Raw genomic sequence first — 71,422 nt, 5'->3', positions numbered from 1 at the left:
GGTGGGCTCCAGTGGCTTGGCTGGAAGGCTGCACTTCCCGTCAGCCTCTCCCAGCAGTGGGTGTGGCCCAAGTCTAAGTTCTGGCCAGCAGGGTGTGGGAGGAAGTGTGTGCCCCGCTCAGGTCAGGTCCTTAGGAGAGGAGAGCACCTGCCTTCTGCTGCCTCTCCACCCTCTCTGGTGGGCGGTGTGGCACTCTGAGGGCAGGAGCCAGCCTAGGCCAGGCTACTGAGGGTCACACCTGGGAGGTGAGCACCCAGGGAGGATCCAGGCACAGACCTTCCCACAGAGCAGCGCCCACTGCTGACCTGGCCCCTGCCCAGCTCTGACTGGGTGCAGGACAGGGAAGCAGACTTCCACCTTGCGGAGGCAGGGCATCGTGTGTGCCGTTATTACAGCACCACACTATAGCCTTGACGACGCACTCACACACAGGCACAATCACGCAAACACAGGCGCACAGCAACACAAATGCTCCAGAAACAATGTCTCTTTTTACCACTTGAAATGAGCGCTGGTCCTTTCTGTTCTGTTCTTCTTTGTTCTACTTTGTAGTTAGGGATCTGGGGGAGGTGTGTACACACCGCTATATTTAAAATGGATACCCAGCAAGGACCCATTGTACAGGACATGGAACTCTGCTCAATATTATGCGGCAGCCTGGATGGGAGGGAGGTTTGGGGGAGAATGGACACATTATGACTGAGTCCCTTTGCTTTTCACCTGATTATCACAACACTGTTAACTGGCTGTACCCCAAATACAAAATACAAAATTTAAATTTGGAAAAAAATGGATATCACTCCTCCCTCTGAGCTCATGACCCACTAACACCCAGGGAGGATCCAGGCGCAGATCCGGGAAGACTAGGACTACACCCGGCAAGACGAGGGCACCTGGAGCCAAGGCAAGACCTTTGCCCAGGGGCCCTTGAGCAAGGCACTTTGCGAGAAAAGGTGGCAGGAAGCACCCTCCCTGGCAGTTGGGACAGATATGCACTAAGGCAAAGAGCTGGGAGGCCAGGGGAGCTGTGGGCTGGTGGCTGGAGTCAGTGGACGCTGGTCCGCAGGGGTGTGCAGAGGGGAGTTCACAACAGGACAGGCATGAACTTTGCAGCCGGTAGCGTCAAAGCATCCGAGCGTCCGGGTGTGCACCTGTCCACTCTCCAGCCACGCTGGCACCTCTGTAGGCTCAAGCTCACGTGTGTTGGGAATAATGAGGCCCTTCCCTTCTGGGTTCTTTGCGTTCCCTTTTCTGGGGGGATTTTCATCTTCTTTGAGTGTGCTCCCACCTTTCCTTTGCTCTTGGTTAACTTTACAGGCAACAGTGGCGTCAAAGGAAAGAGTCCTTTGGATTTAAATACTGGCTGCATGGCCCTGAGGAGGTTAGGGGGCTCTCTTGTCCTCAGTCTGCTCACCTGTAGAATGGGCGTGTCATCACTTGTCCAGAGAGAGCAGCGAGGAGAGTTAGGTGGCTCTACTATGCGACAGGTATCAAGTCAGCCTCAGGGCCAGAGAGCCTGAAAGCGGTGCCATCTGTAGGGTGCTCATGAGGGCCTGGCTGGTTTTGGGATTGTGATGTTACCAGTCACGGTGTGGCTTTTATCATCATCATGGGGTCACAGGCTCCTTGAAGACCTGGAGAGTAAATGATAGAATATTGGACATTGTCCTACTTAACACAAGGGGTGGAAATATAAGCATTTTTTGCAGTGAAAGTAGTTACTATCTTGCAAAGGATTCTCATTGGTGGTTCCTTTTTATTACAAACATTTAACTTAAAAGAAAAACATCACAGTGATTGCTCCCAATTTCTGATACTATCACATGATGTCAAAAGGATATTAGGTTCAGATATTACAAGGACGCAAGGAAACACAGCGAGGGTTTTGAAATGGGTGCTGAGACCCCAGGACGTGCACCCAAGCCGTGGCTGGGTGAGAGCCGGGCAGGCATACACACAAGCAGCTCCTGGTGGCCCGTCTCTATCGCAGGGTGGCTGCGGATGACAGGGTCACTCCTGTTAAATAACATCTTGGCACAGAGTCATCCTCCAGGAATGCAGCTCTGGGTGGTGGGAAAGCAGGTTGGGCGGGAGCTGGGGCTGTCTACAGGGTTTTCAGGATAGGGGGAGGCCCCCGGTTCTCTGAGCAAGCTCACCTACAGCAGCTTTGCTTTCTGAGCAGAGCAGGCTCAGTTTAAGAGGCACATTTCTCAAACTGGGCTAAATGGAAGCCGAGACGGCCCCTCACAAGGGATCGAGGGCACCTGGCCATGGGCGGGGGCACTCAGCAGGGGCTCTGGCCCTCTCGCCGGGAGCACCCCTGGGCTCCAGGCACTGCCACCTCTGCTGTCTCACCTGTGGCCACAGGAACACCTTGAGGTGCGCCCATGGGCTTTGGTCCTCAGGGGACGAGGCAGAGGCCTGGGGAGAGGAAGCGGCCTCTCCAGCCCTGAACCCCGCTGTGGGCGCCCTGGGGGTGTCCCTCACAGCTCAGGTGAAGTGAAAGCTGCTCAGTCATGTCTGACTCTGTGACCCCATGGACTATACAGTCCACGGAATTCTCCAGGCCAGAATACTGGAGTGGGTAGCCTTTCCCTTCTCCAAGGGATCTTCCCAAGCTAGGGATCAAACCCAGGTCTCCTGCATTGCAGGCGGATTCTTTACCAGCTGAGCCACCAGGGAAGCCCAAGAATACTGGAGTGGGTTAGGTGAGATGACACAGGGCTAAGAAGGCAGGTAGCATCCCCTCCCCGTCTCCGTGGTGGGGTGGGAGGGAGGGCTACTTTCTTTTCTAAGGGGAAAGGGCTCTCCTAGGCACTTGGCTTAGGCATGTCTCTCTCCCCTACCCCACTTCTGAGAGGAGTCTGGCAGCACCGAGCCCGCAGGCGGAGGGGGGCGCGAGTCCCTTTGCTCAGCCCACGGAGGAAGGCAACAGGATTCCAGAAACGCTGGCTAACAAGGCCAAGAAGTGTAGCTGGTGGGAGGCAGAGGGTGGCCAGAGGATTTTCCCCTGTAGAGCTGACAACAGAATGAAACTTCCATGGAGGTCAGGGCAGCCTCAGAGGGGAAATTTCCAACTCAGCAAGAAAAGGCATTCATTTCTGCCTATTTGGGTTGATGGATTTGTCCATTGAAATCCATGCGAATATACATATATATATATTTTTTAAACGACATTTAGTTTATTTTGAGTTAAAATAAAACTTGGTAAATATTTTTGTGATCTCTCCTTACCCTGCCACAAATAAAATATAATGAGCTCGACGTTTAGATTATCCTCTGATTTTTCTCAGTAGACATTTTAGATAAAAGACAAAGAGTTTCTTATTTGGGGGTTCATAAAACATTCTGCATTTATGGCTTCATTTTTCTGAAATCCAGATCAAAGCCTGGCTGTGAAATTTTACTGTCCCACTGCTCACGGGTCTGTTGACTTACTGCATACTTCAAAAATCCCTTCTTCCCTCTAGACTCTCTGACCACCTCATTTTTTTTTTTTTTTTCCTTAAAAAAAAGAGGCATATTTGCATTTGGTACTATTCAGGACCTTGGAGATGCAGATTGGCAGAGTAGGGGGGTGGTGGTGGAGCTGAAACAACATTTTTCCCGGGTTCTAATTAGAAGAATCCACTGTATTCATGGCCAGGTCCTCTCCTAGGGCCCCTACTTCCCCAAAAGCAAGATGCTCCTGCGTTGAATGCAAGTGAAGCTGGTCATTCACAGCCTGTGATCTATACCCCCCCACCAGCCCTGTTCACTGGATGTCTTTATGATCTTTGTTTATATTAATCCCCAAAGAACTAAGCTTCATTTCATTTTATTTGGTAGAGAAACCCAGCAGCGAAAAGTTCAGGAGACCCAAATGTTTCCATAATTGCTTTGAGTTCTGAATGTATTTCAGGCTGACAGCTAAGATAAAAAGCCCCTTGCGGTCTGGTGTTCGGAATCATTTTTCAGGGCCGTGTGTGGGAAATTGAGCCGAGGCTGTAACCGGGTCGGTTCAGGCAGGCTGGAGACTGCAGACCGCAGTGAAACGGGCCCCGACTGTCACTTTAAATCAGCACGGGGTTTGGGGGCCTGGGTAGCAATCACTCAGATTTGGAAAGAGGCAAACAGGAGGGCGGCCAGGCTCTGGTCTGTCGTCGTGCTACTTAGATTGTTCACATTTTCTTTTTCCACCCACTTGGATAATTCCTGTTTTCAGTGGTGACCAAAGTGAACAGGGGCCAGGATACTACAGGCTATTCCCATGGTGACTGCAGCTGAGACCACAGGCCAAACCAGGGGTGTGTCATGAGAAAGCCAGGCCCTGTGCGATTTCCTGAGCTGTGGGGGCTCCTGGGGAGCTGGAGAGCTGGGGTCTTCCTTGCCTATAACCGGGTGCATCCACCCAGGATCTGCTCTTCAGCATCATCTCAACTTTTTACCTTTATTTTTCCCATCTGAATAATGGGCCCATTTTATCTTGCCACTGTGAAACACACAGGAAATTGAGATCCTTATAGCATGAGAAGGGACCTGTAGTTGCTTTTCCCCTAGAAAATCAAGTGGATCATGCCTCTAAACTTCTCTAGTATCGTGGGAGCCAGTCCTGCGTGGAGTTCAATTCGGGGCAGGGTTGGGGGGGGATGCTTTCAGGAAGTACTTAGTTTGAAGAGTGATTCTCAAGTTTTTGGTCTCAGAATCCTTCTACAATCTTAAAAAATATCGAGAGTCTCAAAGGGTTTGATGTCTGTGGGTTATATATATTATTCTTCACTGTATTAGAAGAAGTATTTAGAACATTTAATATATTTTAAAATAGCCATAATAAAGCCATAACCTAAATAGTTTACTTTTAATGAAAAATAACAATATGTTGCCAAACCAAAAAAAAAAAAAAAAATCAGTCAGAAGAGTAGCACTGTTTTAGCATTTTTGCAAATCTCTTCAATATCTGTTATAAGAGAAGACAAGTCAATTTTTAGTCTGCTTCTGACTTGTCTGTTGTAATATGTTTTGACTGAAATATAAGAAGAAAATTCACCTCATGCAGACGGTTGGAGATGGTAGGAGCATTTTGATAAGCTTTTGCACATCACTGCCTATTCTTCTTCCTTGATGCTGCTGCTGCTGCTGCTGCGTCGCTTCAGTCGTGTCCGACTCTGTGCGACCCCATAGACGGCAGCCCACCAGGCTCCCCTGTCCCTGGGATTCTCCAGGCAAGAACACTGGAGTGTGTTGCCATTTCCTTCTCCAATGCATGAAAGTGAAAAGTGAAAGTGAAGTTGCTCAGCCGTGTCCGACTCTTAGCGACCCCATGGACTGTAGTCCTCCAGGCTCCTCCGGCCATGAGATTTTCCAGGCAAGAGTATTGGAGTAGGGTGCCATTGCCTTCTCTGTTCTTCCTTGATATTACACTAAAATTCGACAACTGGCAGTTTCATAAAGGCTAGTTGCAGTGTTGAATTTGAAGTCCTGTGAATGGACTTTTAATTCTCTGGCGCATTAAAATCCCTTGGTATGGGTTTGCTTTTCTATTCCCTCTGTGAACACTGCTTAACACTGAACCTGCCCCATCTACAGGCTTAATGCGAAATTTCCCAGCTGCAACTGTGCAGAAGACACGGCCCAGACACCCTGCTACTGTCCGGTCCACTGGGAAGGGAAGCCGAGCTCCTAGCTCACTCGGGTGCAGAGTGGATCTGAGCCATTAGATGGGCAGCTCCATGGACAGGATGCCTGAGAAAAGGGACAGTTTCTTGCTCAACTTCTGAAGAACATGTTTGAAAGTGTGATTTTATTAATTTGCTCACACATATTCATTGGGTCTCTACCATGTTCTTAGCACCCTGACTTATTCTAGAGAAGTTTAAGACCCCAGTCCTTGAATCCCACCCTGAATTTATTTAGTCAGAGTTTCTTTGCTGTCAGGGTTTCCATAGATTTTTTTTTTTTTATTTAAAGAAAGCCAGAGAGCTGATTCATTACCATGAATATTTCACCTGAGCCTGCTTTCTATCAAATCATCTGTGTTTCCTAATCCACAAAAAGATGTGTGTTAATTCTTTTCTTTCTCAGAAAGTGTTTGTGAACTTTCAAGGGAAAAATAAAAAAGAACGAACATGGAAAAATGAAGAGCAATTTCAGGAATTTCCAGTGTAAATGAGGCTTTGAGTAGAGTCTATGATCAGTGTGCATAATTCATTAAAAACAAATCACTCTGCACAATTGGGTAAACCGACATCCGAAGACCGTTTCTGAGTGCCATGTGGCCACCATTTAGTCCACAGTTGTAGCTAATGAAGCTTGTCATATAAATTTGAGAGTAAACAGATTTGGACAAACGTTATTTGCTAGGAAAGCAACAGCTAGCACCCCTGCCTGAATCACACAGGCCCTGAAAATGTGGTTTGGAGAAAATTACCTTCCTAGAGGCACACGTGTACATCTGCGTTGCGCATGCCCTTGTGTGCATCAAGTAGGATTATTCGCATTATTATAAAGCTATGGAGACAGAGACTATGTTTTAAATAACCAATCTCTTTCAATAGGGGATAAATGAAGAAGACAAGAGTAGTTGCGGAATTGAGCTTGTGCTGTAAGAAGAGATGTTAACATGGTGACCACTTCCCTATGCCTCATGTCTTAACACCTCCCCAGCAACCTTGAGAGATGCTACAGCCCCGGCAGAGTGAGGGGAAGGGATTTGCATTTTATACACAATGCACCTATAAGTAGCCAGCTGAAGACTGAAGAAACTCAAGGTTTTTGGGTCCAAAGTATATGTTCTTCATCACTGCCCTTTATTCATAAATCTGGAAGGCTCTTTGGAAGAAAATGAAACTGAGAATGCATCTCCTATTTACCAATTTGAATGTAAGAGGCTAGTTGGGACCCACGTGTTCCAGATTACACGTGGACCATGCTCAGAGTTGCCACCAAATCTCGGGTCCTCCATTCCGTCTTTTGTAGACAGGCAAGGTATTTGACATTTCTTGCTGTTTCTGTTTCTGGTTTCATTTCACTTATAAATTATCCTAATAGGAGACAATCAATTTAAATTAAGAATTATAACTCAAAATATCCTGATGAACCTAGTTCTGGGTTGCTAATGGAGTTCTGAAGGAAGGAAAACCCCAATGTTTTATCGGCACAATGGTGCTTGTCTGTCGTTGGACGGAGTTCTGGAATGGTTTCACGACTGACGTGAAAATGTCCTTTAGTGCTGGACATTTAAAATATCTTATGGTGAGCTCTGCGGAAAGCAGCAGCAACAATGGAGTTTCACCCTAAGAGCACGTTCCTCTGCCTGTAGGTTAATTCGAGAAGCAACCCTGAGCTAAATGCTTCTGGAGGCAAAGCAAAGGATCTGTGTCACGCGGTCACCAAGATAGCACTTGGAAAAGTTTTTCCAACTTGTTTTGCAACCTGGGATCCTGTTGTTCCTTTGTTGACTTAGCTGCTTTCACTAGATTTCAAAGTGGCCGTTTTTTTGGCAGCTCCTCTGGTTCTACTCAGTGTGGCAGCCAAGCTCAGATACGAAGGTGTCCCTTCCTCTGTAGGCACTGGTGCTACGCTGGGTTCGTGGAGAGACTCGTGGCTCGCAAGGGTGAGCCATGACAACTTGTCATTTTTCTCCCCGTGGTCTGGATTCCTGAGGAAAACTTTGACTTTTCTGATGCTTTTCCACCTTATTTACTTGGGGGAAAAGTACAGAACGCACGAGTATTCTGAATGCTTTCCAGAGGGATTACACTTGCTGGCCAGCGGCTCTCTCGCCTTTCTGCCACATGGAGCGCCATGCTGCCTCCCCGCCAAGGCCTTCTTGGAGGAAGTGAGGAAGGAAACTCAGAGACTACGTATGTTTCAACACAGCGAATTCGAGTCCAACGAGAGAAGAGCCAAGGACCTCCTGACCTGCCACGTTTGCCTCTTTATTTTTCTGAACCGTCTTGGAGTCTGCCTGGCGGAGTTGCTGTTCTCTGCTGCTTGTGGGCTGGTTGGCGTTGGCCCTGGTGAGGAAGAGAACAGAAAAATCCTCAGGGAAAGTACAGGATGTGACAGAAAACTGAGCTGGTGAATCAGGGGTGGGCTGGTCTCCATTGTGTCAAAAGTGCAAGGGCTCTAGAAGGTTGTGGGCAGGAAATGGCACTGCTGAGTCAGAGGAGAGGTCCTTGCCCCGTGAGTCAGGACCGAGACAGACACACCTTGGGGCACAGACGCGGAGGAAGCCCCAGAGAAGGCTGCAGCGGGGTTCGTGCAAAAGAGGAGGGCTTGTGAGTTTGTAGAGTATTGTTGAGTCCCAAACCTCAGTGACTTCTGGGGAAAAGGTATCTTGAGATATGGTCTGGAGCGGGTTCCTGAGAAGCAGGCCCTGGGGCAAGAGTGTATGTGAAAAGAGTTGATTAGGGTAGTTCTCAGGAAAGACAGGTAAAGGAGGAGGGAGGAAGTGGGAGTGGGAAAGGAAGGAAGCCAGGCCGGGCTGAGCTTCGGGCAAGGCCTCACCCACCAGGGTCAGCTGCTGGGCAGGCAGCGCTGCTCACAGGCGGTCAGGAGGTCGGAGGGCACATGGGGGAGATGCTGGGACAGCTGGCACTGCATCAGAAGAGCCAACTGTGTGCTTCCCCATGCCAAGCTGAGTGACAACCACGTGGGAGTATTTACACCGTGGGGATTGGCAGATGCTATGGTCCAGGACATCCTTCAGTAACCATTTACCAGTCCTGAGGGACCTCTGACAATGTCTCGTACGGACACACCCTGAGGACGGGTCTGAGGGTCTCCTATGTGGCAGGTGCAATTCTAAGCATCTCTGTGCACACCAGCTCAGGCAGTCCTCACAAGAATCCCATGGAGAGAACAGTATGTGTAATATCATCCCTGTTTACGAAAGAGGAGACTGCAGGTGGTCTGTTAAGGACAAGTCAGCCTGCTCATGAGAGAGGAGCCGCAGCCAAAGCAGAGAAGCCTCAGAGTCCATGCTCCACCACAGGCAATGTTCAACTATGCAAAAACACGCAGGCTTGCACTGCATGGAAAATACTTCCCTTGATGATGAGAAGGCATACATGTGGAGGTCACTGCAACATGATTTGCCATTGCAAAATATTGGAAATACCAACATGCCGACACCTAGGAGATTCGGTTGAATAAACTGGCCCGTCTACACAGTGGAGGCCGACACAGTGGTAAAAAGAAGTGGGAAGGTCTGGCCGGGAGTGACGTGGGGTGATATTCAGAGAGCGACACTGAGGGGAGAAACCGAGTGAAAACCAGATGTACAGTGCGCCTTATTTTGCATATAATGTATATTTATTTCTTATGTGTCTCTCTTATATATATCAGGTATGTGTGAAACATTTTCCCTCTCAAAGACATGCAGGATGGACAGGCCAACAATTATCAAGGAAAGTGATTAACGATAGAGTGAGAACAGGTGAAGGGAGCGGAACTTCTAAGTTTGAAGAGTTTTGATTTTTCAGTTCAATTTAGTTCAGTCACTCAGTCGTGTCCGACTCTTTGCGACCCCATGAATTGCAGCATTCCAGGCCTCCGTGTCCATCACCAACTCCCAGAGTTCACTCAGACTCACATCCTTCGAGTCAGTGATGCCATCCAGCCATCTCATCCTCTGTCGTCCCCTTCTCCTCCTGCCCCCAATCCCTCCCAGCATCAGAGTCTTTCCCAATGAGTCAACTCTTTGCATGAGGTGGCCAAAGTACTGGAGTTTCAGCTTTAGCATCAGTCCTTCCAAAGAACACCCAGGACTGATCTCCTTTAGAATGGACTGGTTGGATCTCCTTGCAGTCCAAGGGACTCTCAAGAGTCTTCTCCAATACCACAGTTCAAAAGCATCAATTCTTCGGCGCTCAGCTTTCTTCACAGTCCAACTGTCACATCCTTACATGACTACTGGAAAAACCATAGCCTTGACTAGACGAACCTTTGTTGGCAAAGTAATGTTTCTGCTTTTGAATATGCTGTCTAGGTTGGTTATAACTTTCCTTTCATGGAGTAAGCGTCTTAATTTCATGGCTGCAGTCACCATCTGCAGTGATTTTGGAGCCCCCCAAAATAAAGTCTGACACTGTTTCCCCATCTACTTCCCATGAAGTGATGGGACTGGATGCCATGATCTTCGTTTTCTGAATGTTGAGCTTTAAGCCAACTTTTTCACTCTCTACTTTCACTTTCATCAAGAGGCTCTTTAGTTCCTCTTCACTTTCTGCCATAAGGGTGGTGTCATCTGCATATCTGAGGTTATTGATATTTCTCCTGGCAATCTTGATTCCAGCTTGTGCTTCTTCCAGCCCAGTGTTTCTCATGATGTACTCTGCATACAAGTTAACGCTAATATTTTCCCTATTTAAAAAGTCAAATCCATGAGGATGGGGAGATGCCTGGAAGGCAGTGTACACGCTTGGTCGTGTGGGCCCCATGGCAGTGGCCGCTTTGGCACAAGAAAGTGAAAGTCGCTCAGTCATGTCCGACTCTTCGCGACCCCCATGGACCCATGGAATTTTCCAGGCCAGAATACTGAAGTGGGTAGCCTTTCCCTTCTCCAGGGGATCTTCCCAAGCCAGGGATCAAACCCAGGGTTCCCACATTGCATGAGGGATCATTACAACTCATGCATGTGTGGCTGGCATTGCTCTGAGGGAAGCCCCAGCACAGAGTTTCCAACATGGTCTCTGGTTGCTAAGGGTGTGTGGGTTGCTGCAGCAGAGGCCAGCGGTGTGCTCCTGGGGTGGCCACGTGCCTTGAAAGATGCCCAGCACTCAGACGTGAGGGTGCTTGGGAACAACGGGAAACCATGCGGGGCCTGGCAGCTTCACCACTCTCCCTGGGCTGCAGGAGATGGCTCCTTGGGGACCCCGGCAGCTATATTCCTCAGCAAAAAGTCTGGTCATGGCCCCCAGAAGACGGGTCAGAAGGTCATGGTGATGGGCTCCCTGTAAAGACCCTGGAGCTCAGGTTTTGTTCAGTCCTGGGTGCGCGGTTTCCCTTTTCCCGCCAGATCCTCTCTCATGGGGCTGAAGGCTCTCTGGAGACGGGGCTGAGCGAGTCAAGAGATAAGAGAGCCTGAGCCTCCCTTCCCACTCTGAGCAGCCCGACCAGACTGTGGATTCCCTGAGAACGGCACTCTCTTGAGGTTTGTGCTAATTCCTTTTCCCAGCTGGGCTGGGAATGCCATGAGACAGCTGCACTCGTGTGGCCCAAGGTGTCTGCGTCCGTCCTGATGGCCTCTGGAGAGCGTGTGAGTCCAAGGACCCAGGGAGGACATGTCAGGAACCTGCGGCTGTGTGAAATTAGAAGGGGCACGTTGCTGGGTGTTCTGGCTCATTCTCGAGACTCGTTCTGATTTCATGTCCCTGGTCACAGGGGATAAGAGTTACCTTCTCGTCTGACGTACAGGAAAGAGCATCGGTCAGAGCAGACTAGCCCTGTATACATGTCTAGGTTTCTTCTCTTCCAAGCTGTGTGAGCTTGGAGGGGTCCCTTTCCTTCTCTGAACCCCAGATGATACAACGGAAATACTACTATCCGCCTGCATCCAAGGTGAGACCAGGCTGTCTTCTGAGAGCCCACTTACCCCTCTGATAAACAGCAGCTCTGAGAAATGAACCCAGTCTTGTCCATTCAGAGCCATCAGCCTGTCCTCCCCTCCCAGAGGTCCAGGAGGTAAGGGGTTAAAGGTACAGGATCCACCTTATTTTACCTTTTACTGAGCACAGGACTCAGTCTCTCCTTCCCTCAGTCCTTTCCATAAAACATGGGCTGTATCTCACGGCCGGCTGATAAAAGACAAAATGTGCTGAAGTCTTGGAACGCTCACTATTGTGGCCGGGGTGCCTCCAGACACACACACGTGTGTGTTGAGATCTTCCCTCCTTCAGCCCAAGCTCCAGGTCGGGCATGGTGTATCCAGGCACACACTCCACCACGCCCACAGCAGACATCACCTGTCGATGGCCTCAGCCTTCTCCATGGCCTGGGTGGAGCCTCAGAAACCCCAGGCAGGCACAGCAAGTTGATGGCAGCTGACGCATGCACATCGCTGTTGCCCATTAGTGGAGGCACGCTGTAGGACGACCTGCCTTGCATGGAAACTGAGGCCTCCTCTGCAATCTGGAAAATACCCAGGTGCCTCCCCAAATGCGGGGCGCCTCTGTGCCATCCGGAAGGAATAGGGTCAGATGCGCTCCTGCTGTCTGGGGTCAGGGAGAGGCCCCTGCAGGGAAGGCAGGTGTGTCGGTGCACACAGGGACGAGAGGATTTAGGGAGGCAAGCCTGCTGTGTGTGTTGCACAGCCGGTTAGCGCAGGGGCCAGGTGCCTCCCCCATCCGCCCCAATGCCGGTCTCCTTACCCTGGGCAGCTGCGGCACTTCCCCTGGCTCTTACAGCTGTTTAGAGTCTGTAAACCCGCTAATCCCTGGCCATGTGTCATTCCCAGCCAGTTAATGGGCTTTGCTTCAGCTCACAGCGGAGAGGCCAGGCTCCCCTCTCTGCACACTTAGTGTCCAGATTTCTGATTTAGTGGGAGAAGCCCAGCACAGTCCCCTCGAGGTCTTCCTGGCCAGAGCCAAAGCAGAAGGCCCCCGAGGCAGTGAGCCTCAGAACGCGATTTCAGATGGGAGGAGAGGAAATCTCTCCAGCTTGTCTGGGGAAGATCTCAGAGAGGGTTCATCTCTGCTCTCCCGCTAGCTCCCAGGGCAGTGCTGACCGTCATCAGGTAAACCTGGAATCCCAAAGACAAGACACAGCCCAGAACAGGCACTCCAGCTGGCCAGAAGGTTGTTGTTTAGTCACTAAGTCATGTTCGACTCTTTGCGACCCCATGGACTGCAGCATGCCAGGCCTCCCTGTCCTTCATCATCTCCCAGAGTTTGCTCAAATTCATGTCCATTGAGTCACTGATGCCATCCAACCATCTCATCCTCTGTCTGTCGTCCCCTTTTCTTCCTGCCCTCAATCTTTCCCAGCATCAGGGTCTTTTCCAATGAGTCGGCTCTTCGCATCAGGTGACCGAAGTATTAGAGCTTCAGTTTCAGCATTAGTCCTTCCAATGACTATTCAGGGTTCATTTCCTTTAGGATTGACTGGTTTGATCTCCTTTCAGTCCAAGGGACCCTGAAGAATCTTCTCTAGCTCCACAGTTCGAAAGCATCAATTACTTGGCCTTCAGCCCTCTTTATGGTCCAACTCTCACATCCATACGTGACTACTGGAAAAACCATAGCTTTGACTAGACGGATCTTTGTTGGCCAGAAGTTGCTGATAGGAAAACACTTTGGGCCTCTTCAAGTTAAGCAAGTGGCTTATCTTTGGGTCTTCAACTCTGCAGAAAGTTCAGGATAGAAATGAGGTCCTTCCCAAAGAAAGTCTGGTTTATGTGACCACAGTGGACGCTGGGAACGTGAGCCGAGTGGCCATGTCTGCGCTTTGCTGGCGCTCACACAGGATCTCCGAACTGCCTTCCATGTAAGGGGGTGACTGGGATGAAGAGCTCCTGGGCCGGAATCCCAGCTGGGCCCATATCAGGACTTGAGCCACCTCTGTCACGCTCTGAGCCTCAGTTTCCCCATCTGGGAGGCGGACTCATATCCCCAACGTCACTCAGTCATCCGAACCAGAATCTTCCAAAGGTGAGGGGTTCCATCAGAGGCATCGGACATGAGTGAGGACCCTCTCCGAGCAAACGAGGGCTGTTTGGGAATCGGCTCCTGGGATGCACTCCAAGAATGTCACCCTGGGTTCTGCACTCCCACCCCAGTCCTGGTCCTTTCGGACACCCACTCACAACTCTGAAGTTTGTTCCTGTGACAAACGGCGCAGAAAGGTGTGCCGGGGGGAGTTTGCTATCATTTCTGAAAACACAGGTGAGTCACCCTGGGGTAGAGACACATCCCACTTAATGTCCGCGTTGCAGACGTGATGCTGGGTGCTCCCTCTGGTGATGCTGAAGGGGAGACGCTGCTGTCAGAGGCATCGGTAGGGGGGTGTTTCCAGGACACCCCTGCCTTCGGCCCTGCCCTCCGCTCTCACCTGCGGGCCCGGGGCCCAGGAACCGCTGCTGAGCGGAACGGCTCGCAGACGGCTGTCTCCCTTCAGGCTCCTTCCTGACGTTTCTCCAATCGACATCTCTGAAGCCACCCGTCCTTTTCAGGAAAAAGAAAAAAACGCAGTAGTCTGACGTTCCAAGAAACCCCAGAATGAGGAATGCAGAAAATCAAACAGGCTGGTCCGCGTCCAGCGGCTCCTCCGGGGAGAGGAGTGATTTCGCACGCTAATGGCCCGGCCTCCGACGCTGACATTTTCTTACAATGTACTTAAGTCCGGTTTGTTTTGCTTTCTGTCTCCACAACAATTACCAAGATTTATTTTTTATTGCTTCGGTTCACTCTGCCAGGACCACACTTCCTTTTTCTCTTTAAAGGAACAGCCACACCGAGCCGAGGGGCCTAGGAAGTGAGCATTTTCAGTCGCAAAAATAAAAATAAACAAGGCTGCACGCCTCTCCTGGCGTGAGCGTCCGCCCCCCCGCGCCCGGTGTCAGAGGGGCTCTGGCTCTTCTCTGCTTGACACTTGGGCTCACCCCGATGCTAGGCCGAGCCCCCGCCAGCCGGCTTGTCACAGAGAGACCGTCCTCCCCAGGGACTCCTCAGAGGAACCCCGGGAGCTCGAAAGGCACTTGGTTCTCAAGAGTGGGTGACTGGCTTTCTTGCAGGGCAACAGGGGTGAGGTTGGGGTGTGTCTTTCTCGGAGGTGAGGTGGTTTTCCAAGGTGACCTCTGTGAAAGTCCAGGGTTTCTTTGAGGGGCTTGTCTGTGTCTCTCCTGGGAGGCCCTTTGCTATGAAGGTGAGGGCCCTGGGGATTCCACATGGTGAAGGGGGGCCATCAGCAACAGGGCAGGTGGATGGGGTGACCAATGCCAGGACTGCGTCTAGGACCCAGGGTGTGACCTGGGAAAGTCACCCTCTCTGAGCCCGTTTCATCACTGGAAGCAGCTCCTCCCTGGGTGACTGTGAGGTCCTGGAGACCAAAGATGGTAAGGGCTTGCACAGCCTGGCAGAGGCTCCTAGGGGGGCTGGAAAACGGCCCCACCTTAAGATGGGAGAGGATACTGGGTTATCCAGCTAGGTCCCAGGTAGCAACAGGAAGGGCCTTAGAAGAGGGAGGCAGGAGTCCGAGTCAGAGGAGGAGATGTGATGACGAAAAGGGAGACGGGAGGGGTGCATGGCTCCGAGCCACGGGACGCAGGCGCTTCTAGGAGCTGGAAACAGCGAAGGAAGGACTCTCCCCTGGGGCCTCCAGAGGGGCCCAGCGGCCCTGAGACGCCCGGACTTGGGCCCGTGAGACCCACATCAGTCTTCCGACCTCCAGACTCTGGGAGAACCATGTGTGCTGTGTGAAGCCACCGAGTTTGTGGTCATTTGAAGCAGCAGCCCCAGAAGCAGACACAGTGCCGGACGCTGCAGTTACATTACTAGTGGGGGTGATGAGCCTCCTCCCTGGGCTGTGTCTCAGGTTCCACGTGGGCCTCCAGCGCCCAGAGGCTGCACTGTCCGTCTGTCCATCCATCCATCCAATCATTCCTGAGCCACCAGAACCTGCTAAGACTCTGCTGGGGCCATCAGCTCAGGCGTCCCTGCCCTTGCTCACTCCCCACCTAGGACCTGCTCCTAACCTGGAGCCAGAGTTATCCCTCAAATCCAGCTCAGGCCAACACCCCACCTAACCCCGTGAGCCAGTGTCCTCGTGCTTCCTCGGCCTTGTGGCACTCAGGAGCCCCCCACCCCCACCACACTACCCTCCCCCTGGCTCTGTCTCCTGTCCCAGGTCCAAGGTGCTGGGCACCACCCCTCGGCGCAGTGTCTTCCCCAGGGGGCCACCTACCCCACTGGCCCCCTTCTTTGGGTCTTCTTGGCGAGAGCCTCCCTGACCACCCTCTCCCCTCTCCTGCCCTACCTCCATCACCTTTCTCCCTCGTACAGGACGTTTCCTATCTCCTCTGCAGGAAATGAACTCCCTCAAGGCAGAGGTTTCCACTGTCTTGTTCCCTGTCATGTCTACAGTGCCTGCACACAGCAGGGGCTCAATAAAAAGTTGTGGAATAAACGGGTGAATATCGGAGTCTTTAAAGCCATGGTCCCTGCAGCTCCACAGCTTCGTCTGGAGCCTCACAACCTCAGCTTCTCCTCGCACGGACGGCCAGAAACACAGCTCTCACACAGGCCTCTGTGCTTTTGCACAGGTGAACCTTCTCTTTCCCTGGTGAGCTCCTGTTCTTCCTTCAAAACCCATCTCCTTTGCAGACGTTCCTCTAAATCTTCCATCCCAGGCTGTTTGTCTCTCCCTCTTGTGTGTTTCTAAAGCACTCAGTGCCTCCTTTTATTGGAGAACTTATCGTATTGTTTAGAGTTTTTTTTTTTTAAACACACCTGTTTTCCTGACCAGACTGTTACGGTGACTCTTCCTTTTTCGTTTCCCACACTGTCCGGCAGACTCCCTGACAGCAGATGAGCAGAAACAGGGAGTGGATGAACGAATGGATGGACCAAGGAAAGGGTGGAAGGGGACAGGGACCTTGTCTCATTTGACTCTGGGTCTCAATCATCCAGCGCGATCTCTGAGCATACTAGGTGTTCAGGGAAATTCTGGTCTATAAGGACAGGGATCTGTGTCTGGTCCTAGGGTAGCGTCTGGCTCGTAGCAGCTCAGTGATACTCGATGAGTGAACCAACACGGGGCCCTGCTTCCCTCAGCTTTCTCCCAAAGGCCACTGGTGGGCTCCAGAAAGGGAAGGGGCCTCTAGGTGCCCTGAGGTCTCCCCCTCCAGCCTCACACACGTGTCCATGTGAATCAGAACGTGTTTGACACAGAGAGAGCAGGACAGCTCTGTGTCCAAACCCCTCCATTTAACAAGGTATCAGTCCCATGGGATTAGAGCCCACCCTAAAGACTGTGTCAACTAATTACATCTGCAACAAGCTCATTTCCAAATACCGTCACCTCCAAGGCACTTACTTCACCATACAAATTTGGGGGAGACACAATTCAACCCATAACACCCTCCCTCACATGGACACCCCCCACCTCCCATCACTACCATCACTGATGACCCCTTCCTCTGAATTTCCTGAGCGAGTTTTACATTCCCCTTTGTCTACATTTGCCATGAATTTAAACGCCATGAAAACAGGGGAGTTCGTCTTGTTCGTGGACTGCCGCGTCCCAGCACCCCATAAACAGCACCCAGCACACAGCAGCGGCTCATACGTGTTTGCCAATTGAAGGAACAGGAGACGGGTCTCCAGCAGTCTCTGTTAGACTGTGCGCCCGCCCAGGGCAGGAACGCAGCGGCTTTATCAGGGCAAACACTCAGTGGATGCTTGGGAAATGGGATCACTTTTTGGGCCAGCAGCAAAATTTCCTGTGACTCAGTAAATCACTTTAACTAATGAAGGAATAACAATCCCAGAGGAACAGAAGTTTCAACTATGCAGATTATTTCTGAGTTTTTAAAAAGTGTCTCTTCAAAGAAATAAGTCCCCAGGGGCTGCTGGCTCTCCATAAAGCCTGACTTTCCACTCTCTTAAGTAGCTCATTTTGGCCCTGTGACAAGATCCAGTTGGTGGTTTTTAATAAATAATGTTTTTTTGTGTTACAAAAGTAAAATTGAGAAAATTTACAGAAGTAGCAGGAATTAGAAAAAAAATAATAATAACCCATCAGCCCTAGACAACCAGACTGTTAATATGTCATTGTATTTCTCTCTGGTCTCTTTTTATATGCCTATCTTTATGTGGTGATAAACACATTTCAGTGAAATTGGGTTGCTGTTTCAATTAAACAAAAATCCATCTTGAAGATATCCTCCAGTTTTCATACAATTTGAAAACCCCAGAGGCGCGGGTCTGAATGGGGCTGGAGGGAGGGGGCAGGAGGGACAGGGCGCAGCTGTCCTGCGCAAGGCTGTTCCCGGAATCCCAGGACGCGAATGCCCACGTGGCCCGCACTACTGGGGTGGGTGTGAGACAAGCACAAGCACAGCGCCATGAAAGCCCGTTTCCTGGCCCGGGCTCCCGGTTCATCTGCAACTTGCACTTTTCCAATTATAAGGCCCTTCTGGAGCATGGGTGGGAAAGCGAGGCCACTTCCCACCGAGGGAGCGGCTCCAAGTCGGCTGGGATCCGGACAACGCCGATGGTATTTTGGAGGGGAAATGATACATCCCCACGGCCGAGAGCAACGGGGCCGACTCGGGCTTTGTGGTGGCCGCTGATGTCATTTCAGAGAAAGAGCTAAAAAGCTGTTTTGTTTTTCAGACTGTGTCTCTGAAATTGTCTTCTTTTAAAAAAAAAAAATTCTGATTTTATCCCAATGTGGATGTTCCAAACCCCAAACCTCTAATCCAAGCCTGTTGAAGGCCCCTGCCCTGGGCTGGTGCTGGCGCCGCCGGGGGCATGCGGAGGTCGCCCGGTTCAGTCATTTGCTGCTGGCCCTGCTGGGGGGGCCTGGGAGTGGGTAGAGGGCAGGGAGGCCGTAGAGGGGGGCCAGTCGGGAGGCAGACATTGGGGGCATCTGTGCTCTGGCGAACCGCTGTGGGTATCCAAGATGCCAGTGAGCGCCTTCCAGAGTCCCATCTTCCGGGAGTGCGGGGGAGGCTCGCCCTTGGCTGACTCCCTGGGAACGTGGTCCGGGGCTGGTGCTCAAATCCAGGCAAACAGACAGCAAGACAGGGAGGGCCCAGGGAAAGGCCCCGCCCGCCTGGCTGGGGGCCGGGAAGGGTGAGAGTGGGCCTCCTGTCCGTCTAGAGCCCCTCCTTGACCCGCTCTGGTCTGCCCCGTCTCCCACGCAGGAAAGGCCAGCACGGCCCCTTCTCACAGGCCCGGACCAGGACGTTGCTGTCTGGCGGGTGGAGTATGGTTGACCACTAACTGCTGGGTCAGAACTGTGCTGGGCTGCCCAGTACCAAGGCCACACTGTGTGGTCAAGGGCAGCGCCAAGGGCTGGCCTATGTGCCATCTGAGGCAGTCCTCATGGCAATGCTGTGGGTGATACAGATGGAGAGCCAGAGGCTCAGAGAGGCGCGGGCCACCCCATCAGAAACGGCAGAGCTGAGACGCACACTGGGGCCGATGGTGTCTGTCTCCTGCACCACACTGCCCTGAGGTGAAGCATGCCATGGGGGCCGACGTGCCCCAATTCATGCCCACATCCTGTCTTTGGTACCAGTGGACGGGACCTTACTTGGAATACGGGTCTTTGCAGATGTAATCAGGGATCTTGAGATGGCAGGTGTCCTTATAAGAGACTGAAGGGGAGGTGACATGGGCCATGGGAAGGCGGCCGTGCGGAGACGCGGACAGGGCTCTGGTTCTCCCAGGAAGAAGGCTCAGAGGCCGCCTTACGATTCTCACTCTCAGGATGGAAAACCCTGAGGCCCTCAGAAACTCAGGGGCTCATGTCAGCTGTGACCTGTAAGCCACTGCGGATGCTAGCTGTGTGCCAAGCTGCCTCCAGCAGCGATAGAAGAGCTCAGCGCCTGTTCCCTCACAGACCTTGGCCAGCAGCTCAGGCAGGGTCTCTCACGCGGGTGCACGTGGACAGGGGCTGGTTGGGGGCTCCCACCTCCCAGTGCTTCTCCCCTTGCCCTGGCTGCCCCCGACCCTCTGCCATCTACAGGTTGGCCATGGGGTGACTAGACATCTGAGTGGCTTATGTGTCCATCAAAGATCCCTGGAGACAGACCAGGACAGACCAGCGGAGCCTGTCTGGCCAGAGTGGGGCGGCGGTGGTGGGTCACACAGAGCCACGTCTGTCACATGCTATTCAGGATGTGGCCCCCTCGACACAGACCATCGGGGAGGCCGGCAGGTTTCACATCCTCCCTGACCTGACCACCCTCCCGGCCCCTCTGGCTCTCCCACACAGAAACCTCTCCCCCGGGGTCTCCCTCCCTCCGCTCGCTCTCCAGCCGTCCGGCCACAGGGCTCACATCCTGCCCTGAGGATGCCAGCAACGACATCCCCCCCAGGGAGCGGGGCAGCTGGTTTGGCTTTGGAGGCCCTGGCTGCACAGTGGTCTGGCGCCCCCACCCCTGCGCCTCAGCTCTCCTCGGCCACGTGAGCACAACTGCACCCCAGAGAAAGACCTGAGACGGTTTTCAGACACACACCGTAACCGGAGCTCTTCTTGGATGCAGCCACAGAGCTGTCAAGCTCCCAAAGCGAGGCTTTTATAGCTGAAGTGTATTTTGGGTGCTGGGAATGTAAACTCCAGTGCTTCACCAGGTGTGGCCATGGACGCTTCCCTAATGGGACAAACTGCACCGTCTGTGGACTTGTACCACAGGTTTATATTTGTAGCATTTATAACCAATAAACATTAGGTCCAACATCAACATAAGAAAAGGAAGACCATAAATCCTTCCTTTCCAGGAGTAAAGGGAACGGAGCCCCAGACCATAATGCTCGCTGTCATATTCTAACAGCAACCGCTCACGGACGCTTGCCTGGTAACAGTCTGTGCTGAGCTCTTTGCATTCATCGTCTCACTGGGCTCGTAAACAACCCTATTATTATTATTCCCATTTTAGAGAGAGGGAAACTGAGGCCTAGAGACGGGTTAGTCACTTGTGGCCATGAGTTAGCAAAGGGCAGAGTCAGGGAATAAACACCCCCGTCACTGAAGGGACACTGCATTAACATCCCTGTCATTCAGGCTGTGTGAGTGGCCAGAGTATTTCAAAATCCACACATGGGTTTTTACTGAAGTATCTGACTGGAATGCTCCACCGCTGAACAAATTTTCCCGTGAAACTTGGAGGCACTGGGGCTGAGGGGGCTGAGAAAATAGGGAGCTGGTAGATGACTCAGCCCTGGAGCCCAGCCCCAGACCAGGAACAGGTGAGGTGCTGTCTGAGGGGCTACTGAGGCACAGGGAAAGTAGGAAAGGAAGGGCTCCTCTACTGGGGGGAGATTCTAGACAGGGAATGACAGAGAAGACCAACGACCCCCAAAGCTGGTTCCTTGAGAAGATCAATAAAGATGATAAACAGTGGATAAACAGCAAGGTCCTACTGTAAAGCACAGGGATCTGTATTCAACATCCTGTGATAAGCCATAGTGGAAAAGAATATGAAAAATAATATATATATATATATATATAAAACGGAGTCACTTTGCTGTACAGCAGAAATGAACACAACATTGTAAATCAACCATGCTTGAATAAAAATTTAAAAAGTAGTGTTAAACTAAAAACACAGAACTCAAATACCAAAAAAAAAGATAAACGTCTGGATCAGGAAAAGGAGAAAAGACGAGAATTACCAATATCAGAAATGAGAATGCTGACACCACTACAGATCTTACAGGCGACTTGGAAAAGTGGATAAGCTGCCTGAGAGACACAAACTCACCAAAGCTGATTCTGAAAGAAACAGACAATTAGATAGGCAAGGGTACTCTCTATTATCAATAATAAAATTATATTTGTAGTTAGAAACCTTCCACAAAGAATACTCTAGGCCCATATGGCTTCACTAGTGAATTCTCTTCAAACATTTAAGGAGAATAATTATTCCAATTTTACCCAAATTTTGTGACTTCCCTGGTGACTCAGATGGTAAAGAATTTGCCTGGAATGCAGGAGACCCAGGTTTGATCCCTGGGTCAGGAAGATCCCCTGGAGAAGGAAATGGCAACCCACTCCTGTATTCTTGTCTGGGAAATCCCATGGTCAGAGGAGCCTGGCGGGCTACAGTCCGTGGGGTCGCAAAGAGTTGGACATGACTGAGCAATTAACACTTTCACTTTTCTAAAACACTGAAAAGGACTCATTTAATGAATCAGCATTACCTTTATGCCAAATCCAGACAAATAAATTTTAAGAAAAGAGAACTACAGACCACCATTCCTGAGGAACACGAAAGCAAAAAAGCTAAGCAAAGTCTCTGGCATCAGATCTAATGATATATTGAAAGGAGAATGCATCATAGTCAATGTAATTTGTCACATGAACAAACTAAAAAAGAAAATCATATAATCATTTCAATAAAGGTAGGAAAAATGTTTGAGAAAATCTAATACCTATTTCTGATTTAAAAAAAAAAAACTCTCAGAAAACAATGAATAGAGGGAAACTTCCTTCCCTTGAAAAATACAAATTGTCACCACCTCATCACGTATTTAGTTAAGTCAAAATGGATCATAGATCTAAATATAAAACCAAAAACTATAAAAGGATCAAACATTTGTGACCACGTGTTAGGCAAAGATTTCTTAGGTTTGTCAGAATCTGTATCTTTTACATATGCATGATCTACACATCAACAGTTTGAAATTTTGAATTGCATCAAAATTCAAAACTTCTGCTTTCAAAAGACAGTTAAGAGAATTAAAAGACAAGCTTTATAATGAGAGAAAATATTTGAAAATCATATATCTGATAACTTTGACTCAGAATATACAAAGAACTCTCAACACTCATTCATAGGGACTTCACTGGTGATCCAGTGGTTAAGACTCCACACTCCCCACACAGGGGCCCACCTTCAGTCCCTGGGCAGGGAACTTAGACCCACGTGCCATGTCTAAGAGTTCCCGTACCTCAACTAAATATCCTGTACAAGGAAACGAAGATCCTGTGTGCTGCAGCTAAGACTTTATGCGGCCAAAAACCACAGAAACGTAACAAAACACTCAATATAAGAAAATGAACAACCTGGAAGAAACAGGGGCAAAAGACTGGGACAGGAAAGTCACCCAGGGAGATGCTGTGGGTGGCGAGCAGCTACAGGAGAAGATGTTTCACATCATCAGTCATTTGGGAAACGCACATACAAACCACAGTGCCAGCACACACCGAGGACGGCAGTCAGAAACGAGAGATGAACCGCACCTGTGTGGGGGTCCTTCTCAGCCACTTGCTGTCAAAACCTGGTGAGCCATGAGCCTGCGGACGTGCCCTGAGCCGGCAGGCCTGGGCATTTCTCATGCTCACGTCAGCCTACACTCAGCCTCCAGCAAGCTGGCATTTAAGGAAAATGCTCCAGATTATGGCTCTAGCAGCTCCTGCCCCAAGGAAGTGGATCTTACTTGTGACCTTCCAATGGTTTGCCCTTAGATCCCAGTTCTCTGACCTGTCGAGGGAGAGTAATCAGTCTTCGGGTTGTTCAGCACTTTTCTTGTGGTGAGAATGAGTGTGATCCCAAGCTTTTTACATGTCAGAGCTGAACCTTAAAGTCAGGACAAGCACTTTGGAAAACAGTTTGGCAATGTCTTAAAGAGTTAAACATGTAATTGTCGTATGATCTGGCCAGTCCATTCCCAGGTATTTACCCAAGAAAAATGGAAGGCAAACGTCGGTAGCAGTTTTGTTTATAATAACCCCAAACAGGGAACAACTGAAATGTCTATTAGCACATGAATGGATGGGCAAAACTGTGCTATATCAATATAATGGAATTTTAGTCATAAAACAGAACAGACTACTGACCCGTGCTGCTGTATATCAACTGTACCTCGACAGCTTTTAAAAAATGATTGAAATATGCTATAACATAGATGAATCTTGAAAGAACTGCCAAATGAAAGAAGCTACACAAGAAAGAGTACAAAGTTTATGACCATATATGTGAAATTTGACATTCACATACGTGAAATTTCCATATACGCGAAATATACAAAACAGACAGGAAGCAGATGGATCCCTGCCAGAGGCCAAGGGCCATGCTGGGTGGGAGGAGGGAGGGATCGTATGGGAACATGGGGAACATCTCAGGGGATGAGATGCACATTCCTTGATTATGGTGAGGGCTGCACATGCCATGCGCATATGCCAGGACTTCTCCAGTGGAACACTGTTCAGTCGCTAGTTTAGTTCAGTTGAGTTGCTTAGTCGTGCCTGACTTTGCAACCCTATGGACTGCAGCACACCAAGCCTCCCTGTCCATCACCAACTCCTGGAGTTTACTCAAACTCATGTCCATTGAGTCAGGGACACCATCCAGCCATCTCATTCTCTGTTGTCCCCTTCTCCTCCCGCCTTCAATCTTTCCCAGCATCAGGGTCTTTTCCAATGAGTCAGCTCTTTGCATCAGGTGGCCAAAGTATTGGAGTTTCAGCTTCAGCATCAGTCCATCCAATGAACACTCAGGACTGGTCTCCTTTAGGGTGGACTGGTTGGATCTTCATGCAGTCCAAGGAGCTCTCAAGAGTCTTCTCCAACACCACAGTTCAAAAGCATCAATACTTCAGTGCTCAGCTTTCCTTTTAGTCCAACTCTCACATCCATACATGACCACTGGAAAAACCATAGCCTTGACTAGATGGACCTTTGTTGGCAAAGTAATGTCTCTGTTTTTTAATATGCTGTCTAGGCTGGTCATAATTTTTCTTTCAAGGAGTAAGTGTCTTTTAATTTCATGGCTGCAGTCACCATCTGCAGTGATTCTGGAAGCCCCAAAAATAAAGTCAGTCACTGTTTCCACTGTTTCTCCATCTATTTGCCATGAAGTGATGGGACCGGATGCCATGATCTTCGTTTTCTGAATGTTGAACTTCAAGCCAACTTTTTCACTCTCCTCTTTCACTTTCATCAAGAGGCTCTTTAGTTCTTCTTCACTTTCTGTCATAAGTGAAGCATGAAGAATATGCATTATTCTGCATATCTGAGGTTATTGATATTTCTCACAGCAATCTTGATTCCAGCTTGTGCTTCCTCCAGCCCAGCGTTTCTCATGATGTACTCTGCATATAAGTTAAATAAGCAGGGTGACAATATACAGCCTTGACGTACTCCTTTTCCTGTTTGGAACCAGTCTGTTGTTCCATGTCCAGTTCTAACTGTTGCTTCCTGACCTGCATACAGATTTATCAAGAGGCAGGTCAGGTGGTCTGGTATTCCCATCTCTTTAAGAATTTTCCACAGTTTATTGTGATCCACAAAGTCAAAGGCTTTGGCATAGTCAATAAAGCAGAAATAGATGTTTTTCTGTAACTCTTTTGCTTTTTCGATGTTCAACGGATGTTGGCAATTTGATTTCTGGTTCCTCTGCCTTTTCTAAAACCAGCTTGACCATCTGGAAGTTCACAGTTTACACATTGTGGAAGCCTGGCTTGGAGAATTTTGAGCATTACTTTACTAGCGTGTGAGATGACTGCAATTGTGCAGTAAGTCATGTCCAACTCTGCACTGATGAATTTTCAAAGCTGATTTGAGTGGTCTACTTTTAATACAGATTAACCCCACATGAGCACTGTGTGTGATTGTAACTTTGTTTTGAATATGACCAGAAGAAGCAGGTCTTTAAGAATGCTGTAGAAAGAACACAGCACTCTCAGCCATATATGTCCTTTCAGTTTGCACCCGTCCAGTCCTGGCAGCTCCTATGAGCATCTCCTGAGTTACCTGTTCCCTTCTTCCCCTGTGACTCCCGGGACCTCAGCGGGGACCTCAGTGGGCCAGTAAGCCACAGCCAGGAAGGCATTCAGAGACCATTAGTACAGGAAGCACGGCAAAATCCAAAGAAACCATGAACCAGTGAGTTGGAAAACACTCCATGAAAGGCCTTTTCAGCCTGCTTCTTTCAGGAGGAGTTTGTTTTTGGATTAAAGGAGTTTATTCAGGTATTCACAAATACCCAGGCTCCGCACCAGCTGGAGAGTGGAAGCCCGTCCGTCAGGATCAATTGCCGTGCAGGGGACTGGCATGTTCTGACTGGGGAATACATGGATGAAAGCGGCGTAATTAGGTGACACGCCTTCAAAGGAGATGAAAGACCCAAAACATCCTCAAAAACGTAGGCAAAAATATACCCAGAAATCACTACTTTCTTTATTTTGGAAGTAGCAGTTCCAATAAAAGGCTAGGTGTCAACGGCATGGAATGTAGCAGTCTTGCACTGGGGCTCTTTCTTTCTTTCTCTTTTTTTCCTTCCTCGCTTGGGGAAGAAAAATGATGGAAATGTCATTCCTGTGTTTCCTCCGCTCCTCTGGCAAGTGGTGTAAATGCCTCTCCGTTAAGGGACTGTAGACTAAGCTGCCGCTTACACGGCTGTCCCCCCGGGGTGGAGAGGGGACAAGAGGATGGGGGGGACGTTGGCTAACGGCACAAGTGTTTGATGCCCCCACCCCATCAGATTTTTCTCCGAGTTTTCTGAATGGCTTATTTGTATTCTCAACTCCTTTGGTTAAAAAACAGGGCCTTTTCTCTGCTTACACTGCTAAGAAAACACACAAAGTTCCATAATCTTCTTGCAAGCTCCATTTCCCTGGACAATTCTTATTCTCCAATTTCGTTAAATTCAGGAGATTGACAGGTCTGAGGATGGGGAGTTCTGTAGCTGGGGATTCATCCATCTATTCCCCTGTGCCGTCCATTTTCAGATGAGAAAACGGAGCCCCAGTGAGGCTGTGTGATCTTACTCTAAGCAGTAGGACTGGAGCCAAAACTGATTTTGATCCCTACCTGACTGTGTTCCCCACTGTTGAAACTATTGCTTCCCCATTTTCCTTTATCTGTAATCCTTTAATGGACATACTCGGACTCTGTTCGCAGCACTCATTAACACATATTTAAATAATTATGGAAAAATCCGCATTTTATGCATCCTTAAGCACTCTGACCTCTGGGTTTCTGCAGCCAGATGTGAGGGAGTGCCTGCTATTTGGCACATTTTAATTGGGGCCCTGATGGCGGCCTCCTTCGCCCCTGTGGTCTTGCAGCAGCCCGCAGCACACCTGCCTCATTGAGCTCAGAGGCTTCAAGACGCTGACACACTCAGCGTTTTCTTTTTCTCTCCCTCCCTCCTGCCCTTTCCTGGCTGAACTCTCCGGTGCAGAGTGAATGTGCTATTGAAAGACCACTTTGACGGCACCACTGAGTAAGGATTCCTCGTGGTTGGCAGGGTTTTTCCAGTTTAGATCAGGGCTGCACAGAAGGGGATGGATGGGTATTCATTGCCAAGACAGTGGTTATAGCTTGAAGTAGAAAGCATATATATATGTACATCTTGAGGTAGAAGACATAAGTATATAGATATATATATAGATACATAAATACATGTTTTCCTTGTCTCTGTATGTATGGGTGTCTGTGCATTATATATATATATATTATGTATATAAAATATACATATATATATATATTTATCCAAACCAAGGGTCACACTGTCATGCACTTTTGTAGCAGAACATTACTTTATGCTCATTTTCCCTCAGTACACCTAAATTTAACAGCATAATATTTCATCATATGTCACATGCATAGATCATCAGTTTTAAAAAACCAAGTGTCTGCTGCTGGACAAACAGACATTTAGTTTGTTTATTTAATTTTCCTGTTATTGACAGCGTTTGATAAGACACCTTTGCACACCACACCTTTTCAGTCTAGTCTGAATCCTTACTTGGGACAAATTCCAACGATGTTGTCCTATCTGCACATCTTTAATGCTGACATGTATTATTCTTACAAGAAAGGTGGGCTGCTGCTATTGCTGTTCAGTAGCTCAGTCGTGATTGACTCTTTGCAACCCCATGGACTATAGCCTCCCTGGCTCCTCTGTCCATGGGACTCTCCAGGCAAGAATACCAGAGTGGGTTGTCATTTCCTCCTCCAGGGGATCTTCCCGAGCCAAAGATAGGTCTCCTGAATGGCAGGTGGATTCTTTACCACTGCGACACCTGGGAAGCCTTAAGAAAGGTGGAGACAATTGAGAATTCCATTGCCTGTGTTACAGAAGCCCCCTCCCCCGGCCCCTACCATCACCAGCACTGTGTATGTCATTAAAAGCAGTCTCTGCCCATGATATTTTGAAATGTCCCATTGACTGAGGAGGTTTGATGGGAAGGGTGAGCAGGTACTGGGCTAGAAGGGTGGGCAGGGGCGCTTGTGGACAAACTGGGGCTCTTGTGCACAAACTGGGGAGGGTGCAGCCACTGTGGAAAGCAGCAATCCTCAAACAATTAACAAAATTACCATATGAACCAGCAATCCCACTTCTGGAATATACCCAGAGGAACAAAAGCAGGGACTCAGATACTTACGCACCCCCATTCATAGCAGCATTATCACAGCAGCCAAAAGGTGGAAGTAAGCCAAGTGTCCATCGACAGATGGTGGATAAACACCACCTCTGGTCTCCATCCACACAGTGGAATATTACTCAGCCTAAACAAGGGATGGGGCACTGACACCTGAGGACACTGTGCTCCATGATATAAGCCCGTCACAGAACGTAAACACCGCATGATTTCACTGATAGAAGGTACTAGACTAGTTAGATTCATAAAGACAGATGGTCGAACAGTGGTACCAGGGGCCAGGGAAGAGCTTACAGGGAGTTAGTGTGTAATGGGGACAGAGACTCTCTTTGGGAAGATGGAAAAGTTCTTAAGACGGATGGTGGTGAAGGTTGCAAAATAATGTGAACAACACTGAACTGTACACATAAAAAGGGTTAAACGATAAATCTGATGTTTGTTTTACCATAATTGGGCTTCCCTGGTGGCTCAGATGGTAAAGAATCCGCCTGTAATGGAGGAGACGCAGGTTTGATCCCTGGGTTGGGAGGATGCCCTGGAGAAGGGAATGGCTACCCACTCTAGTATTGCCTGGTGAAGTCCATGGACAGAGGGGCCTGGTGGGCTACAGCCCATGGGGTCACAGAGTCGGACTGTGCAGTTTACCACAATTAAAGGCAACATCTGGTAGCAGTAGCACCCATGAGGGGTGCCTTCTTCACCACTTGGGGGCCCCAGAATGAGAAGATTTGGAGCCCCCCTGCAGGACAAGTGATGAAAGGGGCCCCTAGAGTTGACCAGGGGTGCGGGGGGCTGTGCCTGGGGCACCCAGCACAGGGGAGGCCCCGCCCAGCTCCCATCCATCGAGGCCCAGGTGCCAAGAGGTCACCCAGGGGACATGCTCCTGCAGAGAGGCCACCGAGCTGCCAACGTGTCAACGCGTCTCCACTCAGAGGCGCTGATGGAGATAAGAATGCAGAAGAGGTGTAACCCAAGTGTCATCTGAAAGCTACCAAGGGCTCAGCTGCACTTCAAAGCAGACACGGGGCGGGGCCCAGAGCCAGGCGTGCAGACAACACACTGGGGCCAGTGATTGCCACTTATCATATTCCACCTGGCTGGCGTGTGAAAAGGCGGCGGGACCTCCCCGGGGACGGTGACTGGTAACTGGTAAATCCCAGGAAAGTCGAGAGGGCTCAGATGGGAAGGCACGCCTCGTCCCCAGCAGGGGCCAAAGCGCTGGGCCCCGGTTAACCGACTAACCAGCTAGACGCTGCAGGAACAGCCTGGCCAGGAACACGAGGGCCTGGTGGCAGCCCAGGCAGCCCCAGGCAGGAGGTGCACAGTGTGCCCACGGAACCTGACTCTTGTTCCAGGAAGACAAATGAAGATGGAGAATCAACTCCCCCAAGTCTGGGGTGCTTGAGTCCAAAGAAGGAAAAAAAAACCCAAGTGTCTGAAAGCCCCCTGTGTGAGCAAAACTTGATGCCTTCTCTGCAAACGCGGTGGCCTCTTCCTTTAAGGAGGGGCGGGCAGAAAAGAGCGCCTTCTGCTGGTTTCTGATAGGGGTTGGTGTCAGGAGAGGGGGCAGCAGGGGCCGGAGGTGAGGGGACCCGGGTGTGGAAGGGATGCGCGCCCTCTCCGTGAAGCGTGAGCACAGGGAGAGAGGTGGAGAGGGAGGGGAAGGGAGCTCTAGCAGCCTTGAAGGCTCTGCAGTCACCCCGGGGTTTGTCTGGGTCTCTGCTCGAGGACCATGAGAAGCCCTGGGACGGCTAAGAAGAGGCGCTGGTTCCACAGCTCAGGGGCGTGTCTCAGGTGGGTCAGTAGGTGTGGACTGGGTGGGGCAGGGAGGTGGACGCTGGGGCGTCTGGGCGAGGCGGTGTGGCTCAGGCCGGGGACTGGATGTGAGGGTGCAGAGGCAGACGGAGCTGTGCGAGGCTGAATGAGGCTCTTAATGAGCGCTCCCTAGAGTGCTTCATCAGAATGTGTGCGGGGGTGGGACAGCCTCTGCATTCTGTCTGAGAGAAGAGGTGATATAATTTGTTGTGGCGGGGAGTGTGGGTCACGGTTTGTGGAAGGAGAGGGTGGCTTCGCGCAGAAGCAGGAAAACCAAAGTCATGGCTGGAGTCGTCTCTCCCGCCAGAGCCATCCGGGGCTGGAGGGGACTCTCAGTGACCACATCACCTCCCCTCTAGGGCAGAGAAGAGCAGAGAGCCGGACTGCAGAGGCACTGAGCCCACTTTGAAGCTGGCAAGCCTGGCCTGCCCCTCCCGGATGTGGCCTGCCAGCTGCAGACACTGACCCCGCACCCCCGATGGACACTCCCGCTGCTCACGTGATAATGCAGAACTCCGGCCCTTAGCCAGTGCAGTCCGCAGATGCTCAGCCAGCCAACCGGATGAGGTCCGGACGGCAGAAGGCCAGCGTGTGCCGCCTGGTCTGCTCAACTGATTGGCGGAGTAAGTGGACATCCCAACATGGAAATGTGGGGATGGAGAGGCAGGGGTCCCCGGGGTGGGGGCGTGCCTCACCTTGGTGACTCCGATCAGCAGGGGTTTGAAAGTGGCTGTGCGTTGGGATGGGTCACAGGCTCCAGGAGGCATTCCAGGAACACAGCTCAGGAATGGTTGGGGTCTCGGATGAAGCCCGTCACCCGTCTGATCTCAGTGCCCCTGGAGTGGGACAAGTGGGTGGTCCTTCCGCGGTGCAGGTCAGGCTCAGTTTGAAACCCGCCGAGTCTGCAGGAACGGGGGCATTTAAGGAGGCCTGTCGGAGGTCCAGAGGGAGGATGGGGCAAGAGCGAGCTGCGCTGGAGTTGCGGGTGCAGACCCATCGTGAGTGCTGGTTGGAGGACGGGTGGCTGCTGGGGCCACAGCCTGGCTCCAGAACCCACCTCCACCCCTGCTGCTATGAGGCCGGCGGCCACTGGCTTCCCCTCCTGTGCCTCAGTTTCCCCACTTGTGCGGGAAGGACAGTTAATGACCACCCACTCCCGAGTTCTGGGAGGTCAGGGAGCTGCACGTGGACCCAGCGCTGCCGGTTCATGGTCTCCCCTCCCCGCTCAGCATTTCGCTGTGTACTCTGGAATCAAGAGACACCCGAGTGTAGAATAAATTATGAGATCTGCATGGCCCAGGTCAAACCTGCCTAGACTGCTTAAAAACGCCTCTGATTTAACTCGGCAGAACGCTGAGTGGTTTAACCTTTCGGGTTCTTTAAATAAACTCTCTTTGCTCTGAATGCCATTCTAGCTTGGACTGGAACCAGCAGAGCGGCTGGCTCCTCCCCATTTCCCCGTGCTCAATGGATGCGCCTTCTTACCAGGCGGGTGCGGTGCTGCCTGCAGTCACACGGCCCGTGTCTGCCACGCGCGCACGTCAGCTGTGCGTGAGGACCTTGGAGTGTCAGCTGCAAACGTCCTCAGCTTGAGGCAGACATTGCCTTTTGGGTTACTCTGCTACCAGAATGTTCTGCCTCCTGCCAAAGACAGTCAAGTCAGGGCACATCTCCCCAGTGCAGAGAAAACATCAGTTTTATAGGAAACCCCAACACAACCTTTCATATGTGCGCACAAGGGCTCCCATCCCTCCAGCACATCTGGGGACCTGGGAGATGCATGGAAAGATTTGTAATTAAAATGCTCCCTCTTCATGTACAGGTGCATCCTGGAAAAAAAGTGGACCTGAAAGAACCCAATTCCAGAGGGAAGGCTCCCGATGGCAGGTCACTCCCGCCAAGTCTGGGACTGAAGCCCCCACAAGATTATGGAGCTGATTCTAGTCAGACTAGGTGAGACCCCGCTCCAACCTCCGTGACCTTGGGCATCTTGTTACTCATCTCTGTCTGTCTGTGATACTGTTGTGACTGTGACTAAGTGTCGACTGCCAATCAAAACAGTGGACAAGAAGTGACTGCTGGGTGCAGACTGGTGGTTCAGGTGACGGGTGTTAATGGAGCTCATTACAGCAGCTGAAGATGGGAGATCCATCTAAAGGTGGGAGAGGAAGGAAAGGGAACATTCCCAGGACCAACTTAGCTGAAGTTCCCTCCAAGTCACACTTCGTTTCTTCCCATCCATTCGTCCAACTCTGAACTGAGCCTATGTCAGGACCTGCACTGATCATCAAACATTACATCAAACCATGCCTTCAAAAAGCAGGCGCGTGGTGAATGCCGGGTAAATCACTACAATTTACTGACTGTACCGTAACAGCTTTTTATGCTATTGGTTCTTTTAAAGCCAAAAAACAAAAACCCTGTGAGATGTTTATCATTGTCATCAGCCCACAGACGAAGAGTCTGAAGCCCAGGAAGTCTGAGTAATGTGCGAAAGCTCACCCAGCTGGGCAGTTCTGTCGCCCACTGCTTGCAGCACGTTGCCATTCGTTTCAGCTTTCCTTCTTCTTCTAGGACTCTTCTTCCTATTTCCGATCCCCTCCCTTCACCACACCCCTGCCACCTGACAGCCCAGCTCATTGATGACCACCTCCTGGTTTCTTTTCCTTCCTGGCACTTGCTGCATGAATGACATGCCTGAATTTGACTCTCCCAGATGAACTTGAGTTCATCTTTCAGGTCCGGAGCTCAAGCATAAACTCCTCTCTGAAATCTCCCATGGTCCCTGCAGTCAAGGTCACGGCTACCTCAGAGTGTCTGTTCTTTCCACTGCGTCTGAGAAGTGGTCACTCGTTCTTCCCTCCCACTGAGACTGCAATTTGTTTTTCCGCCCTGGAACCTGGGCTTGGCCATGAGACATGCTGTGGCCATGGGGACATTAGCAGACATTCTTGGGGTGGTTGGGCATGAGGCTCCACCCCTGGCTGCTCTTGGGATGCTGAGAACTCATGTGAACGAGCCTGGGCCAGCCGCTGGAGACAGGGCCACAGGAGACGGAGACGAGGATGAAGACTTGTTGCTTCATCTAGCTCCCAGCTGACCACAAAGCAGGAGACAGCCAGCAGATACAACTGCCCATCCCAAGCCAGGGAACCCACCCAGCCTCCTTGCAGCACTGTGAACTAAGCAAGTTTTCAGGTGGATTGTTACGCAGCACTAGCCAGCTGATACATTCATGTGGCTCCACTGCCTCGATCAGTGCAGGTCCTGACATAGGCTCAGTTCAGAGTTGGACGAATGGATGGGAAGAAACGAAGTGTGACTTGGAGGGAACTTCAGCTAAGTTGGTCCTGGGAATGTTCCCTTTCCTTCCTCTCCCACCTTTAGATGGATCTCCCATCTTCAGCTGCTGTAATGAGCTCCATTAACACCCGTCACCTGAACCACCAGTCTGCACCCAGCAGTCACTTCTTGTCCACTGTTTTGATTGGCAGTCGACACTTAGAGCTTCCTCAGCTGCAGGACAAACACCCCAGAGTCAAGTGCTCCCCAGCATTTTTGAAGAGCATGGGTCATGTATTTCGTCAAACGCTCTTCCACCTGTGTCCTTCTGAAGTGTGCTCACAGTTACCTTCCTGCCCTGCAGTCTTGGCAAGTGAACCCTGGAAGTGGCGTCCCGTCCTTCTCAGAGTAGCCTGTCGAGAGGGGGGTCAGGTACATGACGTACACGTGTCTTATTACTGGTGATGACAGCGACAGGATCTTGTGGTTAAGGTGGCATTGCCAGGCCTCTCTAAAGATGCTTTTTTCCTGGTCATGCTCTGTGTCACTGGTCATGTGCTTGTCCAGCTGCATCCCTGGATGGACACTGCTGGAGGGCAGGGTCCATGTCTTTTTCCTCATTGCTGTATCCCCAGCACCTGTGACCACATCTCATCGTTTTTTTGTGTGTGCTCAACAACATCTTATTAAATAAATGAATGTCATGAAAGATACAACCCATCTTCAGGGAGCTGACATAATGGGTTTCAGACCGATTATCTGGAACAGAAAGGGCAAATGCCTCCATCCGTGCCTCCTGCACGTCCCACGTCTTTTAGTTAATCTCATACTTCACTTCGCTATTCTCTTACTCTTAACCCACAGCTGAATGAAACACACTGAGGACCCGTGATCTGGGTCCTGTGAAATTTCAGAAGGCCAGGCAGGAAGCAAACAACCTTTAATTAGCAATAGAAAATCAGTATTTCTTATTGACCCGTCTTCACGAAGCCCGCCTTCCCCCACGAGCCCTCCTGATTTCCGAGCCTCTGTGAAGGCCGTGACTGCCAGCGTTGCTGCCATATCCACAGGGAGGTTCAGCGTGACGTCTGGGCTGCAGGTGACCAGGTATCTGACTAACAGCCATATAAACAAGCTGGGTAATTACCCCTGTCTGGAGAAGCACACATCGAGCTGCAGGTTGGTTCAGTGGCTTACTGATGTTATCAAGGCCCAGGCGTGGCCGTCCTCAGCCTACAAGACGGCAGCCCCAGACGCAGGCATCACCTCCTGTCTCATGACGGCGTCCTAAGCAGATTCGGGGAAGTGGGGCTCTTCTTGCATCTCCCAGGAGGCAGACTCTCTCTCATGTCTTCTTGGTGGGAACTGGGCCAAAATACCCTCCCTAAGTACAGGAGAGCCTGGAAAAGAACACCTAGTATAATAGCCTCCACCGTGGGAGGTGGACTCGCCAGCACACAAGGCGGAACGTCTGACTTTGCTTAGACGACTCGTACCACCTGCTATGAGAGGCTTCCAGGTGGGAGACTGGCTGGACCCCAGGGCGTTCCAAGGAAGTGGAAAAGTAGGGCTGGTCTGAGGCAGACTTTCTGCTCTTCTGACAGTGTTTTATCAGGTCAAGATCAGAACTGGAATCCAGGTTTCCCATTTGCTATTTTTTTCGGTCACAAATCCCATAAAACTTACAAATATAACCACAGGGAAGCATGCGTGAAGAGCAATTGAGGAAAAAGTCCACCTGTCCATCGTCCTGCCATCCATCCACGCTCTCATCCTCCCATCCTTCCACTTGCCCATCCATCACTTTACCCTTCCTTCCTTCCACGCTTTCATCAGTTCTTCTTACCCCCACCTCCCACTTCTCCCTCCTTCTGCCCACCCTTTCCATGTTAAGGTAGCTATTTGACCCAGTTATGGCCAATGAGACACAAGAAGTCTGCTCCTGGGGAATATTTTCACCCCTTATGTAAGGGAGAGACATTTAAAGAGAGGGCTTTCTCCCCTTCTTTCTCAGGACACCATCAGGAGAGGGTAAGATGCTCGGAGCGGCCACAGCCATCTTGCAGCCACGAGAAAAGACACACGAGGATGAGATGTCCCGAGTGTCGCATTGAGGGCCGCAGTAAGGAAGGGACATCTCGCAGTTTCTGGGCCCACAGGCCAGTGCAAGAGACAGAGAAATGGGTGATCATGATCGGGTGTGAACTAGCTCTGTGGAATAAATGCTGGGAGGAAAAACAGGGGTCAGAATTGGGGAGGGGTGGTGAGGTCCACACAGAGGCTCAAGGAGGACCAGAAGGGCTGGAGAAGGGGGTTCTGGCCCGAGGGCAGGGCCCGGACAGGCCAGCACGGAGCTGCAATGCGGTCAGGATGGAAGGTCAGGGGGTCGTCTGGGGGAGAATGCTGGGGACTCAGGTGGAAGCGAGCAGCCTTGACGAGAAAGGGTGGGAGCGCCGGCTCTGGCTCAGCTGCTCCCCCGCAGCCTGTTCCTGAGATGCCGACCACTGCCTCCTTTCTGCCCGGTTCACCCGGCGGGCACGCTGGAGGGCCAGTTTGGGCCTTGCTTCTCTCCTGATGTTGAGAACCCTGTGGCCTTTGATATCTGCTCTGGATTCCTGTTTCCTGCTCTCCATGGTCTGGGGGGTGGACAGAGGAAGACAAACCCCTCCCTGGCCGCCCCCTCCTCGCCCCTTCCCCGAAAAGGTCAGTATCAAAGGCCTGAGGAGGAAGGCGGCAGAACTCAGGGCCCCGTGCTAGGCTGCCAGACTCCTCACACATGGAAACAGCTGATGACCTGGCCCCGAGCCGTCACCTCGGAATGCCCGGCTCACCCTGGGCCCTTGGCAGGCTTGGCTCCTGGGAGAAAACCTCCCAGGAGTGCACTATTGACAACCTGCAACAGCGGGGGGGATCCCGAAAGATGGTTGGAGAGCAAAGGGAGTGGAAGTGGCCGGCTCACAAGAGCTCTTCCTGTGCGAGGTGGGCTGGGGAGCGGTGGGGAGGCACTCCCCAGGAGATGGAGGCCAGAGCAGCACAGGGGCTGCCCTGCTCGGGGAAGCTCCTGCCCCAGCATGTCAGCTGCCTCCCCTGACCTTCCAGAGGGGCAGGAAGATGCAAGCAAAGGAAATGGGAAACACAAGCTACACACCAATTTAGCTTTCTGCTGCTTGGAGCTCAGTTTTTGCTAACTTTGGAAATCCCAGAAGAGAGAGGTGCTTCTGTTGAGACATTTTAAAAAATATTTTTGAAGGGAAACAAGACGGGCTATTCATTGCCAGTGAGGAAGCACGGCTCTCTGGACGCCTAGTACCCCCACTGCGCCTGGGAATTTGATTTAATGAGATGACAGGATGCTGAGAGCATCCTCTCTCAGCCCCAGCCCTGGGCCACGAAGGCCTCGACACAACACAGCCAGGCTGTGAAGCTTTATTTCATTTTCCCCCACCCCTGCCCCCCGACCCCCTGCCCACTACCACTGGGGAGAAAGCAGAGCAGGTGCTGGTCCTGCCTTCCTGTCCCCAGGGCCACAGGGTGCCAGGCAGGTCTCCAAGCCCAGCACCTGCATCGGAGCTGGGAAGTGGGGGCTGGTGCTCATGGAAGGCCCTGCCTCTAGAGCCCAAGGTGGCTGCTTTCTCCCTGCTGGTCAGGTCTGGGCCTGGGCAGCACCTACTTCCAGAGGGAGGCCTTTCCTGACCCCCTAAGTCTAAAAACAGAGCCTCCTCAAACGGATCGCCCTACGTCTCCTTATCTGGATTTGTTATGGTTATTCTTCTCTGCAGTGCTTGCCACTACTGAAAATACACTGCTCATCTCTTTACTTGTTTACTTTACTTGTTTGCCTGCTTCCTGTCTCTTGCAGTTGACTGTCACCTACATGAGGGCAGGTGACATTTCTGTATCAGCAGGGGGACTCCATGCACAGAGCAGGAGCTTAATGAACATCCAGAGTGTGTGCGTCTGTGTGCTTGAGGGTGTGTGATCTCCCAACACGGAGCCTGGTGTGCAGCACACACAGGTGCGACCGGCATCGTTTCTACATTGATTTGCTAACCAGGCATTTGCTCATCCAACGCTCACAACAGCTCTTTAAAGTAAGCAGCAGAAATCCCGGTTTGCAGTTGGGACACTTGAAGCTCAGAGAGGTTATGTGAATGGTCAGTGGCCCACAGCCATGTAGTCGTGTCTGAGGCCCAGGGATTCCTGACGCCAGTGGACCCTCCCCAGCTGCTTTCACTGGGGTAACTGGACCCTACTCCCTGCCTGCCCTGGGTGCTTCTGAGTCTGGGACACCAGGGTGCCACACGGGCACTACCTGTGCTTCTGCCATTTCGCCCGGCAGGGTTCCCACCATGGAGACGGGTCTCAGGGGTCGTGGGGTGCCCATCAGCTAGCCTCTCGCTGTGGTAATGATGTCCTTCACTCGGCCTGTTTGCTGGTGGTCTGTGATGGGTGGTCAGGCTGCACGGCCCTGGCATCCATGGGTAAGGGAATGCGGGAGAGGAGCTGCTGTGGAGCCCACGTAGGTCAGATTTCATCTCTGCAGCAACACCCTTGCCCATTTCTCACACACACAACACACACACACACACACACGCACCTGCCCATTCACACACATACACACACACACACTCACCCCTGCCCATTCACACACACACACCCCTACCTGTTTCACACATACACACACCTGCCCATTTCACACTCACCTGTCCATTTCACATACACACACACCTTCCCATTTCACACATACACACACACCCCTGCCCATTTCACACACATACACACCTGCTTGTTTCTCCCACACACACACCTGCCCTTTCACACACACACATACCTGCCCATTCACACACACACACACCTGCTCATTGTACACTCACCTGCCCATTTCACATACACACACACCCCTGCCCATTTCACACACATACACACCTGCCCGTTTCTCACACACACGCACACACACACACACCCCCGCCAGGTCACTGAGGTGGGAACCTTCTTGCGTCCACTGTGGTTGTTAGCTCTTGGCATTGGCGGCTGGACCAGCAGCCACAGGCCAAGAGAAAGATCCCAGGGCTGAGGATGCTGGCACCCTCCAGCCCCCAGGAGGATGGGCTGCAGCCCTGGCCAGGGTCTCCTTGACTTGGACAGACGACCTTCCAATGGACAGTGACAGGTCCTGAAGCCAGGAGGAACCACTCTTGTGTTCTGTGTCCAATGGGATAATTCAGTGCTGATTAGAATGTTGTGGACAGAATGATTGCTGAGCAGGGATGGAACATGCCAGTGCCCAGGGGGAGATGAGAGAGAGGAACCCCGAGGCTGGAGCGGCTGGGGCCTGTGGTCACTCCAGGTTTTACAGTGTGAGGAACTTCTGGGCTATTTTCCAAAGGTGGCCCCATTTTACACTCCCAAGAGGTTCTCTTTGGTGATGATTTCCCTCATCTGTTTATTCCTAGCTTATAAGTTGTTGGCAGCGTTCATCTGCTGTGAAAAAAAAGGGGACGTGTCAGCCACTCAGTTGCATCTGACTCTTTGTGACCTCATGGACTGTAGCCTGCTAGACTCCTCTATCCATGTAATTCTCCAGGCAAGAATACCAGAGTCGGTTGATATTTCCTACTCCAGGGGATCTTCCCAATTGAACCCATGTCTCCTGCATTGCAACTGGATTCTTCACTATCTGCGCCACCAGGGAAGCCCTACTTTCAGTTTTTTTTCCCCTGAAGATAAATAATGTTACCTAGGGTTTCCTAGGTGGTGCAGCAATAAAGAATCCATCTATCAATGCAAGAGATGTAAGAGGCTTGGGTTTGATCCCTGGGTTGTGAAGATTCCTTGGAGAAGGAAATAGCAACCCACTCTAGTATTCTCGCCTGGGAAATCCCATGCACAGAGGAGCTGGGTGAGCTACAGTCCATGGGGTCGCAAAGAGTTGGACACATCTGAGCACACACCACATTCCCTAGCACTGACTAGCACTGGAAGGTGGCATGAAGATGGGCCACAGTCGACTGTACCATCTGGGATGCTCCTGGACTCCAGAAGTGGCTACATACTCGGAGACGGTTGGGACATCTTGGGGGAGGGACATCGCAAAGGACAGAGGTTCTATGAAGAAATGGGGGTGGGGTGTGAAGGCCCACTCTGGAGGTCGGCTCACAGGGCTCATGGGGGTTTGTGTAGGCTGCAAGGCCTCAACTCCAGCAGAGGCTCAGCAGTCAGCTGGCATCACCGCTGTGGGAGTGAGGTACACCCCATTTAACAGTGCGAAGGGGTCCCTCTCCCCCTCATCTCTGCCTCTGGAGTCCTACCTCCTGGCCCTTGGGAGCCTGGAAGGGAGGTTGTTCCAGGCCACATGGGATGTTGCCACTAACCATATCAACATCTCTAAAATTAATAACATAAACTCCATAGAGAAGGGGCCTGAGCCGGAAATCGAGGGCTGCTGGCTGCTTCCTGGGTCCTACGCTGCAGTAGGGGGCAGGACACCCGGAGACAGGGGGGAACCCTGGGTGGACACCATCCTGTTGGAACATAAGACCTTAAGGACTTGGCCGTGACTGGAGTCAGATCCATCCAGGCGGACCAGGAGAGGAGGTGCAGAGTTCTCATTTAGACACACACACTGTCATATGCTTATGACTTACATAGAAAATAGGCTCTTTCTGATTGGAGAAGGAAATGGCAACCCACTCCAGTATTCTTGCCTGGGAAACCCATGGACAGAGGAGCAAGGTGGGCTACAGTCCATGGGGTCGCAGAGAGTCAGACACAACCGAGGACTGAACAGCAGCTCCCCAGCGCACCTCTCCCGTGGGTGTGGCTTAAGAGGGTCCAGCGCTTTTACTGAAGGGACGGTCTACGATTCAGGTTTTGCAGAAGTTAGAATTCTCGCACTCCGCAGCCTTCGGAAGGTCATCCAGTTCAGACCAGCCCCTCCCTCTCACCAAATGGATGGTTCCACCCACCTTAAGGTCAGGAAAGGTCCTCTGGGTGAGCCCTGAAAGCTCTTTCTCTAAGCTTCCTTACCAGCAAATTGGGCAGAACAATGGGTCCATCTCAGAAGGCTGTTGGGAGGACTGAATAAGATAGCCGTGTAATGTTCTTAGTGCTGTGCCCGGCGCACTGCGAACGTCCCAGAAAGGACTGTATTGCTATCATCAGCATCGTCACCAGCACAAAGTATCTCTTTGTGTCCATGCCTCGCCTTCTGCATCGATCCAGCCAGCAGCTGGCTCTTGAGTGAAAGCTCCCTTCCCGGCTCGCTTATGGTTGCGACACAGCGGGCAGAGCACTTAAGACCTGCAGGCACCAGCTCTTACCTTCTCCAGGGCTGAGGCCGGAACACACGCGACAGCCCAGGTGGCGTACCAGGCGTCTACGATGCCCGCCCTCTAGTGGAGGGACATGGCTCCTGAACTCAGGTGTGCATGGAGGCAGGTGCCCAGGAACACGGCAAAACCAGGTTAATTTTCACGTCCTCTGAATCCAGTTCTCCTGAAACACAGACCGCAAAAGAGGCGATCAGAGTCACAGGCAATGCAGACAGAAAGGTATATAGAGGCATTTACACATGTGATGCCTCTCTCGGGCTCTGGGTTTTAAATCTGTACTCAGAGCCAGAGAGCAGGATAAAGTGAGGGGCTGTGAAAGGGGAGGGGGCTTCCTTTTGAGCCAATAAGACATGTTCTAAAATCAACTGTGCTGATGATTGCTCAACTCTGTGAAGACACCAAACACCACTGAAATTCACACCTGAAGTGGGCGAACTGGTGTGTTAGGCAAATTATATCCCTATAAAGTGATTTTTTAAGTTGACTTTTTAAAAAGGTTTTATTGTTTTTAGATATTTCCCCCGAAATTCATTTACTATGAAAACAGAAAACACACATAAAAATGCATTTTTCTCAAAGTATTTATTTGCATTCTTTGAGTTCCAGATGTGTTTGCCGTCAGAGGAGAGGTCTTGCTGAGGTGGCCAGTGAGATCCCCGTGCGTGCCAGTTGCTGTGGAGATGGGACATGTCCAAGCCCGGACGTGAACTTAAGTCTCTTGTCCAGTTGTGGAGACTAGACCTTAGGAGCAACTGGACAACAAGAGAGAAGATGGCTCAAAATCAGGGGCTATGCTATTTGCTGAGTGAGTTGAAATAAGGATATTATTGAAGGTTCAAGTAATCCAGGAGGGCTTCATGAAGGAGAGACTTGAGTTAGAAGGTGACAGATTTAATAGAAAGAGCAAGTAAAATATCATACGAGCAAGTAAACTCAACTAACACAGAGTTAGGACAGCCCTCTGCTCTTCCTCCTGGTGCCCTCCTGAGGACTGGCGCTCTGCTCTCCACACACCATGGACACACTCCAGAAGACGAGCGCATCACCCAGGAGGAGAGGTCTCACCGACTCCCCCTCCAGTCTCCAGCTGTCGCTTCCACTGGCCGACCCCAGCCAGAAGCCAGAGGGCGGGGGTCCCTGACACAGACCACGAGACCGGTGCCCAGGGTAAGAGGGAGGAAAAGACAGAAAGGAGGGGAGGGCTGCGTGGAGGCGTCCAGCACCTCAACGCGGGCTGCAGGGGGTTAGGCAAGACCCAGCAGCATCACCCAGGAGGGGGTTTTCCCCGGCAGGCTGACGGAGGAGGTGATGGGGCCCTGAGTCGCCCCAGCTGTCAGTAGCGAGGGGGCGATGGTCACACTTTTATCATTAGAAGGTGATGGGCTCTGAGTCAGGGTCTCTTCATTCATTTACTGTAGATCCTCTCTACCCCACGTGGTTGGCAGACACCACCTCGGAGCTGGTTGGAAACCCAGGATCTCGGCCCCACCCACGCACTGCACCAGCACCTGCATGCCAGCCACACGCCCAGTGACCCAATGACTTGGGTGCAGGCTGCTCTCAGAGAGACTCAGGTACCCCAGGGAGGCTGGGCCGGGGAGGGGGTGGGTAGGAGCAAGCCCGGGGGAGCTCCCTCTGCTGCAGGTGTCAGGTGTCGGGAGTAGGAAACCATGGCTGTTGGCCTGTCTGGACCCCAGGGTGGACCCTGCTGGTCCACCACCTCACTCTTCCTGCAGACACCAGGGCCGGCCCCATGTTTCTCTCCACACAACCTACCTGCATCCACTTCCTGTCCATCAGCACTGATGAGCGAGATGAAATTTAGTTGCCGACTATCTATATATCATATCGCCCGTTCACAACTCTTGGCAGATGCATAAAATCCATTGATTATCAGAAAACGAACATCACGTCTGGCGTGCACATTCTTTATCCCTGTAGACCCACCCGGCCCACGGCCAGCAAGTGAGAAGCTCCGAGTCCAGCGAGGAGGCGGGGAGATGACGTGGTGTACAGTGCTGGGGAGAAGGGGACGACAAAGGATGAAATGGTTGGATGGCATCGCTGACACGATGGACATGAGTCTGAGTGACCTCCGGGAGTTGGTGATGGACAGGAAGCCCTGGCGTGCTGCAGTCTGTGGGGTTGCAAAGATTCAGACACGACTAAGCAACTGAACTAAACTGAACAGTGCGGGGGGCAGTGCTGCAGCTGTATCATATAATGTGCTTCATGTTAATAAAACACGGGGTGGGGCGGCCAGTCTCGGAAGTGTTTCACCCATGACAACTGTGTATAATCCATGAAGCACTGGGATCTGCGTGCTCTAGAGTGTGCACCATCCATCTCTGTGTGTATCATATCATCAGCACAAAAAACGCTCCGCACTTAGACGCTTTCCAATCCATCACCATGTGTGGGGGCTGGGGGCTGCTCCCGGGCTGTTGCTGATGCTGCAGAGGTGGGAGAGGTGGCTTTGATGATTCCAACCACGACACTTCCAGCAGGTCCAGGAGAACCTGGTCACAGGGTCAGGGTCCAGCTGCCACCTCTCCAAGACTTCAGGCTGCAGCGGCGGCTTGTCCCCCCACCGCCTCCAGCAAGCCTCTCCTCGATCCCTGCTCTTGAATTGGCTGTCTGCTTTCTCCACAGGGGTCCTCTGGAGACCACAAAGCCTCTTTTTTTTTCCCCTTGACATGATTTTTAACAAATGGAAGAAGAGCACAGAATTCTCAAGACACCCGTGCCTGAGATTCTACAAATGTGAATATTCACCTTATTTGCTGTGACCTTGCTCTGTCACACACACACACACAGAGGAAGCTGTGGATAAGACTTGCCTTTCCACCAAATACTATCGCGTACGTTTCCTGAAAGCGAGGGATCCTCTTCTATAACCACAGGACAATGATCAAAATTAGGGAACTAAAACTGACGCAACTCTCAGCCAATCTACAGATCTTATTCAGACTCTCTAGTTGTTACAAGAATGCTTCTGCTTTGCTGAAAGTGACGGAGCTACAGGCTGCAGAAGACATGTGTCATCTCCAGCCGGCTCCAGCCCTCCTCTGCCTCTCTGTCCCCACTACCCCTGCCTGCATCATTTTTCATTTTCGCTTGCTTCTAACGATGTCTTACGTCAGAACCAGTAGTCATGCTGACGACAGGAACGGTTTTGCACGGGCTTCTCTTTCTGTAATAAATCTCTGCATTCAAACAACACTGCAATGAGTAGCCAGCAGGCCACATGTTTCAGAGCCATGAATTATCACTGAGGGCTGCTTCGGTTTAGTGACAACTTATGAAACTAATTGTGTGTGTGTGTTTTGTGGGAAGCATGTGTACACATGTGTGTGAACAGAGAATAATACGGAGGCAGTTGAGTTAGGGTATTTGGGTGGCAGTCTTGAATTTATACAGGCCTCCTGGTTGACTCTGGGCAAGTCAATTAAGTCCTCTGGAGCCTCACCCATCACCTGTCGACTTTGAGCAAGACTGCCTTGTTATTTAAAGGGGTGCGTTTTAACATTCTGAGTCCACTGATATACTGAGTGTGCCACGTGTCTGAGAGCCTGTGCACGTGTGTGTCTGTGCGCATGTGTACGCGTGTGCTAGGGAGGGGTGTACGGACCTAGTTCCACCTCTCTGCCTTCCCCTGGCCTGGGCTCTGTCCTCATGCTGGCTCCCGGTGGAGGCAGGAGGGTTGTCAGTGGTGACTGGGACAGCCAGCTTCCCTGCTGGATCCTGGGGGCAGCAGCACCCCCTCTACCTGCAGTCAGTCCTCCCCCTGACTGGACCACTCTGGTAGGAGCCCGCCCCAACCCTAGCAACAGTTGCCAGGGGACTGCCAGGAGCTGATTGCCAGAAGCTTGGGTCTCAAATCACTCACTGGCCGGGGGAGGGGCTTGCTGTGCCCACCTATCTAATCCTGAGCCTCCCTGAGATGCAGTATGTGCTGGTCACCTGGGAGGAGAAAAATGCTGAAAATATTCAAGACTTCTTCAGGAGCCAGGAAGGTAGTGTGGATGCTGGACAAGCAGTGGTGTCCACCACAAGTCCTGTTTTACAGACGGACAAAGTGAGGCTTGGGAGGATTAAATTGCCCAAAGCTGCAGGCACTTAAAATTCAGTATATTTTGGCTTCAAAGCCCATGAATTTTCCATTATACCTTGGGATCAAGGTATAATTCAGGTTGAGGTCAGTTGTGCCAAGCAATTTAGTGAATAATTGGTAAATTATTCAGCCAGCCTAGAGATACCTATTTTAAAGGTTGTTTATAGCAAGGATGGGCTTCCCTTGTAGCTCAGTTGGTAAAGAATCTGTCTGCAATGCAGGAGACCCGGGTTTGATCCCTGGGTCGGGAAGATCCCCTGGAGTTCTTGCCTGGAGAATCCCATGGACAGAGGAGCCTGGCAGGCCACAGTCCATGGGGTTGCAAGAGTCAGACACGACTTAGCGACTAAACCACCACCGTTATAGCAAGGATGGCCATGGCAGCACTACTCATAACAGCCAAGAGGTGGAAGCAACCCAAGTGTCCATCAGTGTCCGACTGCACAAACAAAATGTGACCCGTCCACACAGCACAATATTATTCAGCCTTAAAGAGGAATCATGTCCTACTGACATGTATGGTGTGGATAAACCTTGAAGACAGTAAGTGAAGTCCAACGTGTCAAGACATGTTTGACTACAAAAAGACAAGTCCTGTAGGCATCCAGGTCTATGAAGTACAAGAGGAGTCCAATTCATAGAGACAGAAAGCAGGATGGTGGGGGCCAGGGACTGAGGGACGGGGTGGGTCGGTGTTCAGTTAGGAAGATGAAACAGCTCTAGAGAAGTTCTGGGTGGTGACAACAATGTGAATGTACTTAATGCCACAGAACTGTACACTTAAAATGGTTAAACCAGTAAGTTTTATGTCAGGTCTATTTTACCACAATATTAGGAAAATAAACCATTTTTTAAAAACTTGCATTTTAGGGAAGTCAGCATTTTAATCCCCTGTATGGAGCAGCTTTGCAGCAGTGTTTACTTCTGTCATTACTCTGGTCTCTCTGAAGCCTTCCTAAACTCATTAGTCACCCCAGCATGGCTGTCTCCCATTCTCTTGAGTGTCACCCAGAAGACTGAGCAGCAATACAGGGACACACTTGTAAACACTCCTCCTAACAGCATCCGCTGGCCTGACCCTAGAAATGAGTGACTTTCCGTTATGAGTTGAATCATGTCTACGCTTTGAGTGAAGCCTGGCCTGTGTGTCCTGTGCCATCGCCTGGCATCAGCACAGCCCCTGTGGTACATGGAGCCAAGGACCCCTCTACCCAGCGTGGTCTTGCATCTTTCCCCAGCCAGAAAGCACGCATGGGCAGGATGCATGGGGCCAGGGCAAAGGTGGGTTTTGTCAGCTCCACGAGTCACCATGAAGTGGGCTGTACTCTGTAAACATGTGTTTGGCAAGTGGTCCCCGCTGTGGGCGGCAGAAATCCAGATGGAGGAAGTCTGCTGAGCACAATGTCGGATTTTACATCTCCTGACCCCGCAAGCACGTGGGGCCATGGAGAAGTAGGCTGTTGGTCCACCAAACCTTAGCACACCAATGTGTTTCTGGGGGCTTGTTCAGATCTAGAAGACAAAGGCACAGGGTCCACAACCCTTGCCGGGCCTGGGCATGGTCAGAGCTGGGAGAAGCCTTAGCATCATCACCCAGATGGGCTCTCGGCTTCACAGACAAGAAGCCCAGGAAGGTGGGCAACACTGCCCAAGGTTGGAGCCTGAATCTCGGGCTCTGTGAGCTCAGTGCAGTGTCCTCTGGCCTCCTCACACCGGACAAGGCTTTGACAAGTAGCCTCTGCCGTGCACCACTGTGCCCTTATACCCTAAGGCTGGTGCCCTGCCTCTCTGACTTCTGGTTCCCTGTGACACACAGGAGGCTCACCCGACACAGTGCTCGGTCTATAAGGGACTGACGGTGGTGAGTCACGGTGCAGGAGAGGCCAACAGAGCATGGCCTGGGTGTACATGGGGTGTCAGAGGGAGGGTGGGAGAGACTGCCAGCAGAAGAGGGCTGCTTCCCCATCCTTGTTGGTCCTGGAACCCCACTCTTGCTCTGTAAATACCTGCCCCGCCCCCCCCCCCCCCAATACACACCTTCTTCAGTTACCTCTGGGAGAGGCTGCTTTCCTGGTGGGGCTGTGATGGACACGGGTCGATCATCAGACCACAGGAATGCTGACATCGAGATTCAAGCTGAGGACAACATGTAGTCTGTACAGCTTGGGAATCCTCTGGAAATCTCACACCAAAGGCACGAAGCATCCGGGAAAAGTGACCGGAGGCCTGGGTACTCCTGCTGGTGTGGATGTCTGCAGACAGCAGAGCTCATTTGATGGGCTCCCCTCAGAGAGAAGGGCGTCTGAGGTCTCAGGGCTGCTCTGAGAGTCCAACTGGAGTCCAGACTATTGTGTCACTAACACCCTCCCTTCTCACCCATCCCTCCCTCCCTCCTTCCTTCCCTCCCTCCCCCACTTCCTTTCTTCAGGAAGCACAGAGCCCAAGAAGACAGAGGTAAACCCCATTCCAGAGCTTTTAACCCAGTCCAGCAGTTATACAGTGTGGTCTTAGACCCTGACATCTTTCCGGGCGGTCAAGATGGTCTGGAATGTTACAGGATCGCGCATGGGTAGAAGACCCGTTCCACTTTCAGGACAGATCAATGCAATTGAATACAATAGGTACAAAAAGTTCACTGATTTGGTTTTAGATTCCACATTGCAGCTAACCTTTAAGGAACTCCCTCTCGCCGAGTTTTGGTATAGTATTAAAGAATAAAACCCACAATTATCCAAAAAGAGTATTAAGTTACCTCTGAATTTCCAAATGCCTAATTGTGTGTGGCCAGGCTTTTTTTCACAGGCACCAGATTGAAGGCAGAGGCAGATAAGAGAACTCAGCTGTTTCCTATTAAGCCAGACCTCAATCAGGTTTGCAAAAATGTAAAACAATGAATCTTCTCACTACTATTTTGCAAAACATGATTTGTTTTCTAAAACACATTATTTGTGTTAACATGCAATGGGTTGTTCTCATTTATAAGACTTAATGGATAAAATATTTTTAAATGTTATCAATTTACATCAAATTCTATAAATACCAGTAGATGTGAGCCACAAAAGCAAGGCTCTTTGGGATTTTCCACAAGTTTTAAGAATGTAAAGCAGTCCTGAGATTTAAAAGTTTGGGAGCCCTCTGTTCTAGGAACAATATTGTCAACACTAATCTCTGCTGATGACTGAGGAAGGGCCAGATGGTGCTCAACACCCTTGCTTTCGACAAATCCCCACGGAGCTGATACCACTACTGAATTATGTGCCCGAGATTGAGGGTCTGGCCATACGGAGTCAAAGCATGTATCAAAGCTCTAGTTTTTCCAGTGGTCATGTATGGATGTGAGAGTTGCATCATAAAGAAGGCTGAGCATGGAAGGACTGATGCTTTTGAACTGTGGTGCTGGAGAAGACTCTTGAGAGTCCCTTGGACAGCAAGATCAAACCAGTCAATCCTAAAGGAAATGAACCCTGAATAGCCATTGGAAGGACTGATGCTGAAGCTGAAGCTCCAATACTTAGGCCACCTGATGCGAAGAGCTGACTCATTGGAAAGGACCCTGATGCTGAGAAAGATTGAGGGCAGGGCGGTGGCGGGAGAGGCGGGGGGAACAGAGGATGAGATGGTTGGATGGCGTCACTGACTCAATGGACAGGAGTTTGAGAAAATTCTGGGAGAGAGTGAAGGACAGGGAATCCTGGAGTGTGGCAGGAAACGGGGTTGCAAAGAATCAGACAGGACTTAGCAACTCAACAACAACATACAGTGTCAGAGTACCCTGGAGGTTAGGGTTTGTTTCCACCAGCTGGAGAGCTGTGCAACCCTGGGCACCTTTGTTTCCTTCTCTGAGCCTCATCTGGAAATGGGACAGGAGTGTGGTAGGGACTGAGTGGTGGCAGAGATGAGGAGGGTGGGTGTGCACAGCTGGGTGTGAGTGCTGGCACTGTGCTCTGCGTCTCAGGGCCAAGACCTCACCTCACGTCCTCGTGCAGCCGTCCCTTCAGGTCGCTTGGAGGGTGAGACTGCGCTGTCCATCAGAGCCCAGAAGCTGCAAGTCTCCTCAGTGCTTTTCTGTTGCTAAGGGGAGACTTGCAAAGGTCCTTTTCTGAAGGTTAAGGGTGCCCGATGGGCAGCAGGGAGGCTCACACCCAGAGGAGGACAGCACACATCTGGGGAAGGACGCCACTAATCTCCGTAAAAAAGCCTTCCCGGCCTCGGGCCAGTGGGCTGTTTAGAAACCCACAGGAGGCAAGGGGACCAGCCCTTCCTGGATCCTTGAGAAACAGGTATTTCATGCTGGGCTGGCACACGGGGCGGCCAACACCCCCTGTGCTTCTCTGCCTGGCTGCTGGGTAATTTTACACATTGGCTTTTACTGGCAAAGGAGGCGGGCGGATGTGGGCAGTGGAATATTCCGCTAGGTCAGGGGTTCAGGTCTGGCCTGGCTGGTGGAGACTTCTGGGGTGATCTGCTCTCTGAGAAGCTGTCTGTCTATTCTGGGGACCGGGGTTGATGCCCACAGCCAGCAAGTAGCTATGAGCGCCTACCAGGCTCTAGGCTCTGTGCTGAGGGCTGAAGCCACAGTCGGGGGCAAGGCTGATAGAGCTCACGTCCCCTGGAAGGTCATGTTCCCAGGTTCTGGGGATCAGGATGGGAGCTTATTCTGCCTGCCTCACGAGGGGCAGGGCTGCGTCTCCGGGCCGCCCCCATCAAGGTGTGGATGTGGGGCTGATGATTCAGTCGGTGGCTGAGCTCACCCTGCTGCCCCACATGCAGCCATAGAGTGGGTCTCCCCTCTTCCAGGGCCACGTGGGGTTTCCCACCAGTGTCTGCCTTCTGTTTTCCAGCGCAGAGTCCTCGACTCAATCGTGCACCCAGTGGCCCAGGGCCTTATTGAAGGGCTGGGGGCGGGGGCAGTCTGCATTTCTAGCCTGTTCCTGGGGGACTCTACTGCTGCTGGTGTGAACCAGGCATGGGAGTGCACGGCTCGGGTTTCTCTCAGTGCTGACCTCCATGGCCTAGGATGTGAGTCAGCACACAGTAGGTGCTTAATAACTACCCAGAGAATGGATGGATTCCCCATGGTCCCTCCCCTGCCTCTCTCTCACCCTCAGACCCTCTGCAAGCACCAGGCACCTCGTGGAGGGACGGAGCTCGGAAGGCACCATCTGGCGTGACGAGTAACAGCCCGGACAGGCAGACACCGGCCCCTTCCCTCCATAATGCTCCTCCTCTATCATCTGTATTCGGTTTTCCTTGCTACAAGTAACCTGGCACCAACCCCACCATACCTCCAGAATGAGGGCTGGTCGAGCTGCAGCGGCCTCTGCCCCCTCCCCAGCACACGCACGTACTCGCCAGCTACTGTTATGTCCCCCCGAGCTTAGCTCCCCTCCTGCCCAGAACCAAGGGCCAGCCCACAACTCAGTGTGGGTTCTGTTTATTATTCTAAAGAGGTCATTTTCAAGGGGCTGAAATACTTGTTAAAATTAAGGCAAAGAATGTAAACCACAGCCAGGCCTGCTCACCTTGTGCTTCAAAGGCCTCTTGTTTCTCCAGGCACCGTTTCCTGTAAGCTGCCTGTAGGCCTCCAGCAGCTCCGATGAAAAGGAAGGCCGGCTGCCCAGCGGACGGGCAGAGCAGGCCAGGGGGTGCGGCCAGTCTCCAGGCCTGCATAGCTGTCCCAGGGCTGGAGGCACCTGCTGGGCCTGGTTGGACGATGGCTTGGAAGGTTGGAGACAACCAGTCAAGTGGACCTGACAAGTGATGGGCAGAGAGAGGAGCCTGCAGAGCCCCTGCACTTCTGAGGGACCAGCCGTGCTGTGGAGCCAACTGTCTCCCAGTGGTGCACGTCCCTCCAGGCCAAGTCCTGGCATCCCGGAGCAGGGCTTCCATGGAAGGTGAGGGTGAAGGGCACTGACCACGTGAATGCCAAAGGCTTGGCCCTTCAGGGAAAACCACCTTGGGCAGCTTCCCGCACAGATCGCTGCCTTTTGTTCCAAGAACAGCCGCTGCCAAGTGGTTTTTATTTTCTGTAGACATTTCCCTTAAAGAATAACAACATGGGAAGGAGGGTTATTTGGGGAACTTCAGTCTTTGAAAGCCCCTCCTGCAGTTGGAGGGGGGCCTCAAGGAGGAGGGGCCCGGAAGGCTGGGTGTGTGTGTGGCTCCTACACTGAGCTCGAGGAAGTCTCGCCCTCTCAGTGGGTCCAGATTGGATGGTCGAGGTCCTCTGGAGATTAGATAGGCATATAGGGAGAATGGTTAAAATGAAACAGATGGATCTAAGCTTTTCCCCTGAACAGCTACATCTCCGAGGCTCTTGGCGCCTGCATGGCAACCTTGGCTCACGTCTGAGATGATTCACTGCTTCTGGACGAGGGATTTCAGGACCTGGGTTCAAACCCAGCTCCTCCACCATTTGGGAGCGGAGTGATGCCATGCATGCCCGCCCACTGTTAGAGTGTCTTCTTGTTCGTCATTCATGGCGATGAGAGGACCCTGCGGACCCTGATGTGCAGGTGCCCTGCGGCAGTGGGTGAGATGGTCAGAGCCTCAGGCTGGGCCTCTGCAGCCAGGCAGGGGGAACTGAGCCCCTTGCCCATTGACTGCGGATGGGCCCCGGCCATGTGTGGAACCCTTTTGCCCCCAAGTCCCCCTCGTATCGGCATGAATATAAGAGCACCTGTGAGGAATGTGGACCTTAGGCGCTGCTTCTGTTCATGTCTCTGGCATCGCCATTGACCTCAAATTAGAAACAAGACAACACATTCAACAAGTGACAACTTAGGACTATGAAAGGCACCCATTCGGCCTTGTCAGTGGCCAGACACGTGCTCCGTGAAGGCCGGGGAGAGTGGGCTGTGGTGTCAGCCCCCATCTGAATCCGAAAGCCCAAGAAGCAGAGACTCTGACATCGGGAAGCAGGAGGGCGTGGGTGTCCTGACTCAGCAGAGAGGGCAGACTCGCCCTCCACTGACCTGTTCTAGCTGGACCCGAGAGGGCAGACTCGCCCTCCACTGACCTGTTCTAGCCGGACCCTCAGTGGACTGGTGATGCCTGCATGTGGGGAGCCACCTGCTCTGAGAGGGTCACATCTCAGCGCTCATCTCACCCAGGGACACCCTCCTGGACGGGGAACCCCCCCACTTCCCGGACGGAGACAACCTCCGGGACAGAAATACCCTCCTGGACAGAAAGAGTGTTTGCCCACTGTCTGGGCACCCCTGAGCACAGTCAAGTTGACCATCAACGTCTGTATACCAGCCAGCAGCTGCCTGTTGACCTGCTGCGTCCCTAGCAGCAGTGGTGTACCATGTCCAGGTGTAGAACGCTGATTCAGGCATCTGCGGGTTTGGGGCTGTTGCATGCGAGGCTTCAGGGGACCCCTTGGCACCTTTCTCTGGGACAGCGATGCCTACTTTGCCGCAAGAACTTGAGTAAGATTCCTGGGGCAGAGGGCGTGGCATCAGTCATTCACCATGTGACCAGAGCCCTGCAGGTCGGCTTTGAGTATGCGTCCAGGGTGGACCAGAGACCTACCTGCTAATACATAATACGTGAAGTTCCTCATGGGAGGGCTGGACGACGGGCTCAGCAAATGGAGGGTAATTTAAGACGGTGGGTGGTCCTGTCATCACCAGGCAATTAGATATGAGGAAGGCCCCTGCCCCACCGAGGACAGCCTGCATCTACTCAGCTGCCATGTGAGCTTCGCACCCTGCTCACCCAGCCCTCCCGATGGCGGTGCGGGGCTCAGGAAAGCATCCCAGGCAGGCCATAGTCCATAGTGTCACAGAGTCAGACATGACTGGGAGCAACTCACAACATTTATGTATTCAACAAAATCCCTGAGTAGCCAACTCTGTGCCCGGCAGAGTCTCTTTTGTGTCTCTTCTATTTGAGGACAGCCCCCCAGGCTCCTATGGACACATGACAATGTTACAGTTAGAGCAAGTAGAAATGAGACCACCATCACTGGAGGTTCATCAGGTCTCTTTAGCCCACAAGGAAGCTTTAGAAAGCCTCGTGGCTCAGCTGGTAAAGAATCTGCCTGCAATGCAGGAGGCCTGGGTTCAATCTCTGGGTTGGGAAGATCCCTCGGAGAAGGAAAATGCTATCCACTCCAGTATTCTGGCCTCCAGAACTCCATGGACTACAGTTCATGGGGTTGCAAAGAGTCGGACACGAATGAGTGACTTTCACTTTCACTTCACTTTCCTGGAAGAAGTTACGGTGACTGCCATAAACATTCATGCCTTCCACCACACCTTACTCTTCTTCTAAGACGTAAATCTGTCAAGAGGACAAAGAGGAGCCAGAAACACAGTTGTAAGAGGGTCTGTCACCTTTTTAGAAGACCAGGTGACAGAAAAGCGCTGGTAGTTGGACTTACTGGATATAGTTGTATTCAATACAACAGAAGTTGTATTGAAAAGGGAAACCCCAGGCTGGAGTCAGCCCAGACACTGCTTCTTCCTCCTCCATCTCAGGGGCTGGACCTTCATGGAACCTTGGCCTCCTTGGAGACTAATTCCAGCCCAGCGCTGGGTCCTGCCAGCTTGCAGGGACCCCGCGGCCCCGCTCCCAGCCCCCTGCTGCCAGCCCCAGGGCTGCCCTCCCCCAGGGGGTCCTGCCAACACTGCATGGGCCCTCGCAGACTGGGGACCCTAAGCCAGCTCCAGCCTCGCCCCCACTGTCATCACCCTGCTGGGTGTGCCTTAGATTCTCCCCTGCCACTTCCTGCTAGGAAGAGGCAGGACGCTAAGCTCTGGACTGCTCTGTAAGGAGCTGCAGCCAGTCGACTAGCCTTGACCCACAAGTCTAAGAACTCACGCCTTGAGCATCTTAAGGAGAAAATGAGAAGGGCCTTTCCTGAGCCTGCTGTCTTCAGAACACACCTCTGGATTCTGGCTCTAGCCTCGAGACTGTAAATATCTCGGGGCAGGGGGGAGTGTGAGGAGACAAGCGCTACACTTGACCCTGATGTGCCTGCAGGCCCCTGTGGGTACCTGGACAAGGGGTAAAGAGCGGCCAGCCGTCCTAGTCTGATAAGGTGCCCAAAACCCCAAATCAGGGGGCAGATTTAGCCTTCCCAATCCACGCCACATCCCAGCATCTGTGACAAATGGTACAAATAAAACAGGCTTGGTCGTATGTCAGAAGGATGTCATTAGAGGCAGTTGACATGGGAAACCTCCCGGCAAAGACTGAGAAGGCTTCCCGTCTGGCTGTACACGCTCTGCGGGGCAATGTTGGCTGCACGTCCAGCTTCAGAAGACTTGCTCCTTTAATGAAGGCTAAATTTGTCCCTGAGTGCCCACTGCCCTGTGGAAAACCTGGGCTAAGACTTCAAATATGACTTAAGTCTTGGTGAAAATACAGACACGCATTCATGTGAGTAACAGATGTGTCAGTGTGTGCCTGCCGCACGCACAACCCACGGAGAGGAGGAGTCCAGGGCTTCGCTGCTCTTGTAGGACCTGCCTCGGGTCCCACTGCCCAGAACAGGCCTCAGAGGGTCTGTCCTCCACCCTTCGCTCTGCCCCCGGCACCCCGGGTGTGCATCTCCTGTGCATCAGAACCAGAGGCCACTCCTTGATTCCATAAGCTCAGGCCTGAATGCGCCAGAGGCCGCTCCTCCCCCAGAGGAGCACCTCCTGGACAAATGGAAGAAAAGGGCCCTGAACTTCCTGCCTGGCAAGAGCCAGGATGTGAGGCGGCCATGTAACACGCACAGCGACAGGGCCGTGGGGATGGGGACTGTCTGCCGTTTTCAGGAAATGCTTTAGCTCCCTTTTCACCTCCCCCTTTCTCAGTTCAGGTTAGGGATCCAGGATACGCTCTGGGACTGACGAGAGCCCGGCCTTCCGTCCTCACAGTCCTCACAGACCGTGAGATCCAGCTGCGCCAACCCTGGGGAAGCCCGCTGAGGGATCCTTGTTTTGTTTGGGTTGAGCTGGTTAATTGCATGGCTGCTTTTGAGGCTTATTTAAGGAGTGGTTTAATGCATTCCTTCCTGGTCTCCTGGCCACGCCCCAGACATCAGGTCCTGGAGAAGAAGGGGCCTGAGCTGTCATTCTCACGGAAGCGTCTTGGCGCCTGGACTCCAGTAAGCGGTGGCTGACGTGGAGAGAGATGCCCACGAGACTGTGGGGAGCAGCCACGGTGAGGACTCGGGCTTTAACACTGTGGCTTTTGCCCATGAGATGTTCCCTCCCTCTGCGTTCTATTCTGAGAGAAGCAGCAGCAGGTGATGAGGAGCCCGCCTCTCCTGTCACCTTGGAAGCCGAAGCCACAGCATCTTCTGTGGGGGTGGGGCCTGAGCTCAGCCTTCCAGCCTCAGATGGGTAGGGGGCTGCTGGGAACCCCCGGCTGGCTGCCCTGAGGACGTCACTGTCGCCATGAGCAGGGTGAGCTGACAAACGCGGCGTTCTCTTATACAGCTGCCTGCTGCGAACTTCGCCAAAGTGTGAGGCAAGCCGCAGGTCAGCACCGCTGCCGCAACACAAAATGACACGACAGAAAAAACCACGCTGCCCAGGTCAGCTGTTGAGGCTCTCTCCGTGTAAAATACAGTGAAAGGCAGTACAGTAAAAGCAGCTGTGGGGGGCGGAGAGAGGGCAGGTCAAGCCCAGGACTGAGAGAAGTATGCTTGGAGCTGCCGCCCGGGGTGTGCGCTGCGGGCTGCGCCGTGGAGCTGCTGCCGGACGTGAGGAGGCCGAAGTCCGTTTCCCGTGAGTTCCGGAGCTTTGTCTGTGCCGGTTCAGGGCCTGAAGGCCTGGGAATGGACCCGGCGCCCAGGCCCACGGGACGCGCGTCCACCCCCACAGCGCGTCCCGATGCAGGGTGGCTCCATCTTGATGGAAGGCCCCGGTGTACTGCCTATGAATCCCGCAGCAGCCCCGCTTCTATTCACAACGGCCGCAGAGTGGCCACCGGAAGTGGTTTTGAACTGCTTCCTGTGGTTACCCCACTGCGCGGGGGGCGGGGGCTTCTATTTTTAGACACTGGCGGTAGACGCCACGTGGAGACTTGTGGGTGACCGGGGCAGGCCGGGGGGCTCTCCATTCAGATAGTGTAAGAGTTCCTTCCGAGTGACACCCAGTGGAGAAGGCTACCACTTCCTCCTGAGGGTGAGAGTGTGTTGTGTGTCAGGCCAACAGACGCTAGGACGGTTGGCTGTATGATGCATCATCATGTTCGGTGACCTCCCCGTATAAGGCTGTGTGGCTAGTGTCCACGAGACACCAGAGGGGTTTACGTGCTCCTTTGCCTGTATCCTGGACCTTTTCTATGATCGTAAGTTGTGGATTTCTGTTCGGAATGGCTCAGTTTCAAATATTCCATTCTCTCGTGGTCAGTCTTCCTGTCTTAGTTTTGGCTTCCCAGGGTTAGCAAATCCCCACAGGAGGACTCACGTGCATTGTTCATGTGGGAGGTGGGTCCAGCCAGCACCCCTGGGTGGGGGCAAGTGAGGCAGGGACGGGACAGAGCTAAGACCACCAGTGAGTAGAAGATTCTGAGAGTGTGCTGTGAGCCCAACCAGTCCATATCTGCGGATCTCCGATGCTGCAGGTTCTTCTGAAGATGAGGGACTGCTTCGTGACCAAGACATGGCTAGAACTGAAAAGTAAGCCTCCACACCGGGGCCAGGATGAGAGAGAGCAGAGCGGGGAAAGGGTTCACAGGGGATGCTGGTGGTGAGGGCCCTGGGCCTTGTTGTTTCTCTTGCCCCCTTGGCTGTTTCTTCTCACAGCTCTTGCTTAATCACAGAGATTGTCAGGACTCAGTATTTGCACAGCACGCCTCCTGGCTATGAAGCTTGGCCTCAGTGTTTCAGATTTCTGTTTCTTTTTCTGTCTCTGGTTACTCTGCATCTTATTTTTGTACACTCATTTTATGCAAATCACACCCACAGTGAAATAGCCCCGTGCAGCCACAAGGACAACTAAGGTGGAGAAGAGAGATGATTATTCCAAATCCTGGCAAAACACATGAGCAGCAAGAACTGTCACACGTTGTGAGGAAAACAGGATGGCCTATCTTATAAAGTTAGATACAGGATTTCCCTGGTTGGGGGTTAAGACTCCACCTTGCAATGCAGGGGACTCAAGTTTGCTCCCTGGTTGGGGAAACTAAGACCCCACATGCCTCCGATCATCTGAGCTCTCGTGCCCTGGAGCCCTCACCCTGCAGCGAAAGATCCTTGGGCCTTAACTAAAACCTGACGCAGCCAAATAATTATATAGATATGTTTTTTTAAAAAGTTAAATACAGACTCACCATATGGCCCAGGACTACCCATCTGTAGAGGTTACCCCAAGAGAACATGTATCCATACAAAGTCCTGTGTATGGATGAGCACAGCAGCACTTATCTTAACAGCCCCAAGCTATCTGGAGCAAGCTGCCGGGGTTCAAGTCCCACCTCTGCGTGTTAGCATGCTGTGTGATCTTGGGTTAGGTAGGAACTTAACCTTTCTGAGCCTCTCTTCCTCAGCCATCTAACAGAAGTAACAGCAGCAACCACCTCATCAGGCTGCTGTGAGTACTGACTGAATATCTATGAGAGCTCCATAGTGTCCTTCAAAAAGATGTGTTCAAGCCCCAGGACCTGGGACTTTATTTTAGGAACAGAGTCTCTGCAGACCTCCCCACCTAGGGCTGAGGTGAAACGCTGCTGGGACTGCTTCCTACCAGAGGCAGATGACAAGAGTGTGGCTCGGCTCACCTGTACCTGACCTGGGCCATCTTAACAGGTAGCTCATCCCTTAGGGCTGCCCCCCAGAACTCCTCTCCTCCCTCCAAGCACGTGTTTGGGCACCAGTTGGCGGCCGGGCACGCTCACACACACAGGCTTGAACGGAGATGTGTATCAGAGCCCCTGAGACATCGGTTTTCTTCCAGATCAGATACAGCCAAGCCTCGTGGCTCCAGCAGAAGGGAGGAGAGGCACTGCATCTGAGTTACATTAGCCAAACCAGCCCACTTTATTTTTCCATGCCTGAGAATCATGATACGTTTTTAGCCTTGAGAGATGCTGCACTTCGGGGAAAAGGCACGGAGACTTGAGTAACCCTGACTGCGGTTGTGGCAGGACCCTCCTGTGGGCTCCTCCTCACCTTCCCAGGACTCCCACCCCCATGTCCTACATCTGGTCTGTCCCATCCCATCTTGCTGTTGCCCCCAACATCCCTTTGCTGCTTCAACACGCTACTTCAAAGACAAAGGTTTGGGTTGGTTGCTGGCAAAGCAATGTCTAGATGGGGATGAAAATTTCATGCAAAGATGGCACAGTAAAGGACAGAAATGATATGGACCTAACAGAAGCAGAAGATATTTAGAAAAGGTGGTGAGAATACACAGAAGAACTATACAAAGAAGATCTTCATGACCCAGATAACCACAATGGTGTGATCACTCACCTCGAGCCAGACATCCTGTAATGCAAAGTCAAATGGGTCTTAGAAAGCATCACTATGAACAAAGCTAGTGGAGGCGATGGAATTCCAGTTGAGCAATTTCAAATCCTAAAAGCTGATGCTGTGAAAGTGCTGCACTCAATATGTTAGCAAATTTGGAAAACTCGGCAGTGACCACGGGACTGGAAAAGGTCAGTTTTCGTTCCAATCCCAAAGAGCCAAAGAATTTCAAACTGTCTCATAATTGCTCTCATCTAACACGCTAGCAAGTTCAGTTCAGTTGTTCAGTCGTGTCCGACTCTGCGACCCCATGAATCACAGCACGCCAGGCCTCCCTGTCCATCACCAACTCCCGGAGTTCACTCAAACTCACGTCCATCGATTCTGTGATGCCATCTAGCCATCTCATCCTCTCTTGTCCCCTTCTTCTCCTTCCCCCAATCCCTCCCAGCATCAGAGTCTTTTCCAATGAGTCAGCTCTTTGCATGAGGTGGCCAGAGTACTGGAATTTCAGCTTTAGCATCATTCCTTCCAAAGAACACCCAGGGCTGATCTCCTTTAGAATGGACTGGTTGGATCTCCTTGCAGTCCAAGGGACTCTCAAGAGTCTTCTCCAACACCACAGTTCAAAAGCATCAATTCTTCAGCGCTCAGCTTTCTTCACAGTCCAACTCTCACATCCATACACGACCACAGGAAAAACCATAGCCTTGACTAGGTGGACCTTTGTTGGCAAAGTAATGTCTCTGCTTTTGAATATGCTATCTAGGTTGGTCATAACTTTTCTTCCAAGGAGTAAGCGTTTTTTAATTTCATGGCTTAAGTCACCATCTGCAGTGATTTTGGAGCCCCCCCCCCCAAAAAAAATAAAGTCTGACACTGTTTCCATTGTTTCCCCATCTATTTCCCATGAAGTGATGGGACCAGATGCCATGATCTTAGTTTTCTGAATGTTGAGCTTTAAGCCAATTTTTTCACTCTCCTCTTTCACTTTCATCAAGAGACTTTTTAGTTCCTCTTCACTTTCTGCCATAAGGGTGGTGTCATCTGCATCTCTGAGGTTATTGAAATTTCTCCCGGCAATCTTGATTCCAGCTTGTGCTTCCTCCAGCCCAGCGTTTCTCATGATGTACTCTGCATATAAGTTAAATAAGCAGGGTGACAGTATACAGCCTTGACATACTCCTTTTCCTATTTGGAACCAGTCTGTTGTTCCATGTCCAGTTCTAACTGTTGCTTCCTGACTTGCATATAGGTTTCTCAAGAGGCAGGTCAGGTGGTCTGGTATTCCCATCTCTTTCAGAATTTTCCACAGTTTATTGTGATCCACACAGTCAAAGGCTTTGGCATAGTCAATAAAGCAGAACAGATGTTTTTCTGGAACTCTCTTGCTTTTTTGATGATCCAGCGGATGTTGGCAATTTGATCTCTGGTTCCTCTGCCTTTTCTAAAACTAGCTTGAACATCTGGAAGTTCACGGTTCACGTATTGCTGAAGCCTGGCTTGGAGAATTTTGAGCATTACTTTACTAGCATGTGAGATGAGTGCAATTGTGCAGTAGTTTGAGCATTCTTTGGCATTGCCTTTCTTTGGGATTGGAATGAGAACTGACCTTTTCCAGTCCTGTGGCCACTGCTGAGTTTTCCACATTTGCTGACATATTGAGTGCAGCACTTTCACAGCATCATCTTTCAGGATTTGAAATAGCTCAACTGGAATTCCATCACCTCCACTAGCTTTTTTCGTAATGATGCTTTCTAAGGCCCACTGGACTTCACATTCCAGGATGTCTGCCTCTAGGTGCGTGATCATACCATCGTGATTATCTTGGTCATGATGATCTTTTTTGTACAGTTCTTCTGTGTATTCTTTCCACCTCTTCTTAATATCTTCTGCTTCTGTTGGGTCCATACCATTTCTGTCCCTTATCGTGCCCATCTTTGCATGAAATGTTCCCTTGGTATCTCTAATTTTCTTGAAGAGATGTCTAGTATTTTCCATTCTGTTGTTTTCCTCTATTTCTTTGCATTGATCGCTGAGGAAAGCTTTCTTCTCTCTTTTCGCTGTTCTTTGGAACTCTGCATTCAGGTGCTTATATATTTCCTTTTTCCTTTGCTTTTCGCTTCTCTTCTTTTCACAGCTATTTGTAAGGCCTCCTCAGACAGCCATTTTGCTTTTTTGCATTTCTTTTCCATGGGGATGGTCTTGATCCCTGTCTCCTGTACAATGTCACGAACCTCAGTCCATCATTCATCAGGCACTCTATCTATCAGATCTAGTCCCTTAAATCTATTTCTCACTTCCACTGTATAATCATAAGGGATTTGATTTAGGTCATACCTGAATGGTCTAGTGGTTTTCTCTACTTTCTTCAATTTAAGTCTGAATTTGGCAATAAGGAGTTCATGATCTGAGCCATAGTCAGCTCCCGGTCTTGTTTTTGCTGACTGTATAGAGCTTCTCCATCTTTGGCTGCAAAGAACATAATCAATCTGATTTCAGTGTTGACCATCTGGTGATGTCCATGTGTAGAGTCTTCGCTTGTGTTGTTGGAAGAGGGTGTTTGCTATCCAGTGCATTCTCTTGGCAAAACACTATTAGCTTTTGCCCTGCTTCATTCCATACTCCAAGGCCAAATTTGCATGTTACTCCAGGTGTTTCTTGACTTCCTACTTTTGCATTCCAGTCCCCTATAATGAAAAGGACATCTTTTTTGGGTGCTAGTTCTAAAAGGTCTTGTAGGTCTTCATAGAACCGTTCAACTTCAGCTTCTTCATCGTTACTGGTTGGGGCATAGACTTGGATTACTGTGATATTGAATGGTTTGCCTTGGAAACGAACAGAGATCATTCTGTCATTTTTGAGATTGCATCCAAGTACTGCATTTCAGACTCTCTTGTTGACCATGATGGCTACTCCATTTCTTCTAAGGGATTCTTGCCCACACTAGTAGATATAATGGTCAGCTGAGTTAAATTCACCCATTCCAGTCCATTTTAGTTCACTGATTCCTAGAATGTTGATGTTCACTCTTGCCTTCTCCTGTTTGACCACTTCCAATTTGCCTTGATTCATGGACCTAATATTCCAGGTCCCTATGCAATATTGCTCTTTACAGCATCGGACCTTGCTTCCATCACCAGTCACATCCACAACTGGGTATTGTTTTTGCTTTGGCTCCGTCCCTTCATTCTTTCTGGAGTTATTTCTCCACTGATCTCCAGTAGCATATTGGGCACCTACTGACCTGGGGAGTTCCTCTTTCAGTATCCTGTCATTTTGCCTTTTCATACAGTTCATGGTGTTCTCAAGGCAAGAATACTGAAGTGATTTGCCATTCCCTTCTCCAGTGGACCACATTCTGTCACGCTACCAAAAGTGAAAGTGAAGTCGCTCGGTCATGTCCAACTCTTTGCGACCCCATGGACTGTAGCCTACCAAGCTCCTCTGTCCATGGGATTTTCCAGGCAATAGCACTGGAGTGGACTGCCACATCCAAAATGATGCTCAAAATTCTACAAGCCATGCTTCAACAGTACGTGAACCAGGAGTTTCCAGATGTTCAAGCTGGATTTAGAAAAGGCAGAGGAACCAGAGATCAAATTGCCAACATCCATTGGATCATCAAAAGAGCAAGAGAGTCCCAGAAAAAACATCTACTTCTGCTTTATTGACCACACCAAAGCCTTTGACTGTGTGGATCACAACAAACTGTGGAAAATTCTTCAAGAGATGGGAATACCAGACCACTTTACCTGCCTCCTGAGAAATCTGTATGCAGGTCAAGGAGCAACAATTAGAATTGGACATGGGCAAACAGATTGGTTCCAAATCAGTAAAAGCGTACGTCAAGGCTGTATATTGTCACCCTGCTTATTTAACTTGAGCTCCCCTGGTGGCTCAGATGGTAAAAGCATCTACTTGCAATGCAAGAGACCCAGGTCCAATCCCTGGGTTGGGAAGATCCCCTGGAGAAGGAAATGGCAACCGACTCCAGTACTCTTGCCTGGAAAATTCCATAGATGGAGGAACCTCATAGGGTACAATCCATGGGATTGCAAAGAGTCAGACACGATTGAGCAATTTCATTTTCACTTTTTCTATTTAACTTATATGCAGAGTACGTCATGCAAAATGCTGGGCTGGATGAAGCACAAGCTGGCATTAAGATTGCCAGGAGAAATATTAATAATCTCAGATATGCAGATTACACCACCCTTATGGCGGAAAGTGAAGAAGAACTAAAGAGCCTCTTGATGAAAGTGAAAGAGGAGAGTGAAAAAGTTGGCTTAAAGCTCAACATTCAGAAACTAAGATCATGACATCTGGTCCCATCACACCATGGCAAATAGATGGGGGAACAGTGGAAACAGTAAGAGACCTTATTCTGGGGGACTCCAAAATCACTGCAGGTGGTGACTGGAGCCATGAAATTAAAAAATGCTTGCTCCTTAAAAGAAAAGCTATGACCCACCTAGACAGCATATAGCAGAGACATTACTTTTCCAACAAAGGTCCATCTAGTCAAAGCTATGGTTTGTCCAGTAGTCATGTATAGATGTGAGAGTTAGACCATAAAGAAAGCTGAGCATCAAAAAATTGATGCTTTTGAACTGTGGTGTTGGAGAAGACTCTTGAGAGTCCCTTGGACTGCAAGGAGATCCAACCTGTCCATCCTAAAGGAAATCAGTCCTGAATATTCAATGGATGGACTGATGCTGAAGCTGAAGCTCCAATACTTTAGCCACCTGATGCAAAGAACTGACTCATTGGAAAAGACCCTGATGCTGGGAAAGATTGAAAGCAGGAGGAGAAGGGGACAACAGAGGATGAGAGGGGTGGATGGCATCACTGACTTGATGGATATGAGTTTGAGTAGGCTCCAGGAGTTGGTGATGGACCAGGAAGCCTGGCCTGCTACAGTCCATGGGGTTGCAGAGTCGGACTCGACTGAGTGACTGATGTGAACTGAGATGGGGAGATGCAGGTGTGGTTTCCGGCTGTCTGAGAAACAGAGAAACCTGAGAACAACATGGAGCCCCAAGCCCATGAACCAGTTCAGCCCCAAACTGGCCACTTTGCAGCTGAGGAATCATGGAGAGCAGAGGAGACACTGGGCAGGTTTCAGCTCAGATCACAGTTGTGATGAGCTCCATGCTGGTTATCAGCAAATGTCTGATAGGAGGAAAGTTTATGCTTCAGTCCTACACCACCTTCTGTTTATGCTTTTTCTCCCTTGTTTTAATGCAACTCCCCCTTCTCTTTGACACACCTTTAACCTTCTATGACCTCAGCAACCCCACCCTACCAAGACTTGTTCCAAAACACCAGTGTCAGTCATTTACAAACGAGTATGAATAAGCCAAGGAAGGGCTCCTTTTCTGGGCTGGAAGTGGCATTTAAGCCCCTGTTGTTCAGCGCTAGATCTGGCAGGTAGGCTGGGGCTGGCTCTGTAGCTGAAGCTGCTCCTGCCTGAGGTGGATGCAAACGTGTTTCTAGCAACATACTCATCACTTGGGCACACGTGCGTGGGCATGCATGTGTATAGGTGCACACATACACTCTTCCAGGATTCCAGGGTGGAATTTAAGTCACATTTTCCACAGGTCTTTATGGGCATTCCACCACTGAGAAATGTTGTCATGGTTGCCCTCAGAGAAGGAAGGAGTGAGTGTTCCCATGCTGGAACAAGCCAGCCATGTCTGCCCCCAACAGGGGAGGGAGTCAGGCCCCTAGGGACGCTGACGACTCTGGGTATGGGGTGTATGGGGCTCTGCGCTTATTACATGCTTACTCTATAAACAGGGCTTTTTTTTTTCTCTAATGGTAGTGGGCACAAGCTCAAAGATGTCTGCTGAAAAAACTCTGTGTTCTTCTCTCTGCTGACTCATTTGGTGGGAATTACAAACCCAAATGCCAGTGTGTGGCTGACCCACACGACCCTCCACTGAAAAATAAAGACAGGGTAGTTTCGGTTCTTGTGAACAAACAGTGGAGACTTGGCCAGATCTTCTTCCTCTGTTTTTTTCATTTATATCAACAGCTCTACGCCCAACAGTCAATGTGACCCGCACCCCCCACCAACCAACCCCGGTCAGTGGCTCCAGATTTGAGAAGAGAGGGGAATGGGTCACAAACTGACACTGCTTTTTAACTTTTTAACAAGTGAAAAGAAACCTTGGTAGGTTTTAGAGGAAGGAGGTGTCTGATTTTTTGGCCAAGTCCTAGAAGTAGTGGCCTGGTATATAACCTGAAGCAGGGCTGCTCTAGGAGGAACAGGCCCTGGACTCCACTGGCCCTGCCCCTAACCAGCTCTGTCACCCAGGACTGCTGCTTTCTCTCTGGGACCCCAGGTTTTTCACTGGCAAGGTGAGGGTGCTGGTCTTGGCCAGAGTGGCAGTTCCCTGGAACACACCTCAGGCCAGCACCCAGGCCAGGCATGGCTTACTGGTCAGTTTGTGCTGCCTGGCAGACCTCTGAACCCTTCTTAACCCCGCTGACTGTAAGCCATCAGCCACCGGTCAGAAGTCCAGTCGCTGTGTGTAGTTGTCACACCCACATGTGCTGTGTTTGCCAGTTATTCCAGGAGTTTCCTGTCAAGGATGCTGGTAGGATTGCACTGCCTGCCCCTTTGGGTGACGAGTTCAGGCCAGTGAGTCATGAGCCAGCGAGAAATGGGTCACTTCTGGGCTGGGGTGGCTCACTGCTACCATGAGACCCTCACAGGGCAACTGGAATGATCAAGATGGCACGACTTCCTGAGTCTGAGTCACCAAGCAGAGGCCCCTGCCAACTTACAATGGACCTCCCACATGAAGAGAAATAAGCCTTGATTTAAAACAAAATAAAAAAATAAAAGTACAAACCTCAGATTTCGGGGGTTGTTTGTTACTTGAGCCCGGCTTGGCCCTTCCTGACTGCTACATCATCCATGGCCCCTCTGACCCTGCGGTTTTACAAGTCTGGGTCTGGTGTCTTGGCTATTCCGCCTGATTCAGAGTGGTCCCTTGGGACACTGACACCAGCCCAAAAAGCTCACGGCAAGGACTCCCATGATGTTAGCGCTCAGACCTGTTTATGGTTCCTCAGGGACAGTTTTCCCAGCTAGTCAAGACGCAGCACAGCCTACGTCCAAACACTCACCACACCCTTCCGGTGTCGGGATGTCCTGGGAAGCGATACGACAACCAGTAGTTCTGCGTTCACCTCTCTTTATTTGTACGGCATTTTCTAGTTTGAAAAACAAGTTCTCGCACCAGTTTTTCTTTAAAAAATGGTGGGTCTGGGGCTACCCCAGGTTCTGTGTTTTACTTCTAAACTTTTTCTCTAGACCAGCAGGAACCATGACACTAAAGCATATATGAACACAAAGGGCAGGAACGCCCCACGTGATGCCAACCAACTGGAATCTTATCTTACTCACCAAAGAGGCAGCTTCCTCCAGGGGGACGTGGGAATCACAGGCCCCACGTGTGGGTGGGGTGAGTAAGCACAGACATGCAGAGCGACGGTCCCTTCCCTCAGGGCATCGCCGACCAGGGTGGGAGTGCAGGATGGCAGGAGGTGCGTCTGTCAGGCTTAAGCCTCCCTGTGAGAAAGCCAGAGTCCCAAGGTGAGTCTTTCAGACACAGCCCGAGTCACGTGTTGCTCAGGCCTCTGGAGCCTGCAGACCTGTCTTCAAAACCAGCTTGCCCCCTTCACCACTAATTCACTGCAGACTTGGGCCAGTTATTGAGCTGGACAAGCTGAAACATCACCTGTGAACCAGGCAGCAACATCCGTCATCACGAACTTTCGTGGCCCAGCCTGTTGCCTTATGTCTGCTGGGGACTCCCTGACCGCCGGCTGCTGTCACCCACCTCCCGCAGGAAAGGTGCACACCCCGACACCCCAGGGCACCCACATGTTTTGTCCCTGCCTCCCTGTACTCAAGAAATCTCAAGACTCACTCCCTGCAAGAAACAGTGGGCAAATGAAAAGGCTCCCAGGAGCCCGACAAGCCTTCAGAGGCACCGGCAGCCCCATCCCTGAAACCTGAAGTCCCGAGAATCATTCACTATAGGAACAGGAAGCTTGCGTGAAATGTGCTCAGAGTTGTCTAAGAGAATAAGAATAGAGAATATCTGCTCTCTCTCTCTTTTTTGCTATTTACAAAAATTTTTATTCAAAATCAACAGACTATAAGACTAATTTTCAAAATTTGTTTGTAATATGAACTTATTCAACTATACAGAAGAGCTCAATGAGTCCTCACTTTGTACGACAGTGTGTTAACCCAGCTCACACATAAACCCACAGGCACATGTGTCTGAGAACGTGGGGCCACTGAAGCCAGGAGTCCTAATGGAGTGATGTGTAAACACGTCTCCTCCTCTTCACAGGTCTGACAAGATTTTTAACACGGGAATGGGATTTCTGGCAATTTCAGTTCCATCCTTTGTATTTCCCTGTGTTTTTGCCCCAGGAGTCTGTATGTGGAACATGCATTCCCTCTGGAATCATATTTTACAGTTAAAATCATATTTTACAGTTCAACTCTGCTCTTGAGACATCTACATTCGATAGCTTGTTTCATCTCCATCCCTGGCTTGTGAGACACTTGAGGTTGGTGCTATTTTACAGCTCAGGACACAGGCTCAGAGAGGTGATGTGAGCTGCCCAGGGTCACACAACTCCTAAGGGGACCAGCTAGAGAGTGAACAGGTGTTTTTTTCATGTAGAACAGCGCTTATCATTGAAATAGAGCCGCCTCCTCAGATGGTGAAAAGTTCTTGGGAAAAATATTATTGCTGAGATGATACATCTTTGAAATGAAGGCACACAGCCCAGGTTGAAAGAAGCATTCCTCTTGAGGAGCCCAGGGGTAGGAATTTGCTCTCCTGAGAGAGGACCCTGAAAACCAGCCAGCAGCCCTTTCTCCTTTTTCCCCCAGCTAAAGAGTAAATGTATTGGGGCTGTGTTTAAGTTACAAGAATGTAAAGAGAGAAGTTTACCAGTGGTGGGTAATCTATACAATCTGTAACTCCAAAATCATTTCTATTTATTTATTCTGAAGGGTCTAACCTGGTATTCTTTTTAAAACAACCCATGTGTTGGCTGCAGAGAGGAAAAACGAGCCCTAGCAACAGTGGTGGGGGAAAACAGAGAGCTCACAGCAGACGGCAGGCATCGAGCTTGGTCTTCACGTGGGCGGGGCTCAGGGACCATCTGAAGCAGCGCCTCCTGAACTACACTTGGGAGCAGTCTTCCTGGGGCTCTTGTTCGAAGGCAGACACTCATCTGAAGGTCTGGGGTGGGGCTCAGGACTCTGCATTTCCAACCTGAAGTCTTGTCTCAAGTGCCCTGGGTCTGGTCTCTCAGCTGGGAAGCCCTTGAGAAGCACCTGACGCTTTGAAGATTCTGTTGCCTGAGCTCAACAGCAGACCCACTGAATCAGACACCCTGGGGCAGGACCCAGGTGACTCCAGCGTGTGCGAACCAGACTTCAGGATCCATACTCAGAGCAAGCAGTTCTCAAACCGTTCATCCTAGGAGCGCTTGACACACTTGACATGATTCAGGGTCTTTTTCTACTATTTGAGGTTTTGTTGGGGTGGAGTTGATTTACAGCGTTGGGTTAGTTTCAGGTATACAGCACAGCAAAGTGATTCAGTTACACACATACACATATTCATTCTTTTTTAGATCCTTCTCCCATACAGGCCATCACGGAGCACTCACTAGAGTCCCCTGAGCTATACAGCAGGTCTTTTGAGTCAGGACCTTGAAGAGCTTTTCCTATCATAGATATCACACTGGCTTCCCTGGTGGCTCAGAGGGTAAAGCATCTGCCTGCAGTGCGGGAGACCCAGGTTCACTATCTGGGTTGGGTAGATCCCCTGGAGAAGGCAATGGCAACCCACTCCAGTACTCTTGCCTGGAAAATCCCATGGATGGAGAAGCCTGGTAGGCTACAGTCCATGGGATCGAAGAGAGTCGGACACAACTGAGTGACTTCATTTTATCACATTGCAAAAAACCAGGTAATATAAAAATCATTTATTGATTCATTTAAAAATTATACATCTATTTCATGTTAACATGAAAACATGTTTTATGAAAAACAGCCTTTTCATGAAACACTGTTCCATGTCTGCACCTTGAGCATCTGTGTGACAAGGATGTGGTGGGGCCTCCCCGTTGCCCCTGTATCTGACCAGTGCTCATCATCTCGTTTCATCCTCAGCGATGCTGACCAGACATGGAACTCAGAGAAGAAGAGGAAGCAGAGGTCTGAGGGTGGAAAGGTGGGCACCAGGGCCTCAGCTGATTGACTCTAAAAGCCAGCACTCTCAACCTCTAGGCTAGACTCCCATGTGGATGGGTGAGCTAGTGCCTGGGCCACATGCTCCTTAAGCTGTCCTGTGAACGCTTCCTAGAAGGTGCTTGGTGAGCCCCCAGTGTCCCTCCATCTGATGCCCGCAGCCTGGGTGATCATGTGTCCTGTCTCTCACAGTGTGGTCTTCAGTGATCCATGTGTTTTTAACTGATTCTGTGAGGCCCCACAAATTCATGCAGCACTTCCTGGGGCAGGCACTCCTCTGGGCATCCCATAAATGCCCACCCCTTTAATCTTCACAAGAATGCTCTGCTGTTGGCGCAGTGTTGCTCCCATTTTACAGATGAGGAAACTGAGGCCACACGAGGCTGCCATGTGGACCTCTGCTCTGGCTCCAGCTGAAGCTTGGTACTCTGCTGCTTCCAGTGACAAAGGGACCTGCTCTGGTCTAGGAGGAGGCCACCCTGAGGTGGTGAGGGCCTCCGCCTGGATTACTGGAGTAGCTCTCCCTCCAGTTCAGTGTAAACCCTGGCACTGGTCTCTGGAGCCATCCACTGGCCCTGCCACTGCTCAACAGGGGTTACCTCTGTCAGCTGCAGCTCCTCCTCCTAAGATGGCCATAAATGACAGCAGCTGCCCAGTCACAACAGCCTCTCCTCTGTATCTTGCTGGGCATCACTGTGGTTGGGGTGTACTTCTCTGCCTCCTTAGTGGTGGCTCTGTCCCAGGAAATGTGGGCAGGGGTGACGGTGTATGATTTCTGAACCAAGACCTGGAGAGCCACAGAGGATTCCACTTCACACTCTAGTGTTTCTGCCAGCGTCACGGGAAAAGCATGTCCATGCAGCTGCTGGTCACAGAACAGGACACATGTGCAGCAGATCTAAGCCTGGCCCACAGCAGAGCCACCAGCTTATAGATCTGAGAGAGGGAAACACATACTTGTTATTGGAAGCCTCTGTGACCCTGGGGCTGGGGCTGTTTGTTATGCAGCATTACCACAGCATTAACTGACTCACACATCGTTGCAATAACAGGGGTAGAGGTAGTGTGTGGAATGCTCTTAGTGTGCTGTCTGGCTCAGGGCAGCCCCCATGAACATAATCACTCTGACACCTATTTCAGATGCAGTTTCTATGCAGCCCCTCCTCTTTCTCCCTTCCTTCCTCCCCTGGGGCTCTGCAGCCTACTCACCCTCCCCGCCCAACTGCACAAGGTGCTCACACTACAGCTTAGCAACAGGTTTGAGAGTCTGGGCCAGGGATGTGGAAAATGGCAAAAAGTCCGTGGCTCAGTGAATGGGCTTTTTCAACCTTATCTCAAATCCTCTTGGTACGGCTGGTGGGTTTGTGCCTGACAGGGCTTTCTGAAAGGGTCTTTGTGGTATAAGCGTGGAAGAAAAATGAGGACTGGGAAGGAAACAGGCTTGACTTTGTTACGGAGTGTTCCAGGTTTCAAAGGAAACTCGAGGGTGAGTCCAGGGCACGGGCCTGGCTGTGGGTTTAACAGCAGGTCCCAGGACTCTGGGAGAGAACCTGCCGCTCTGAAGGTGTCCTGGACGCCTTCCTGAGCCCGCTGGTGCTGCGCCTGCTTTCTCACATTGACCTTGCACACGGACACATGACTTCAGCTATTTCCTGGCCCAGGAGAGCAGCTCACAATTCTCTTCTGGAGCAGGATCTGCTGCCAGGGGCCTGTTCCTCCCTGAGTTGTGCGACCCAAGCTCTCTGAGCCTTGGTGACTCAAGCTCTCTGAGCTTTGGTTTCCACATCTGTGACATGTCAATGCTGTAATAATGCCAACCTCACAAGGTTGCGGTGAACACACTGCAAGAGCAAGCGTGTTGTCCAAGCCGCCAGCCCCTTGACTGGGCACAGTGCTGGCTGTTAGGACTGTGGTCCTCACCTTTCGGTTTCAGTGGACACCAGGCTCCCCACTTGTCTCTCAGCTCTGACTCACAGTGGCCACTGCTAAACTGAAATGCCCTCTGTTTGTTGACATTTCTCATCTGGAATTAACATGTAATGAGTGCCCTGGATGGATGAACAAAGAAGAACCTTTTCCTTCCAAGGAAAGTGGGAGCTTACTTACTCTGTGGTACCGGGCAGCATAGTGAAGACGAATGGAATGAATGAGGCAAAGGAAATTCAAGCTGGGTATCAAGAAGTTCTGCACATAACAGCTATTAGAGGAAATGGTGACAGGGACATGCGGCAAGCCAGGCGGAACAAGGCGGAGAAAATACTGGCAATCGGTAATTCCACAGCCAGACAGTGGGAGACGCTGTGTTCGGACGTGGGCAGAGAAGGGAGCATGGGACAGGACACAGCCTGCAGAGTGGCAGGTGTTGGTCAGAGAGGGGCCGCTGTTACAACCACTGTGGGTCATTGGGACCAAGCTGGCCATCTCAGCCTGCTATATCTCAGAACAATGATGAAGATAGTCTACCTTGGAAGAGACCCTGATGTGGGAAAGATTGAGGGCAGGAGAAGAAGGCAGCAAGAGAGGATGAGATGGTTGGATGGCATCACCGACTCAATGGACATGAATCTGAGCAAACTCTGGGAGATGGTGATGACAGAGAAGCCTGGTGTGCTGCAGTTAATGGGGTCCCAAAAAGTCAGACACGACTGAGCAACTGAACAAGAACAACAAGATAACCTGGAATCAGGCACTGTGAAAGGATGCATTCACTTAAAGGAGGAGCTTAAAAATAAGTAATCTACCCTGAAGGAGGGCATGGCAACACACTCCAGTATTCTTGCCTGGAGAATCCCCGTAGACAGAGGAGCCTGGTGGACTTCATGGGGTCACAAAGAGTCAGACACGACTGAGCAACTAAGCACAGCACAATAAATAATCTATTATAAGTAAAATAATTCGCAATATTTATAAATAGTACATAATAAGCTATAACAATAGAAGGTTCCCCACCTTTTTTACTTCTCACAACCACTAAGCATGGATTTTCCAGATCATCCTCCAATCCCTAATTCTCTTTTCCCAGACAAAATCAGATGCAAAACCCTAGTGGTGCTGAAACCATGCCTCTGTCCAAGGCTTGCATGAGGACCCCCTCCTTTCTTCTTTGACTTGTTTTCCTCCTCA

At 51.0% G+C, this 71,422-nt stretch overlaps 2 long non-coding RNA genes across 2 annotated transcripts; one reads left to right on the top strand and one right to left on the bottom strand.

Annotated features, from left to right (window-relative positions):
* The first annotated feature begins 31,622 nt into the window (after nucleotides 1–31,622).
* LOC113875448 lies at nucleotides 31,623–42,033 on the top strand. Its single transcript, XR_003506245.1, has 3 exons — nucleotides 31,623–31,805; nucleotides 41,072–41,632; nucleotides 41,884–42,033. It is a non-coding gene; the product is annotated as an uncharacterized LOC113875448 (long non-coding RNA).
* Nucleotides 39,050–65,578, bottom strand: LOC113875449. The gene is made up of 3 exons (XR_003506246.1): nucleotides 65,420–65,578; nucleotides 42,242–42,483; nucleotides 39,050–40,628 (listed from the first exon to the last, which is right to left on the bottom strand). It is a non-coding gene; the product is annotated as an uncharacterized LOC113875449 (long non-coding RNA).
* Nucleotides 65,579–71,422: the final 5,844 nt, after the last annotated feature.

This window comes from Bos indicus x Bos taurus, chromosome 18 (assembly GCF_003369695.1).
Source record: "Bos indicus x Bos taurus breed Angus x Brahman F1 hybrid chromosome 18, Bos_hybrid_MaternalHap_v2.0, whole genome shotgun sequence".
Classification (NCBI taxonomy): Eukaryota; Metazoa; Chordata; class Mammalia; order Artiodactyla; family Bovidae; genus Bos; species Bos indicus x Bos taurus.
The sequence above is the reverse complement of the archived record's forward strand: the minus strand, read 5'-3'. Positions and strand labels throughout refer to the sequence as shown.